Source organism: Phaenicophaeus curvirostris, chromosome 1 (assembly GCF_032191515.1).
Source record: "Phaenicophaeus curvirostris isolate KB17595 chromosome 1, BPBGC_Pcur_1.0, whole genome shotgun sequence".
Lineage (NCBI taxonomy): Eukaryota > Metazoa > Chordata > Aves > Cuculiformes > Cuculidae > Phaenicophaeus > Phaenicophaeus curvirostris.
The window spans coordinates 61,708,559-61,760,878 of NC_091392.1; the positions used below are offsets into that span (position 1 = coordinate 61,708,559).

At 41.3% G+C, this 52,320-nt stretch overlaps 1 protein-coding gene across 1 annotated transcript; it reads right to left on the reverse strand.

Annotated features, from left to right (window-relative positions):
• Nucleotides 1-887: 887 nt before the first annotated feature.
• Nucleotides 888-37,288, reverse strand: APPL2 (adaptor protein, phosphotyrosine interacting with PH domain and leucine zipper 2). Its single transcript, XM_069859713.1, has 21 exons — nt 37,155-37,288; nt 32,243-32,341; nt 22,201-22,260; nt 21,657-21,728; nt 19,335-19,422; nt 17,148-17,189; nt 16,971-17,029; nt 15,887-16,033; nt 13,592-13,674; nt 9,294-9,452; nt 8,083-8,271; nt 7,725-7,767; nt 7,591-7,647; nt 7,388-7,476; nt 5,374-5,526; nt 5,204-5,256; nt 3,776-3,950; nt 3,069-3,105; nt 2,799-2,939; nt 2,076-2,123; nt 888-1,021 (listed from the first exon to the last, which is right to left on the reverse strand). The coding sequence occupies exons 1-21, from the start codon at nt 37,206-37,208 to the stop codon at nt 893-895; spliced, it is 1,977 nt and encodes a 658-aa protein (XP_069715814.1). The 5' UTR covers nt 37,209-37,288; the 3' UTR covers nt 888-892.
• Nucleotides 37,289-52,320: the final 15,032 nt, after the last annotated feature.

The window sequence follows — 52,320 nt, forward strand, 5'->3', positions numbered from 1 at the left end:
AAATACAAAGAATTCTTATTATAAAAGTACCTTGTCTGTCCTACAGTTATCACCTCTGGCAACTTAACTTTTAAGAAACCTAACCATAGGAAAAACTGCACACAACTAGCACGCCCCATTCACTGACTGCTTCTGATGTTTGCACATCAGGTATTTAGGATAATAAATCAAGGAGGTACATTACGTCCATATTTAACTACAGACCGTGGGAGTGTGGTCCCCAGGAAGGTAAGGGTAGGCACTTAGATTTCTTCCGTAATCTTATTCTAGATGCAATATAAAAATAGATTATATTAATAGGAAAAATTTAGTGTTTAACAAATTGTTTTGTGAATAGGCTAGCACAAAAGATAAATCTTGTTACACTTTGACTAGACTAAAAATAACTTCATCTGAAAATATAGTAAATAATAGTGCATTTTTAACCTTCATTCAGATGCACATAATCATGCAAACTATGAAAATTGACTGTGGTAGGAAGTTTGAGGCCTAATATTTGTTAAAGGGAGCCGAGAGCTTACAGGTTGTACCAACTGCAGTGGAGCTGTAGGCAGCTGCTCACCATCTAAATATGAAAAATGACATTAACCTTTTGTGGCTACTAACTGTGCTCCTCCCTCACTACCAGCAGGAAGGGGCTAACCCCAAAACGTTCCCCGAGATTGTCAGCTTCCCCCCTCTACACTACACAGTCATAAATGCAAAAAAAGCCTCAAAGGTCAAGTCCAGCTGCTGTTTTCATTGTAAATCCAGAGAAAACTACAAAGAGACCGTGCGCTCCCTAGCAGGAAGGTGGCAGCTGGCCCTTGGCTGTGCGCACAAGACTGAAAACCAGAGATTATTGCAAAATGATTCCCTGCTCCAACACAGGCTGCAGGTAAGGACGAGTTTTTTATGCTTCTGACTCCTCTCCTTCCTCATGCATGTTTCCATCCTCTTCTGACTGATCATTCAGAAGCATGAACTTTCCATCATTCGTTAATGGCACAGACTTCATCAGCTGAGCTAACGCTTCTGGGTCCTAAAGAGAAACAAAAGTGTTGAGCAGGCTGCAACAATCTTTCAGAAGCACAATGGTACTTTTTGCCGAGGCTTTGCAACCACCTCTTTTTGTTCAGTAAAACCACCCCTTGGGTATATAAGAAAAAGTAATACGTTCTGAGCCTTTATTTTGCTGTTATTATCAGGCATTGACATAATTACTGAAAAACAAGGAGAAAAATAACTGTCTAAATAATTTACTATACCTGTACTTATTGCCTTTGACTAAAAGCTCACTTCCCCAACTTGTTCTGAAGTCTTAGCAGCAAAAATATCCAGCAAATAGTATTGTATTAAGGTAACATTTTTATACAGGTGAATTTAGCAACCCTAGGTCAGGTAACTGCCATTCATTTCCAGTGGAAAAACATTGCGTGTGTTCCCTCCCTAAGGGAGAAAGGAATATGATTCTAAAAGTAAAACAGCAAGTGACCCCAAGTGACAGGGGACAGGACAAGAGGGAATGGCCTCAAGCTCCACCAGGGGAGGTTTAGGCTGAACATTAAGAAAAAAATTTTCACGGAAAGGGTAATTGGGCACTGGCACAGGCTGCCCAGGGAGTCCCCTTGCCTGGAGGTGTTTAAGGCACAGGTGGAGAAGGCGCTGAGGGACATGGTTTAGTGACTGATAGGAATGGTTGGATTCAATGATCCGGTGGGTCTTTTCCGACCTAGTGATTCTATGATTCTATGTATGTGATTTACACTTCACCCCAAAGAGTTAGTTAGGGGGAGTTTTGTTGTGAGCTTTGCTCACAGGTTCCTCTCAAACATGAACAACTGGGTTTTGTATAGTACTGAATTTGACTTAGGGTGGGAAAATTTTATCTCAACTAGTGCGAAGTCAAACCAAATGTATTTTTCTATGAACTACCTGGGAGCCTTGTTAAATGACGTTTGCAAAATTAGCGTGTTAGAGACAGTGGAGAGTGACAGTTCTTTTTTCTTAAGCTCACCAGATGTACCTGGACAGTGCAGCGAAAAGCAGAATATTATGCATTGCAACACAGACCTGGGGAATTGAAACAAACTTACCTTCTGTGCCTCGATGATTTCTTTTCCCAAGCTAATGGCATAGCAAATCTAATAAAAAGCCAAACCAAAAAGAAGTTAGTAAAGCTTAGTTCTGGTTTGGTTTTGTTGCTTAATAGAGTTGTCAATGCAAATTTAGTCTTAAATGCAGGTCTAAAAGCAGAGGTGAAAGACCAATTCACTATGCTAGCTACATAAAAAATAAAACTAGCTTAGGTTCTGCTTCAAAGCTCACTTTGGCTGGTAAATCTTTGTATTTAACCCAGTTTTATTCACCAACCTTTACTTCCAAACCTGGGGGATCTTTCCCAGTGCATCTAAGAGAGACACTGTTCTTTTAAGCCAAAAATCCTCCAGCACATTCCTTATTTCTAATAGTCTATTACTATCATATCCAGCAAGCAGCCAGCAGCACTAATGGCTGTTTTGTCTTTGAATATGTCTCAACTGAGCCGACATACGTTATTGTCAGTGCTGGTGCTAGACACAGATGCTCTAACTCTTACTGCGGCTATTGGCAATCACATCCTTTCCTTCTTGTTGTATGTGCTGCTGTGTTATCTATAAATTTGGTCCTTTTTAGACATAAACTTACTTGTTAAGGCACATTTTCCTGGCAAGCAATTGACCTGCTCTTGCTTCTGTAGTACTGCTTCCCATAGGTGCAAGCCAAAAAGCCTAAGACCTGTTTTCTAAATAAAGTGCTTCACTGAATGTTGTACAAACCTTTTCCCCTTCTGTGTTGCTCTCAAAAACATAGGCGCTCATGGATTCTTCTCCCGGAGCCTCACTGAGATGGACCACAAAGCCAATCAGACGTCTGTTATCCTGATGAGCAGCAAACTGTGTCACAGTGGCAAGTTCAAACTAGAAAAGTATAATAAAGAATTTTTTTTTTTTTTTTGCCAGCATACAGTTAGCTTGGACAAGAGTTCAAGCTGATGTGACTGAGTATTCAATCTGCTAGAAAACCAGATTCAAACAAAAATTACTTACACTTGTTCGTGTAACCTGGGTTTGAGGATCTATTAACCTGCAATTTTGGGTAGAGTGAAAAAAAGGAATAAATTATTTCTGAGTAAACTTCTTAGTAATTTCAAGGTGCTTTATAATAGTGAGGCAGATGAGGAAACAAATACACAGAATTAAATGCTTTATATGTGATTTCAAGTCATTCGACGACAAGGTTCAAATCTAGACCCCGACTCTCAGCCACCTGACATGTATAGGTCACTGTATCTCTCTGAACCACTGATCTAGTAAGTGTCCTGAGTGTAAATAATATATACACAGTGTATATAACACTGATATGCATATGGACTAAAACACGCTCCAGCTAAAGTGAACGTCTTGTATCAACATATTCTACAGCGACAATAAGGACAGCAGGACAGCGATAGCTCTCTTGCTGTTACCACATGTAAGAGAAGAGAATCGTCCAATGTGGTTTTTTGCATCTTTTTCTGTATCTTTGCAGGGCCCCACTGCATCCTCTAAATTTTTCTAGGATGTTCTTACAGCTTAGTCAGGAGGATGATGTAGGGATAGTATACAGTAAAAAAAGATGTTTTTACTAAGAGAAGTGAATCTCAGGATCTTAATCCTTCAAAGGGTTTCTTGAAAAAACAAATCCAAAAATACTTTATTAATCACGAGTTGCATGAAGAGAACAGAATGTTGACAAGCTGAAGATTGTACAGTACCTCAAGTTCTTGCTGGTGACCATGAGATGGGATTCAGTCATACGGAATATGTTGTGAATGGCACGAGCAGCTAACACTTGTCTCATAGCTTCATAAATCACCTCACTTGTTTCATCTGACTGAACAGCCATAGATCCTAAAAACCGAACTACAAACATCTGCTGCAAGAGTGAATCTGGAAGATAAAAAAGGCGTGACTTCCTTCACTGTGCTACTTCAGTTTTCCAGTAGCTGAAGTTATCAGGCTGAGAGAGTTGGGATGGTGCAGAAACCTTAGCTTCCATTGAATGAACTCTTTTATCTTTAAACCTCATGCATTCCTCGCTTTCTTCTGTGTCCTTCTGGCCTCCTGCGCAGCTAGTTCCAATGAGGTTTTCATTAAATCCTTCCTCACTCTTTGATTATCACCACAAGACTGCTATTTACAATTAATTGGGTATTATGGGACAAAGCCATCATTTGATCAGGCTCTCTTTATTGGTGGTGAGCAAGGTAGAGCAGGATGAGTCCTGCCGAAGGCGACTGCTCAAAAGCCATAACAGCTGTGTCTACGTTGCACAAGACACTGTAAAGACTGTTCAGCATCAGCTCGAGCCGAGCAGGGCAGTCACTTAAGTCCTGTCCTCTCTTCTCTGCCGCAAGGAGCTGGTGCTGCTGCTGACAGTGCAGAGCTGCCTGCTTTTCCCAGCTACTCTGCTGTCAATCAGCTTGCAGCCATCCTACCCTGCAACAGGACAGCCCAGGCAAGTGAGAAGGTTCAGATCAGTAGGTTCTGCTTTGGTTCTGTGAGAAGTTTTTTGACAGGGGCTGCTGGTTCCAGACAGCGGCTGGAACTGGCACAGAGCAAGAGGAGAATAGCCAGAGTCTGAGCCCTATGTGTCCTCGTAGGGGAAGGCCAGAACTGCTGACTTTTACTGGCACATCACTGGGAGGAGGGAAAGGGGGCAGCAGGAATAAACTCCTTCTTCTGAAAGAGACACATGACTGCTGCTAGCTGTATCCTGGGCCTCTCTGAGATTCAGATTGTAAATTTAACAGAACACATACTAGGCAGCCTCAAAAATGAGCAGAATCATAATACAATCCATCAAACCCTTTCTAGAGAAGTCAACAGCTACCTTAAAAAAAAAAAAAAAGAGAAAAGAACAAAAGACAAAAAACAAGCAAACCAAAATTTTTTTCCTTTAAACATTTGAAATAAACCTCATCTGGAATGCAGCTTGGACTGTCAACAAAAAAGGTGTTTGTTTTCACAGGCAGCAATGTTTAAAAGACTGGCTTCTGAAAGGCAACCTATTTCAACTGCACTATGGATGTTTAACACCGCTTCACAGTGTCAGTTACTTTTCTTAAGAGACACCGCATAGCTGACAGCTGAATTAGGTCTAAACTCATGACTAACTTTATCTGGAAAAATGAAGCACTGACCTTGCTCCTCATCTTTGCTGCTGTCCTCAGATTCCCCAAATGGATTTGCACGCCTATGAATTAAGAATAAAAACTCTAATTACAGATTCTGGTCACCAAACACACATTTTGCAATCCCTAATTTTCTTCCCTGAAAGCATTAAGAGATCAATCACTGTCTCTGGCCATACCTGCCACCTCTGTTCTGGTCCAGGAATTCTGTGGCAGGCAGTACGATATCAAATTGAATCGGTGTTCCAGGAGCAATGAGTTCCATGGAGTCTTGAATGCCAGCTGTTTCACTGGGAATTATTTTATCATTTTCTGTATTCTTTACATTCTGGCTAAAGTGAAAATGGAAAAAAAAAATCCATTACGCCCTATCTTTGCTCTGGAAGGGAGACAAGATTATTCAAAAATCCAAAGCAGAACTGAACTACTATACATAAATACAAATAACAGCCTATTTACCTGTCACTGAGGACTCTAATAAAAGTCTCCAATTTATCTTTTTGTACCTAGAATTATTCAGGAAAAAAGTAAATGCAGGCGCATTAAACCTGAATGCAGATGAACCTGCTGGTGTACTAAAACCTGAAGAGCTTTAAGTTGAAGGAGGGGAGATTTAGATTAGACATTAGGAAGATATGTTTTACTGTGAGGGTTTTGAAGCACTGGAACAGGCTGCCCAGAAAAGTCGTAGGTGCCCCATCCCTGGAGGTGTTCAAGGCCAGGTTGGATGAGATTTTGAGCAACCTGATCCAGTGGGAGGTGTCCCTGCCCATGGCTGGGGGCATGGATTTGGATGATCTTTAAGGTCCCTTTCAACGCAAACCACTGTATGATCTCTGAGTGTGGAATGACTTTCAGCAGTGGGTTGTTCGCCTCCCTGCCCTCTAGTGTCCACATTTACAGCCACATTACTGATTCAAACAGCAGAGACCTGGACTGGTGTCTATGGGTGTCAATGGCAACTTTGACATCTTTTTAGGATCTTACTGGGCCACAGGCTTGTTACAATGTGATAGTTAAAAAGTACTACTACACACTGGGTCAAATTTCTTCCTGCACCTCTTCTCAAACAGAAAGAAATGCTAAGTTTTTCACAGCTACAGAAGTCACAACTGCACGTAGTACACTGGGCGTACTCTCAGCATCTTCTCTTCCAAGAGAGTTTTCTGGTTGCACACAGATGTAAAAATGACTTGGGAAATTAGCTGTCAATGAAACAGCTATTTCCTTATGCCAGTGAAATGGATAGCAATACTCTACTATTTAGAAACCTGTAGTCAAAATGAAACAGCTGTACTGTAAATAAAAAGATAAAGAAACTGACTGGCATTCCCCATGGCTATAGCAAATCTCTGGAATCGGTAAGCGATCATAAGGGGAATCATAAATCATAATAAAGGCACTGCCCTGAGAGGTGGACATCTGGAATAGTTTTGAATTTCTAGAAGGAAGCATCTGAGTAAGAATTTACAATTTTCTGACAAAACTCACAGAGAAGTCTCTCCATGTTGAAGTCAGTGTGACGCAAACTTGCCCTATTTTATTTATTATATTGCTTCTGAAAGCAGGATTTCAGTTCAGCACTGAGCTTGAAAGCCAACTCTGATACTTAAGACTGCAGAATTCCCACTGGGCAAGAGGCTAGGATCATGTGGACACAGAGAAACAATACATAAAATATATGTTTGAATATAAGCATACCCTAGAGCATTATTAACAACTTTTGAAGGAGAGGATCTTTACTGATTGACCTGAATGAGCACAGAAGAACAACACTAATTATTCTGACAGCTGTGCAAGGTACATTCCTGTGACAGACTGACAGAAACTGCTTGAGGTAATATGCAAGAATATACTTAACCTTGGACTCTGCAATATTATCCACATTACGAATCATTCCCTTACAGGGAAGCCCTTAAACACTAAGATCTGTATGTATTTCTGAAGAAACATCAAAATCTCAGTGGCAACTGCAAGGAGCTTCAAAGCTGTGATGTGGAGCAATAAAGCATTACCCTCAATACATTGCATCTCTTACGGCTTTCACCAGGGAACATCAGAAGCACAGGAATTTGCTGAAACACACAGGCTTATACAGCCAAGGTCCTGAAAGGGCTACCTGGGTGACTGCTGCCCTGTAAAAAGAGCACAATTGAGCACAGAGTCTCTAGTCCATGCAAATGAGAATGTTACCTGGAGTGGTGAACTTCGTGTTTTTTCCCAAAGCTGGTAATGGGAGTCACTGCTTGTAGGGCTGTCTGATTTAACTTGATAGCAGCTGCCTAGGAAAACAAGACAGAATAGCTTCTTTACACACATACTTTATATTGCCGTGTAAAGAACAATGGGAAAGCAAGTTGGAAAGAACAGACTGAAATATGGAAACAAGCTCCTACCTCTGGATTGTCAGTGAGATAAATCTGTCTGGAGATGTTGTTGATGGCACATATCCACTGGAAGGGAAAAGTGAAATTTAACTTTTCAAGCTCACTTGTATGCAAGAATAACAACAAAAAGAAAATATTTTTACCTCCTCATATTCTTTCTTGCTTTCTGCTTGTAGGGTTATACCCCTAAAACATAAACATAAACATATTGTGCTAACAGTAGACACCAGGACTGTTTGACTTCACATCTTGTAGGAATGTTACTAGTTTTAGTATCTATTAACCATCAGAGTAACAAAAATGAGGAATAAGCTGCAGCTAAAGGATACAGCATGTGCTGCTCAGGCAACTGAGGAGGATGAGAAGGAATATGCTTTTCATTTGGAATCAGCCTTCTGGAAACCCAGAAAGGCTTACTATTACAGCAAGCATGTTTTACATGAAACAGCATCTGAAAAGGTAGATGTGACTGCCTGTCCTCAAATAAAACCTGTCTCATACGTTTTGCCTGTAGGAGTAGTGATCTGAAAGCAGTATCTTCTGTCTTCGCAGTCTACAGCCATAACAGAGCAGTTGTCCAGGTCCTGAATCAATCCTCCAGCTACTGCTCCTCTTGGCTGACACATCAAGTTGCCACCTTGAGTGAAGAAATACAGCCTTTCCCAAGTTGTAGTCACCAGACCTGTTTTACTAAAGAGAAGATGCAGTGATAAAGACTCCTGACCATTCAGTAATTACTTCAAACTTCAAACATATCCCATTGCTAATCTGAACTGTGTGTTCAACCCTGGCATTTGTTTTATGATAAGTCCCCGGTAAGAAGTAAAAGCAGCACCTGTTCCTAGCAGAGGCTAAGCCTTAATGGAAATTGAAGAATTAAACTAATCCCAAACATCCCAAGCTAAAAACATTCCCTGCAGTATCTCTTAGTTAACAAATAAAAGAATCACTTCTATTGACATAAAGTACTATTAAGTTGGATTAAAAATAAAAAGTATTTTCAAGCTGAAGAGCACCATGAGCCATTTCAGCACCAAGAATCATCATTTTGAAAAGGATCCTCAGCAGGTAGAGTCCATCTTCCCCCTAGCTATGTAATCCTATTAACATTGTAGTCCTTTTAATATTGCCATATTAATATTGTAATTAATACACGTCCACTCACAAAAAAAAATTAATGTTACTAGTCAAACAGAAATAAAATGATATTTGCTCAGTCACATACATGGGGTTACTATATGCCACCAATATACGCAGCTCCTGCAGAAGCTGATGGAAGATTTAATTTAAAAAATCTGCAGAGGTAACTCTCTGTACAGTTTATGTTCAAAGTTATGAACTTGCATTATCCATAAAGCTTTTATTTATGTAAAGGAGGCCATTTATGAAAACATGTATTAACTACAAATTATAGCTGTTTATGCTTATAAACACTATGCTTTCAATAGCCCTAAGAACTAGGAACAACCTGAACCCAGCCTCATCAGGTTTTAGCCACTTGAATGAGGAAAGTCATCCCTGTAGGTGAATTCAACCACAAGTAAACTTCTGTTCTTGGGAAAACAGTCTCAAATGCCTCCTATTTGTTTTGTGCTTCTAAAACATATTTCCAAAGATGGTAAAGATACTTAGGAGCTGAAGAGCACAGGTACCACAATAATACAGATGCCTCAACAACCACACAAACCAGCAGGTAGCAACAGTCATCTTACTTTCTAAGATTAAGGTAGCCAGCCTTCTGGATGAGATTTCTATTGATAACAGGTGAAGTCACATCAGAATCCGGGGTGTAAACAGATTCATTAACTGCAATTAAATCCTGCTGGGATATCCTCATTTTTTCAGCTTCAGCATCTAGCTCTCCTTGGATACTGGAAAAGAAACCAACACAACAAGAAACTGAAAGGCATCATTAGTCACTTTAAACCAGGATATAGCTAACATCTGTAAACCAAAACGAATAAAAATACTACCCGAGATCATATTGCAGAGTAGTGCAAAGATAAAGTTTATTTTTAGAACAGACTTTATGGGAAATATAATATACGTGCCCAAGGCTTTGTTTAAGGACTAGATAAATTATTGCAGTTAGGAAAAAAATGGAAGGAAGAGACACACAACAGGGAACTACTCTCAGAAAATGTCACCTAAGCCTAAAGAAACAAGATGTACAGGCTTCAAAGGTATTAACAATGGTTAAGGAAAATACGGGTGCCTTTGGCAGCAAGAGCATAGCCAGGATTCCCAGTTACTCTTTATTTTGAAAGCCCAGCCTGAAGATGTTATTCACAATATGTCACAATATTGTGTCACAATATGTCTTTTTTCTTTTTTTTTTGTCATCTACTAAATGTGGTTATCTTCATTCTCCAAACAGTACAGAGATAACGATCAGAATTATGAGATTGTTCTGAAAGACTAAAATGAGCATACAAAAAATGCTTGAGAGTGAAGAGTGAAGTTTATATTTTGAGAGAGACTTGTTCTTAAAGCAATGCTTGTATGAACTTAAATATAGATGTTGCTGTAGTATAGTGGCATAGTTCAAAGCAGCCTTTACTTTTGGCTTTCAGAGAACTTTGTCTAATCCCTGCAACTCTGTCACACACAGGAATTCCTATCATGAGACCATCTATTAACTGGTCACAGATTTTCAACAGTAATTTTTTCATGAATTCAGAACAATATAATAACAAAATCTATAGCTCAACTCTCAATTTAGCTTTAGCTTTTGTTTATAATACTGTCTTCCACTTCGGTGTGATTCAGAAAACATCCTTGGTGCAGGCTGGCAAAATTGAGCTCTTTTTGAACGTATTTGCAAAAAACTGTTTTCTGAAAGTGGCAGCAGTGAAGGAGTATGAGTGCAAAACTTAACTCTACAAGTAAGTGATAACTCATTGCAGAAGCATAATGCAGGTAAGTACTGCAGTCTGAGTATCTACGTATTCATAATCTTCCTGTAAGACACATTTGACACAAAGGGAGAAACAGAGCAGCCATTTTACTGGAACAAGCAAGCAGAGAGGTCAGAGTAATCATAATATGCCAGTGAATACCTTCGTTATTTTATTTTTAAGCTCCACCGTCAGTCATTGGGAGCCACTTAATTTTCAGAGATTTCCACAGACCAAATGACAGTCCCATCACACTAATAAACCTGCCTTGTTTATACCACAGAATCACAGAACAGTTTGGGTTGGAAGGGATGTTAAAGATCATCTAGTTCCAAGCCAACTGCCATCCAACCTGACCCTGAACACCTCCAGGGATGGGGCAGCCACAGCTTCCCAAGACAATCTGTTCCAGTGCCTCACCACCCTCATTACGAGGAATTCCTTCCTAATGTCTCATCTAAATCTCCCCTCTTCCAGTTTAAAGTCATTCCTCCTCATCCTATCACTACATGCCCTTGTAAAAAGTCCCTCCCCAGCTTTCCTGTAGACCCTTCAGGTACTGGAAAGTCGCTATAAGGTTTCCCCACAGCCTTCTCCTCTCCTCTCCAGGCTGAACAACCCCAACTCTCTCAGGGCTCCAGCCCTCTGATCAATTTTGTGACCCTCCTCTGGACCCATTCCAACAGTTCCATATCCATCAACCTCAGCCAGTCTGTGTTTCACTTGCAGACTCTCCCAATCAATAGACATCAATGCAATGGGCATAACCAGAAAGCATCTAAAGGCCTGTCATTTTGAAAAAGTGACATAATTAATACAATAATTAAAAAAACTCTGACAGCGTCAAAAAGCCTGTGGGAGAGTACAAAGCAAGTACATTTTGTCCTCCTGTTCTCCCCAGTCTTTAGCAGAACTTGGTGATACCCTGTAACTGTTGAAGTAATCTAGAGACCCAGAGCTGCATTTGTGTCAACAGTGAGCAGAATCTGACCAACCAGATGAAGAGTTACTCTTGCATCATGGCGTTAGTCTGTTTCATGTTAGCTTATTTCAAGCTTTTCCATGTTTTTAGAAAGCTACGACTTCTTAAACTCACACATCAAGTCCAAAATGAGACCAGCTGTGTAGTTCTTACCACCTAAGCAAGACATACAAGAGGCTGAGTAATACCATCAGTTCTAAACTAAATTAAATCATATTTTGCAAGTTAGTGCCTTTCAACATTATCACTAAATGTCAGAATAAGAATTATTCAAATTCCATTTTGAAATAAAACGGAACAGTGCTGTTGGTTTTTCCCTAAGTGCTACTTTAATGAATCTTTTGATCATTCATTTTTGTAGCACCACAAATTGCTTCTGACAAAACTGCTGTGGCATTTTCGTGTTCCAAAGACTAGACTGCTCTCCCTAAGACATGCTTCTCTTATCTCCAAGAAGAGAAAAGCTGACAATTCTGAAGTTACATGAATTGGTGGCAATGAAACCAACTGGTTACTGAGAGTGTTTTAATACTTGTTTTTACATTGCAACTCACTGTATATACAAAAGTAGTTAAATATGAAGACTCAGTTTCACAATCAGCTTTAACAGATGCAAGACTACATCACTGCTGAAATTCTGTAACTGCACAATGGGTCTCACCGGCTTGTTGTTACAAGAAAATAAATCTGACAAATAAAAAGCTTTTAGCTTTGATCGGAAAGGAGGTCTGACTCACTGCGGCCTTGTTATCCCCAGCACTAAAGAAGGAAAGGAGTGGGCAGCAGAGTTTTCAGTGGCTGTGAAATCTTAAGTCACGAAACCACATCTTGTGTTAGTAATTGCCAACCTGCACCGCGTCATTCAGAATTTTGCAAGCTCACCCTTTGGTTTTTCCAAAGATGTCACACTCCTGTACTAGTTACATTTGAGTTGTACTTTGAATTTTTGCTGCGTGACAGACTTAAAATCCAAACCCCTGACTTGGCAAACTAACTGAGCACCCTGGTTTTTCTTTCCATTTACTGCTATGTACTATCCAGAATTCAAATCCATCAGACTCTGGAAAACCTAAAGGGCTTCTTCTATGGTAAGGATCCAATGGCAGGATCCTCACTGTACCTATAACACACAAGCAAGTTGCTCTAACCTTAAAAAATAAAGGGCACCACAACGGAGTTCAAAATCTATCTTCCAGTCTGTACAAACGCTATGTAAACTGTAGAGGGATTTATTTCAGAGGCCAGTGTGAAAACTTAGTACAGAGGTACAGGAAGTAAGGAATCATTTAGTCAAAGAATCTACTATACAGGGAGATCACTTATCACACTGTTCTCAAATTAACAAGAATGCATTATTTAAAATGCCACCAGAGTCAGAATAAGTAATGATTTGGATACAGTTCAATATGAAAGGCAGAAAGCAATCAAGTGAAGGAGTCAGTTTAGTGTTTCAGCTGATTTAAAATAAATTATTAATGTTATCTCTAATATGGGTACATTTTAAATGTACAGTTTACATTTACAGGGACTTAATTACAAAGAAAATGTCAATCTTCACTACAAATGGGGGGGCAGGGAGGAGAAGGAAAAAATTATCACAAAATTAGGAATACAAAAGAGAGGCTTGGACAAAGCAGGCTGAACTCAGTGGGCTGATAAAGCCTACGCTGGACGCAATGTATATGTTCTCTAGGGTGAGGGAGATTTGTTTTCCTTATGTAGCTACAACACGAAACACTACAGGCTCTAAATCCTTATTTAGGAGGTTAATGGGTTATTGTTACAATATTATTACAGAAGACCCAGCAAGTATAAATACCTCTAATTCAGAATGCACTTTAGCTCTATTATATTAATTCTGCTAATCCATTTCAAGCCTGGATCCAATGCCTCGTGTCCATCAAGAGATACAGGGACGTAAGGAAGCATGTGAACACTTTACAGAATATAGCACACTGCAGTGCACTGACAGCATTTTCCTCTACGTGTCCAGACACCCCTCCTTTCCACCTGCTGCTTTAACAAAATATACCCAACAATGCAACCCAAGTATGGAAGAACTCTAATGAGAAAGATACAGAGGCACTTTCTGCTCTGTGCTGAAGGTTACAGTGCTAAAAAATTGCATTACCTTTGAACCATGTCTGAAACAGATGACAAAAAGCTGTCCATTCTTTTGGAAAACATCTCTGCTCCTTTCTTAAAAAAGTTGATCTGAAAAATAAATTTAAAAAAATAGGAAACTGCAAGTTATCTTGGCTTTGGCAGACAAAAAACAGATTGTGGGGTCTGTGTTAACAGCAATCCCATTATGACTGGTTATTTTGGCTGGCAAACAAACACACGGTCAAAATAGCTGCATTGCCTTTCTTTTTATTTCTCCCTTTTGCAACTTTCCAGCCTTTCACACACCCTTTTATACACACATAAGCTACTGGGTGCTGACAGATACATTTCCAATGAACTTGCTAAATGACTGAAGTAAGGTAAGTTTTCTCCCATACTAGCACTGTGCAGGATTGGATCTAGTGGTGTTGCATGGAACGCCACCACATCAAAAGGAATGGGACACAAATAATCCATTAGATTTATTAGTCTATCTTGGATTACCAACTCCAACCTGGAAATTTTTAAACTCCTACAGCAAAGTCAGTCAGGGAAGTGGCAAAGCGTAGCTGCGCTAGCAGAAGCCTCCAGGACAATCAGCTATATCAACCACAGATTATCACAGATTTTGTTCTATTGAAGGAGCTAAAAAAAGCTGCTAAGGGCAAAGTGTGCATTTTGTGTCAGAAGACAGATTCACTTAACTGGAACAGCTCAGCAGGCACGCAACAGCAGCAAAGTACTCAGTGCAGACTTAACCCCGAGTTACCTGTTGTGGGGCACACAGTCATCCTTACGACCTACCAGCAACTGCATGAAACACGGGGCACAGCTAGCGCGTGTGTGCAATTAATTAGCTTCTTAATTAAAAAAAGTAAACTACTCCAGAAAAAGATGTACAAGCATCTTGGCTGTTAAGCAATGTTTTAGTCAATTAATCAATTTTAGTTATGATTCCACTCCTTTTTCCTAACCTTGGGACACGGGATTCCTCTTACGTGCAAATAAAGACTTCTGCAACCATGTTATTGACCACAGACTCCCTTTACAGACAAAGGAGAGAAAGCATGCTTTCTTAAAGAATGATTCACCTATTCTATCTCAGAAGCCTACTTCATGAGGGAAGAGCTCTAAATTCCACTGATGACAGACTGCCACACCTAGCTTAGATGTTTGTGTCAGTTTTCAGTCAAATAAACCCTGAATTACCCACTGCTTCTTCCAAAAATTCCTTATGGCCTACTAATTCATTTGAAACGTGAAATATGAAACACGCTTTGAGTTATTAATAAAGAAAATACATACTTGGACTGAAAGACGGTTCACAGTATCCAAGCATCAATATCAGCTAGCTTCTGGCTACTCAGTCATTCCCATGACAACTTAAGACTCTCCTATATAAAGAACTGAGATACAGCAGTTTTGCCAGATAAAATATAGGGAAGGAAAGTTTTGTTTTGCTTCCAGTAAAGTAAACCAATACAGTTATTTCACTTAGTGTAATTACAGCAGAGAAGCAGTGTGCACTCTGTGGTGGGAAATGTGACCGAATTCTCATTTATTACCTATTTTGTAAAGGGCGCATGATCCGCAGAAGACAGGACAATGGAGAAGATGATCTGCACTATGATCTCAAACAGAGCACTGTATCCATTGTTTCTGTTTTCAAAGCCCAATTCTCATTTTCCCAATGCCTTCTTTCATCAAGGTCAAAGCACAACAGACCCTTAAAACGGGTGGTAATGAGAATCAAGTGCTGTGAAAATACTGGTTTGCTGATCCTCCTGGCATACTGAAGAGTCAGATTATCAGTATTACTACTGCATTTTATAGACTTGAGAAATGCTCTATCAAATTGCAGGCAGAGTAAAGATTAGAAAGCGGATTTGCCAGCCATATGCTCAATCCACTCTTCTGTTCTTCCAGTTCTCCAGTGCATGCTTTGCTCCCTATCGTGTACAGTCCTCATCAGTATGCTGCACATTATGTGCCAGGAAGGAACTGCTACATAGGAGAGTTTGTGCAGGCAGAGTAAACAGTGCGAGTAAACGCTGCTGCACTGGTAGCTTACCTGTGAAAAAGTTAACCCCAGGCTGATTTTGCATATAACTGCATTGAATTTACTTTTTTATCGGTGTCTTTCCCAAATAACTAAACATTCATCTATCTGCCACAAACAATATAGTTGTTAGAATCTAGGCAAGCAGCATACAAGCTGTCCTCGACATTAGCATTTGACAGTTCTCAAAAAAAACCAAACCAAACCTCTTACTTTTCCCAGGCTCATATCTAAGTGATACAGACACTTTCCTGTCCATACCTGTCCTCGTGTATATCCTAGCATAGGTTCCATCATTGCCACTCTCTTCCTGTACTGCAGAGCATTCAGGGCACAGTAATATTGCAAAGATGAAAGGTGCTGCTTTCTTCTTGCATTTGCCACTTCTTTTGCCACTTCTGCCTTAAGCTGAACAAAAAAAAAAAAGGTTGGGAAAGTGTCAGTGTGCATATTTAATGACTATTTTCAAGTTATTTTTAAACAACTCTTGTTACAGAACTTATCCACGTTAGAATGAGAAACTAAGAAAGCAAATCCAAAACCCAAAGCAAGTACTTCAAGCCCTCCTCTGGCAAAAGACATAAGCATCTGGGCAGCCCACGTGACTATAAACTACCACAACTAAAATTCTGGATCTGATTTCAGTGCAAGAAATTTACTTGCAGCTGAGATCATGACACAAGCCTGCAAATGCAGAATTCAGAGGTGAATAATTCACATTGTGTTATTTCACATTCTGTTCTGTAATGCATTGCCTTTAAAGGAGTGTCCTGTAGAACTGATGCACTCTTAGGACAGGGCCAATCACACACTTTTTGGCATACAGGGATATATTTTGGAATAGTGGTCCAGTGGGCAAAGAAGAAACGTCAAACAATGCTACCAACAGAGTTGAGTACTGCAAGTGGGATGACAATCCATACAGAGAAATTTAGCAGGAAGATAGAGGCAAAAAATGGAATGCTTTATGAATAGCAGACACAAGGCTTCATGACAGTTCACAATGAATTGTACCCAGTGATACAGCATCATCACATCAGCTGTAAAACAGTAGGCCTATACAAATCTATTTATAGCCATTTGGATTGCCTCTGTCCGAAGAGCTCCCCTGGATCTGAAGGGCTTTATTTCAGCACAATACTTGATCACTTGCCTAACTTGGAGAAAACAGATATAACTCTGCTGAATTGATGTTTAAAAGCTTTGTGTCTGCTTGGAAATGAAATCACAAGTACTCTTGAGCTACTGTGAATTTAACTGATGTACTCTCCAAAGTTTGCAAGTGAACAACGATGCAGACACACAGCTGATGAAAACTTTCCCTTTTCCCTTTCACGTTCGTTACCTTTTCATTTTCTTTCCTTTTCGGTAACCTGCTATACTTTGCCATGGACACGTCATGTTCTGTAGACAAGGAATATTATTTTTTTAGAAATGTGATGTGTGTGTGCATAGATCAAAAATGTCTTCTGTGACATAACAGGTGCACACCATTAGAAACAAAAAAACCAGGGAAACGTACCATTGCTAGCAAGGCCAAAAAGATCCTTCAACGTGCTTACTTCTGGAAAAGAGAAATCAAATATTCAAAGTAAAAACAGCTGTAAACACTTCGTTCAACTGAGCACGTTTAACACTCAAGTCACTCCAGTCCTTTCAAAGCAGAGATACATAAAGTTGTGCCTGTCTTGAAAATGATAAAGCAGATCAGCTGCTAGAGAAATGAATAGGCAGATAGCAAATTAAGAGTCAAGAGAGTTTACGCGATTTAGCAAGTTATCACTTTGAAAAAGATTCCTCATCTGCCAGTGTAATTCACCCAAATAAGTACCATTTCAGTGCACTTATTATGATAAAAGGCCCATCGCTATCATATAAGATCAACAACTCTGAACAACTTCCTGACAACACTTATGCGATACCAAGAAATCTAACTCCGAGAGACGTATCAACTACACCCCCTTCCTATACATGAATCTTCATCAGCATAAAACACTTTTTGTCCAAGTTTCTCTGTGAAAAGAAACAAGTATCCAATACATCTGACTGCTGGCTACAATGCTTACATTACAAACACTGCCCATGGGTTTCTGATGCAGGTAGAAGGAACAAAAAGGAAGCAGGCGATTCAACTTTGACCAGTGTTGGGCACAAGCTTCTCTCAGTGTCCACAACAACGCATGCTACAACTAGTAAAACCCTCCTCAAAAAGCTACAAAGAAAGCACATTCGCAAGAACAGACATTATACAACTGTGAAAAGAATAAAGGGAAACTGTACAATGTCATCATGGTGTGTATGTTTGTAACATACACAACAGTGCAACCTGATTATTTGTAACAACCTATACCTTAATCACTTCACGCTACCTTTTTCTCCCCAGAACACTTCCTTGTGACAAATGCAGAAAGACAGAAATTCTTCCCAGATGTGACTAACTTGTACATAGAGGTTTCTACAGTATTCAATACCACACATAACAAGATCAAAAGTGAAAACAAGAACACAGTTTATCTGCCTTGTTTAATCCTGTGATGAAATTTCAACATGGTCAGGCTTCTACTCAAAATGCTATTCTACAGATTCTGCCAGAGAAAAATGAAGGTTGTGATAGGCGAATGAATGGATAGAACAAAGAAGATTTTTACACCCAAGGAAGCTGAAGAAGCTTTCATTTTTTGTCATGAAGCAGCTAAGGCTTTGGTTGCTGGCTTCACTTGCATTTTCTTTTTATGTCTTCTTTTATGAAATGGGGAGGCAGAATCCGTAAAGACAGGAGCAGAATCGCTGGATCAGTGAAGCCACATTAAAGAGGTGGGAAAGCATTTATAGATCCAATATCTCATCATCCAAATACTGCTTTATATTTGACATATTATAAACAAGACATCCATTTACACCTTCAACATTTTAAACAAGATATTATCATATAAGGAAACCTAGCTAGCCACTATTTTGCTGTAGTTGTTTGGTCTTCCACCAAAATGACGTCTTTAAGACCTACATAAACAGGACTGAGCTTAGTGAGTTAAGAAGCGGGCTTTTAAAAGAAAAAAGAAAACACTGCAATAAAAACTCATGTTTTGGTTGCACGAGTAGGTTAGAGTGTCCTTGACCTTGAATATGAACTTCTTTCTTTTGAAATTACACCCAATGCTTGCATTACTGCTCTGCTGTTTTAAGTAATGCCTTTCCAAGTTTGTGCAATCAGGTTACCTGTAACTACCTTGGATAATTTAAGGATTTAAAGTGAACTGAGTTGTTAAAACTGAGGGAACTTACTATACTCTGAGGTTCAAAAGGCATTTATGCTTGTGCTTTTCAAACAATCTCAAACTTTTGAAGCGGCATACATACCGTTTGCAAGTCAGATTCACTGCTAATTTTTTTTTTTCTTTAGGCCATTATAGCATTAACGACTTGAGTAAAATGACACTGTGAAAGCAGAGTGACCTAACAAAGAACGCAGCTGTGTATTTTCAAGCTTGCACCATACGTTGCATAAAATGTTATGTGGTGAACTTGCACTATTTAAGTCTGAGCAAAAGCATGCAGCTGTCAATGAAATTCTGTCGCAGGAAAAAGAAAGAATATAAAAAACTCTTCTGTGAATCATCAATGAGCAATTATATGACATTATGTCTCAGTTTATTATGAAATAAGCAAGAAGGAACACACGGGGAAAATTAAAACTTGAAATAAAATTTACCTGTAAGATCCTTTTCCCGAAATTGTATTATTGGTAGAATCATTGTATCTGCAAGCTGTTTTGCCAGTTCAGAATGAAGGATATTGAGCTGAAACAGAGAACATAGGAATGCCCTAAACCACAGTGGAAGTAAAAAATAAAAATACCAGCACTCTACAACTGTTGAAGAAGCACACCTGCCATTTATGCCCAGCACACAAAAAATAAGGATATTATGTACTTCAATGAACTTCAGTGCTTAAAATACATTTCTCAAGATAGGTGAGACAGATGGGGATTTTCCCCTAAATCCTTAATTTCTGCCTGGTGCTTACCAAGGATCCAAGAACTTTCCAGTCCCTACTTACTGTATTTGGGCAGTTCACTTGACCATTAACGCTAACACTTAACCCAAAAGGATTTAACCTGTAATGAGCCCTTATTAACTAGTTTTTGTTAGTCTCTACACCACAGGGTTACAGTCCCACTGCTATGACTAGAAACAGTTACCATCCATAAGGATTACGGGACACAACCACATCAGGGGGAAAACACAAGCCAAGGCCCCATTCAAATATTTCACCTTTAGAGCCATTTCCCATTCCTGTTTTTCTAAGTTTTTCTCTAAAATTCAGCACATCGAGACATATTTTAAAGCACTTGTATAACGCTGTTTAGGATTAAGGCAAGGCTCTCATGTCAGCAGCGGCACGCTAAGAATATGAGATGGGTTCAGGTAGGACAACTACCAATCAAACTACCTAATACTGCAAACAAAACATCCTGCCCACTTCCTCACAGAATCCTGGAGGCGTCCAGGTGGAGTGATGCAGGTGAGGAAGAAGTCAGTGTTTCCCACTAGACAATACAAAACTAAACTAGGACAATTCAATGTCTGTAGAACAGACAGCCAAGAGAAACGGGTATGGGGGGGAGCTAACACATAGAATAGGAGGCTGAGAAACAGAGTAAGATCTTTTGAGTGAAAAATGTTATCAAAAGAATTGAACAGAGAGGCTCTCAGCTTTCTGCTCCCAAATGGGATGGTTTTCTTGTACCTGGGAAGGAGAAAGTTCTCGTTCTGATTTATTCATAGTTTATGAGTACTAGAGTTTATAAGTACTAGACTTGTGAAAATCAAAGAATGGTTTGGTTTGGAAAGGACCTTAAAGATCATCCAGTTCCAACCCCCCTTCCATGGGTGGGGACATCTTCCCCTAGACCAGATTGCTCAAAGCCCCATCCAACTTGGCCTTGAACACCTCCAGGGATGAGTCACCCACAACTTCTCTGGGCAACCTGTTCTAGTGCCTCACTATCCTCACAGTAAAAAATGTGTTCCTAATATCTAATTTAAATCTACCCTCTTTCAGCTTAAAACCGTTGCCCCTTGCCCTGTCACTGTAATCCCTGACCAAGAGCTCTTCCCATCCTTCCTGTAGGCAAATAAATGCTTCTTTTGAGTATTCCTTCAGAGCAGATGTGCCACAGGACAAGCCTAAGGAAAAAGTTAACCTCCGGAATCCATTTCACTATATTGTTAGTTATCCATGGGCTTTAAAAATTTTAATTTATTTTTTACCCCACAACCCTCCTATCTCCTTTCCCGAAAGGCAGACCTCAATACAGCCTTCTGCCTTCTTAATCTGAGTTGAAAGTAGACAAACAAGAACAACACCACTCATCTGATGGCACAGCCCTGCTCTCAAGACAAAGAGTGATGTGACAAATCACACTTAAGCAATAAGGACCTAGATATTATGATTACATTTAAATGTTATACAGGCAGGTCTAAAAAAGCATTTAGAAAGACTCTCAGTACTCAGCAACAACATACAGAGAGCAGAAGTGTTCAGTACACCCTGCAGCAGCACCTAACCTGCTCTCAGCAGGCATTTCTGCAGCCTCCTCCAGGCACCTCTGGATTCTGTGTGATCTCACAGCAACGAAACTGCAACTGTATTAATTCACAACTGCCCTGCATCCATTCCTGGCAGGTTTTGGCTCAAATCGTAGTGTTTAAAGATGTAAATGTAATTTTTAAACAGAATTAAATTAAAAATGGCCCCAGCCTAGATGAAACATTTTAGTCTAACTCCTCTATTTAGGAAGTTCAGTTTGGCTGTGAGGACAGCATGTGGGATGAAGCCATAGAAACAGCACTAACCATTACAAAAGAGTGAAAGGATTCTTCTTTCTCCAGCCCCCGATTAAATAATTTTATAAAACCTAGGCACAATCTAGGCTTCAGTGGAAAAACTCAGAATCAAAAAGGACAAAGACAAAAAGAAAAAACACAAATGTTCTATATTGTAAAAATATAATATTGGCAATTCAAATTACCTCATCCACAACTTTTGAAAAGTAGTGAAGGGTGGATATCACTTCTTCATCTCCTTTACCTAAGGCAAAATGCTGGAAACAGAAATGCACATTTGGTCTATAAATCAATACAAGTGAGTAAAATATAACATGTGCTTTACTACAAAGGTAATGAAAGCTCCTACAAAATGCAATAAACGATAAAACAAAAGGGAAAAATATAAATTTATAATACATACTCTTTTACCCTGCTCCTCTTGTTTTAAATGAATGGACTATGGACAACATATAATTAATTTTAGTTATACCCATTTTAAAGTCATAGTCATGCAATAGGAATAAACTGCTTTGCTTCTTCATAAATCTATGAATGTACATTTTGCACTTTTTTAAGATTCTCAGAAGTGACACAACTCCCTTGAACACATTAGGGAATTTTCGCCGGTACTCACATGAAACCAAGTAAAGCCAATGCTATAAGCACTTCTGGAAACTACACTGTTTACACAGACTTCTTTGCAAGCATTGAGGCTGAAAAGAAATCAAAGGCATATGCTGAACATACCTGCTTTTCATAGGCAAGGAGCTGCTTTGAAAGCTGCTGTGTGGCAAGACACATTTCATTCTACAAACAAAAGTGACATGTTAATGAAAATAATGAAAGGTCTTTAGCTCTGCAGTCACTACTATTTTGTTAGCAGCTCCTTGACTGAACCTGCAACTAGTTACACATTCAGTTGCATGTAAACAACCAGTCCCAAAACACTCGCAGAGAGGGGCAGTAATTAACAGTTACACTTCAGACCTAATCAACACACAGTTTAACTACTTTGAATAGAGGTATGATTTGGGGTTTAGGTTTGAGTCCCTCATTTCTCCCCAAAAAATAACAAAACTAGAACCATCTCTTACATGCAAGCTGTCATACCAGCCTAAGAATGTTTCGTAATATTTAATTATCTTTTCTCAGCAATTCAGAGAACCAGTAATGTGCCTTTATACAATGCATTCATGCTCGACGAATACAGTACTATGGCACATCAATTCTGTATTCTCATGGCTAAACTGGCCAATGAATTACATACATCCTTAAGATGTGCTTACGCAAAGCAAGACTTGTAGGGAAGTTGTATAATCTTGCTTGACAGCTGGAAAAAAAGCAGACAAGCATTTGGATATGTCAATCTTTACTCAATGGCTTTCTAACAATAGCACGTTGATTCCTTTGCTCCTGATTTGTTAACAGTGACTTAAAATTGGAATAAAAAAAAGGAGAAGAGGAGAACTGAGATCTATCTTAACTCCTGTCAGATCCTTCTTTCCCTCAGTGATGCAGAAACCTATTAATGTTTCAGTTAATTTCATTCTAAACCTTAACATAATCGATTCCTCTCTCCAAATACATAAGGCCACAGAGAGTCTGTAAAACTCAGTGCAATCTCTGAACTGCTTTAATAGCACCCTTTATGCTGGGGCTAGTCCAGAAAACCACTGAAACTGGGACAGAGTTTGTGTGTGCTCTTGTTCTCCCTTGTCACACCAAGCACACAGAGCATGGCATAGTTAACTATCTGGGCCAGTGATTCTGAAACGCCCTTTACTTTGGCCTGATGCCACCTCTGACACACTGCATTACAGCCTGGTACTTCCATACCACCTCAGCACACCAGGAAGGAGGGTTAATATGGACAGCAAGGCTGAAACACTTAGCCATGGTCTTAAGAACGCGCAAGCGATCAGAAAGAACAAAGACACGTAGCCACAGCACAGCTAGCAGCAGCTGAATGTCAAGAAATTGCAGAAAGATGGGTGAATTATTCCAACTTAAAACACTATGGTGATAATACTCGCAGGTGAACGGAGATGGAAGAGCAGAGGCCTTCCAAGGTACAACCAAGGGCTCAGAACTCAGTTAATCTGGGTTCAAACTCAGATCATGTGCCCCCCACGATCTTTCCCACCTCACACTGATGGATTGTTCCCATTTCTGGTCTCAGACTAATTAGTAATGAGTATTACACTTTCATACAATAATAATGCCAAATATTCATGTAAGATTTGCACGTTGGTTATGCAGACTGTGTAGTTCTTAATATGAAAAAGGTTTACACAAACACTTGGCATTTAAGTATTTCCCAAGCCAATGGGTGGAAAAGGACCTTGTGCTTTTTAATAAATTAACAAACCTTGTTAAGGGCTCAGGCAAGGAGAGGAATGAGCCTTTGCTACCTGCTCCCAGGCTGTAAGAATACCTGAGAAGCTTTGCCACCTCATAAGTGAGAGCTAGCAAACAATAACTTGATGACAGGAAGGATGAGACACCTTGTATGTGGACTGATGACATTAAAAGGGTTGGTTTGTTACACTGTATGCACATGGGTGGAGTCCAAAGATTAATTTAAGATTACAAAAAGAATCAGAGGTTCTCAGACCTAGGATCTTCTTCATAAACACAAGCTCAAAGATAGAGCTGAGAAAGAACTGCAAGAAGACAAAGTCCTCACACAACAACTGTGATGTCATCTGTCAGTTGTACAGTTGGGTCAGGGTGAGAGAAATCTTTTGAAATGAACTAAGCATTTTAGAAACATGCCTCTTTCTCCCTTTTTGTTTCATTTCACTTATTTCTGCTGGTCATTCTGAACTTGGAAAATAAATGCTTCTGGCTTAAACTTGCTAACACTAAAAGAAGCTTCAGAATAATGGGCTGACACCAAACGCATCCTATTCCTTTGTGACAACCATCCTCCTGGTTTTTGAAGACTACCAGATCCTCATTTTCTTCATCCAATATCCAAAAAGTAACAAAGAGCCCCATTACTCATCTGTGTGGGACAGTCTGAAGATGGGCAACGCAAAGAGGTGTGTGGAAGAAGCATCTTCCAGTGATTGCCACTCCCTAGGGACAGGGAAATAAATAAACCCTGAGGGTCTCAAAGGGGTGTGAGTTAACAACAGCATATCAAGTACATGATCCAGTCACAACAGTCACATATGGACTGCGAGCAGATACTCAAGACATGCTACTCCAAGTACAGAACAAATCGACAGAAGGGCCTGACATAAAATTAACCTTGGGATTTTGGGACAACAGTTCCACACATCCCACTGATGCCAGCAGCCACTGTAGGGTAGGTTCTCTGTGTCAGGACACCACAAACTTGTTACTCAATCCCTACTCATGGAGAAGAGTTAATTGTGGGTCCTTCATCCTCCTTCCCAATCTCTGCCCAACTTTGTTCCCATTAACAGTACAAAATCATTCACTATATCATCAGAAAAAAAAACCAACAACCAAAGCAAACAACCTACAACAACCAAACACCGCTGCCCCACTAAATAGTTGTAAACAAATCAAATAAAGCTAGCAAACTGCAACACTGCCACATCGCATAAGGAACAGGAAGGAGGCAAAGTGCTCTGCTGACCTAGTGGTAATGCTGCACTGCTAAGCACACTAATCTGGGAAAGTGTGGTTTAATCCTCCGCCCATTTCTTCCTAATTGGCCTTCTCCCCACTCTTCCCCCAGCATTCTCAAGACTTAAAAGTTATTTGCATTGCTTCAGTTGACAGACCCACTAAACCCAGGTAAATAAAACATTTTAACAGGTTTTAATCTATTTCCCAGACATTTTCCTGTGGAATACAGCAATATTCACTTCTTGTATTCTGAAGTGACTGAAATGCAGTATACCACAGCAAAAGAAAAGCTACCGTACACTCCTGACTGCATGCTCACATCTCTTCCACATAAATTTGACATTTCAGAATTCATCAAACATTTCTGGAGTGGGAGAGCGATTGATGAGATTATTTATCAGGACAGAACCAAATAAAATCCTGAACAGAAATCCAGGTATTCTAAATGAAGGCAAAATTAACGAGTACTGCGCCTTGCAAATGCAATCATTTTTATTACATGATTTTACTTAGCAGGGAAGACATCACTGCAGCATTAATTTAAAAATGCATACTGGAAGGAAAGAAGAAAGGACTGCACACAGGTAAGTATCAAGCAATCAGTTATGATTACAGACATGCTGACTTTTTTTTTAACCTTGGCTAGCATGCGAGGGCATGCTAGTCCTAGGAAAAGACTTTTAAAGTTTGCCAACAACAATTCACATAGATAAGGTAATGTAAGTTGTGTTTTGAATCAAGCATTAATCTACCAGAAATGAAAAAACAATAGATAAAAGAACATTGTCTAACTCTCAAGCTATTTCAGTACCTTACACTGCCTCTGAATAATTCAGCAAGAAAATGTCCAACTGTTATTTTCTAATCTAATGCCAGAGCAAAGGCATGTGATTTTTCTGGGCCGATTCCACCTTCTTCATTACCACCTTTGTTCACCAAGCTGTTCATATCCTCAGAATAGTGTATGATTTTTCCATAACCAGTTTGCAATAAAATCTCCATGTCATTAACTATTTACCGGTGACGCAATCCATCCTTTTTTAGGGTCTCTCTTCGTATTTTTCCAAAATAAACTCTGAGGGAGAATACATTGAGGTCAGAAGACATTTCTATAGACGGTCATCTAACAGACTCCAGATTTAAGGGCATGTAAAGGATTAAGCCGAGCTATAAATTAACTTCTAAAGACAGACAGCTATTCCAGCACATCCAATTCCAATCCCAATATGATGAAGCTTTCTGCAAAGCTGCTTTCCCACTCCAGCTAAAGATGGCATATTTAAACCTCTGCAAGTAACCAACATACAGAACTGCCAAAGGCTTCTTCATATAAACAAGCAAGATACTGGTAGAAGTATTTATTCATGCACCCTGTGCAAGGAGAATGACATGTAATAATATTTGGCTTACATCCCAGAAAGCTTAATGCCTCACCAGGGTGCTCAGGCTGCCCTGCACTTTACAAGATCAGGCTAACATATGGCCTGCGCAGCTGCTGATTCACTGCATGGCATTCGGTCTTCACAAACGCGAACGATTCAGCAAAGGATCATCTAATAGCTTCAAGACATAAAGACACTTGTCAAAGCTCTGCTCTAAAACAGCAAAAGCAGCTACAGTAGGATGGCTAGTTCAACAGGGTAAGAATCTCTTCATTTTCTTGCAAAACAATTACTATCAGCAGGGCATCCACACATCTATGCCATACATACTCCAATCTCCAGATCCTGCTCAGCACAATTTTAACTCGCTTCCTGGCATGGTGACAACTCCAGCTTTGTAGACGGTATTAAAAACAGCTCCCATGGCTTTGTACATATTTGTTCCCATGCGATAATGCTCTGTTTACCTGTTAGCAACATGCCTCGGGAAGTACATAGGTCAGTGATGCAAACTTACAATGAATATGGAAGAATGATATACACATTATTTCACAGAAGTCAGTGCTGACAACTATAATTTATTGCAAGTGTTTGTCCTATCTAATACACTACTGCAGCTTCTCTATGTGGAACTGAAAGTTTATGAAATGCTAATTTAAACTTTATTGTTTCAAAACATTTTGGAAGAAAGCATCTTATTTGAATAGACAACGCAATTGTTCCCTTAAGCATGAAAAGAAAGAAATTAAAAGAAAAACTGCATCAGTGCTTACTCACTAGTTTGGCAAGAACTCATTTAAGAATTCTGATCACTTGCGGTTAGCTATGCAGCTTAATAAATATTAATACCTATGCATGTCCTAGAGAGCTTGACACCTATCTACTGAGTGACAGTCTAGTGAAGTCAATACACAGGAAGATGAAACAAGCAGCACTGTTGAAAAATGCAGGTGTCATGAATTCAGGGAGAAATAAAACACCGGTATAAAGCACCACAATAGCCCTGGATAGATAAAAGCTGTCCTGATACCCATGTAACATGGTACATATAACCCATGACTATTTCATAATTGTCAAGAGCTTCCTTAAGAGCTGGGACATAAAAAGGCAGCTAGCCCCAGCGGTTGTTGCTGCTTTGCTCCTGTGACTCTGGAATCACAAGGCAACTGTTCAGAGATACAGATGCTGAACAGAACTACACTTGACAATTCCCATGTTGTTATCTCTCTGGATGTACGGATAAAAAAGAAACCCGTGTTGCTTTATTTCTCTTGTGCCATCACAGCTCTTAGTATCTAGACAGATTTGTCAGGAATAATGAGATGAAACCCCTTTCCAATGACAAAATACTACACCTTGCTTTCCTCTAACCTGCTTAACAGTTTATCCCTTCTAATGGTCAGTAGAGATACGACAGTCTCCTGAGTTTCTAAATGGCATTTTGTTTCAAGTGAAGAACCCAGCTGAGCGATTTCTATAGTCTGACGAAGAACTGGAGATGATAGTAAAGCCCTGAAAATAATTTACTACAGCAGTGGGATGTGAGGAATGTAAGCTGGGCACATTTTGCTCATACACCACTGCAAAAGCCTCAGCATGCAACTCAAGTAAAATAAGTCTTATAGCAGGCCCTGCTTGCTGTATTACATATTGCTCAGGTAATAAAATGGCCAGAATGACAAACACAACATTCACAGAAATCAGGCAGAAGTAATGCCAATTGCAGCATCAGGGCTTGCTTGCAAGGAGGAAGAATTACAAGAATAAACTCTGTGAGGACAGTTTGCTCTATAAGACCACTAACCTGATAACTACTTTAGGGCACCACAGCACAGACGGGAGAACTACAGAAGGAAGTAAAACATGTACCCACACAGATGTGGTTTATTTGCTGTAGAAATATAAAAATACTTCACTACATTTGTACACAGGGGCTTGCCAGATCCACTGAACCCCACTGCTCAAGCATGGCTCAAACATCGGGTTCCTGTGATTTCTCCTTAATCACAGCATCATACACTGCATCTGCCTTTTAGCATCATAGTCTCTTTTTCGCTAAAAAATTCCATGTGCAAAATAGTTGCCACCCCATCACAGCTGGTTTGGGTTGCCAAGGAGGTGAGAGCACAGCCCTGATCCTGCAGAGACACCAGGGGTTTGTCACACACTGAAGGCCTTCCACCCAAAGGCAATCTGCTAGGAACACATCACCCAGCTGCAGCCCAGTGTTATGGGCCCTTCCACACCCAAGCAGCTCCGTGTGCCTAGGCAGTGCGTCCACTGCAACACCCTGCAACACCTCCACCCTGCTACAGGATGCTGCAGACCACTCCTTCCACTCCTGGGACAAAAGCAGTTTCAAGTAATTTCTAAGGTCGGTCTATATCATTTACAGGGTGCATTCACTGGGGTGAGTTTCATCCTAACAACTGCCTTACTGCCATTAGAAAAATTAAAGGCATGCAAAATTAAGTCCTGCTTGAAAACATGTAAGTCTGAAAAGTAGGTACCCGCATCTTTCCAAATGCATCAATCCAAGCATTTAGAGCAGCTTGAGCTGCTAATTTACAAACTTACTGCTGCTCCACACACAAAGCAGTTTGTATCAACAAATACACACATATATCCACATGGATAATTAACAGCTTTCAGCTGGTACTAGCTGCTATTCTCCAGAGACTTTGCACTGCATCCATTCAGAAGCAGCTACTATTGTTATGTGATCACAAACAACAGTGGCCTGAATTACATGAAAATCTGAGTTTTCAACACAACATCCAACTTCTAGTAAACTTCTCCAGAAAAATCTTCCAAATATGGTTGAGATCTACCAGGAAAAACTTAAATTTCAGGATGTAGTAAATAAGAAAAACACAATTTAAGTTTTTAAAATTGTCCTAACTCTTTTGAGGGTGCATAAGACCCGATTTTTCAATACGGTGGACCGGTACAACCCACCGCTGTTTTGTTTGTCTGCTGTGACACTGATTCCAGCCCCTTTTATGGCTGTGCAAAAATAATTTGTGTCACTGCTTCAAAGTAGGTCAGTAACTGTAATTCCTATTTTACAGATAAGGAAATCAGAGCAGGGGATGATGATGACAATGTCACTGCAAAGACAAAATTTAAGTCAGGAAAATAAAAAGGCAAGTTCAGAACCCAGCTTCTCGCTACTCTCAATTTTACATTCTACTACATCTCATTCCCTCTCAAAATGAAAAGGGTTGATAGAATAGTCCAGAGAAGAGACACGAAGATGATCAGAGGGCTAGAGCACCTCCCATATGAGGACAGCCTGAGAGAGTTGGGCTTGTTCAGCCTAGAGAAGAAAAGGCTCCAGGGAGACCCTATAGCAGCCTTCCAGTACTTAAAGAGGATCTATACAAAAGCTGGGGAGGGGCCTTTTATCAAAGAATGCAGTGATTGGACGCGTTTTAAGTGAAAGAGGGGAGATTAAGATTGGATATTAGGAAGAAATTGTTTACTGTGAGGGTGGTGAGGCCCTGGCACAGGTTGCCCAGGGAAGCTGTGGCTGCCCCATCCCTGGAGGTGTTCAAGGCCAGGCTGGATGAGGCTTTGAGCAACCTGATACAGTGGGAGGTGTCCCTGCTCATGACAGAGGGGCTGGAACTGGGTGATCCTTAAGGTCCCTTCCAACCCTAAGTATTCCATGATTCTTTGTATATGCTGCTAGTGAGGCCCAAACAATAAGTCTCCTAACAATGCATAATCAGAAGTGGATTTTCTTTCAAGTTGTGATTAGGCAGAAAACAAATATTACATGGATTTTTTTTTTTACTGTTCATTCATGTTTAGTGGGCAGTTCAGCATAACACTTCTACGGCAACTGCAATCATAAAGTTTTGCAATAATGAGTATGCCTCTCAAAAACTGAGGGCAAGTTCAGTCAGAAAGAATGTCTTCTTTTGAAATATTCAGGAGCAGTTCCTTAAAAGTTTGAGTTCCATCTCAAAATGGCACCAAACATCTGATGAGGTATTTCAAGGAACACATCCAATATTCACAAGTGACTGAATATTTAGATCAAACGAAAGCAGGAAGCATGCAGGAAGAAAGTAGCCAGTAGACTCATTAGTACTGCAAGTACAGATCGGTAAATGTGCTGACAGTGAGTATAAAGAGGAAATGTCATAACCGTGGGCCAACAGAAATGCAGAAGGCCAAAACTGAGATGGAAAGGAAGAGGCAAACAAAAGCAGACAAAGCATTTTTTCATCAATCACAGGCCAGAGTAACCACTTCCTTAAATGCCATCCCAAAAAGGCATGTAGTCCACAAACTACCTAATACTCAAGCCATATTTATTCCTCTGATTTCCTTCTTTCAATCCTACCTGCTCTTTGGCCTCAGATTTCTACCATCCATCGTGCCCACACTCTTGCTACTCATAAAGCACAATAACTCTACCAAACTGCCCATCACAGGGGACAGGACGAGAGGGAATGGCCTCAAGCTCCGTCAGGGGAGGTTCAAGCTGGACATCAGAAAAAAATTTTTTACAGAAGGGGTCATTGGACACTGGAACAGGCTGCCCAGAGAGGTGGTTGACGGCGACTCAACCACCTTTGAGTGGAGGTGTTTAAAAGACAGGTGGATGAGGTGCTCAGGGGCATGGTTTAGTGGTTGATAGGAATGGTTGGACTCGATGATCCTGGGGGTCTTTTCCAACCTAGTGATTCTGTGATCACTGACTTTCAGTGCTGATTTCATGTCACCTCTCCAGCCCTTGGCTATGTGCTGTACTGTTTTCTGTGTTTCTGAGCTGTGCTGTAAGGTTCTGATTGCTCTGTATCTGTACAGGATAAAGGAAATGAAGGCTTTGAAGCTCTCCAAAGCTGGATTTTCTGGGTGTCAGTAGCTAGAACCCAGGCAGACAGCTCTTTCTTCTAGGTCATACTATCAGTCACCCAAAAGAGCAATTCCACCAAATGGACATAAGGTGCAGTAGTTTTATAGCCAAACTGATTCCGGGTAATGTAAGAATCAGGCACCCACTCTTCAGGCAAATTCAAAATACTCCCATCCCCCTCACCTCTCTGTGTCCTCTGAGTTAATGGTTTAAGAACAGAAAAGCTGTTGTTTCTAATGAAATCAGGTATCTAACCTACATAAACACTTGCAAATGTTCCGTGACATCTAGTTATGGTATTTTGAGACACCTAGTTTTATGCATGTGGTAATCACTATTTTCCAAAGCACTGGATATTATTTACCTTACAGATTTTACTTTCAAAGGGATTTAGTCATCTAGGTCATATAAGTGCTTTAGAAAGTGTTATTTTTTTTTCTGCTCCTGCTCCCATATTTTTCACACTGGCTAATTTAGGTACTCAACTTCAGTATTATTCAAAGTGTACATTCTCTCTGTAGTCAATAGACATAAACAGTTCCTTCCAAACGGTGAGTCACAGCATCTAAGTTAGATGCCTAAGGTCAGTGTGCATACCCATCTATGTATTGTATCTATAGTTAGGCAAGCAATTTTGTCAAGGCTGGCCTTCCAATGCACCACAAGGTAAGGACATACCACAATTTTTCTTTTATTAATTATCTGAAAGCAGACAAAGCAGATAAGATTTTTTTTCCATGCATATGACTTTTCTGAAAGTCATCAAAGTCATCAAAGCAGGAAGGGGCTGAGACATCACATGGAAAACACCCACAACTCCTCTTAAACCACAAGAGATGCAAGTACTTGGCAACTTTCATGTAAATAACACCATCATAATAGCCATTTATCTTCTACTGTGCATTGAACAAAAGAAACACAAATGAAAAATTACCTGAGCGCCATAAACTCGTTGCATTGCCTGAAGCAACTGGTTTGTATATTCAGTAAGCGTTCCTGCATCTTCTTCAAATACACTAAGCAAAGACCGAGTCTACAACGAAAGGAAAAAAAAAATGTTTCAGTCTCAAGTGAAAATATTAAAAAGAATCATAAACAATTGTAAGTAGATAGCAGCAAAAAAATACAATTCAATCAGAAATAATAAGCCTTTAACTTTGCACAATTTTGTTCATTCAAAATCTCAAAACATGTAGAAATTTGTCCTTTTGTTATGGATAGGTAAACTGAGGCATTAGGAAGCAAAGTGACAAAATGCTATGGCCAAATCCTGACTCCCAGCCTCTTACTCTAACTAACAGACATTCCTTCCAACATAAACAGGAATGTAAAAACTCCTGAATATCTGCCTGCTGACTATAGTAATCCAAGCCACGTTAAGGACTCTGGGTCAAACACCACTGCTTGCTCACTTTACTTCTCTAATGTCAGACTGCATTAAAAGTACCCCTTTCCATGAGATAATTTACAGAGTATTATTCACTCTACACTGTCTTGAGCAACTCTTAAAGGGCCACTGCCAAGGCTAGCTGATGTAATAGGACCAAACAACTGAGTGCTGATCTATAACAACAGGCAGAGAAGTATACACCCACTCAGAAATGCTCCATACTTCATCCATTCTGCTAGCTCATCTGTGTCAGCAAATGGAGGGGGTGTGAAAGAAGAGTATAATGATGACTTGTGTCATCTTAAAGACATGAATTTGCTCAGTTTGTTTTGGTAGAATCATCAGGAACAAATAACTATGTTGCTGAGACAGCTCCTGAGAAAGGAAACCAAGATACCTCAGAGAAATATTGCCTTCCAGAACTTGCTAGATCAAGACAATAATGAAAGAGGGAAGTCTATCCCTTTAACAAAGCCTTAGTCTTAACTTTGGTAAATCCAATCTATTTGATGCTAACTGGCAATGTCTTTCCATCTGTACAGCTAATTTATACATTAATTAGTTTCATCTGCTTACATGAGGGGTGTCCATAAACCCTTTATGGACGCTCCTCTTTAAGAAGTACTTTAACAATCATGACAGTCCTGCAACAGAGCAAGTGCTTTATCTGTCCTCCTAGAATCTCTAATGTACCATGTATCCACGTTTGAATCTGGGAAATTTGTGTCTTAAGCAAATTTTAAGTTGCTCCACTATTTAACAGGAGGCACGCGTATTTCCCCAAGGCATTTATTCTCTGCAAAACTCTCTGCCGAGACCTCACGTTTGTCCTGAAACACTCAACATCAGCATCCTTCAAAAAATATGACCTAAGATTAACTAACATTTCATCTCTGCTGAGAAGTATCTGAGCCAGAAATGAGTGTGGCTCTGCAGTTAAAGTACATGACTTGGGAGTCATTCCTTGGGTTCTGTTCTAGATGTTCCAGGGGAGTTCTTTCGTACATTGAGTAACTCTCAAGCTCTTAACATTTCAGCCTGCTAATGTGCCAAACTGCTACAATACTTTCCACCTTAGAGACACTGGCAGTCAATGCATTTCAGAAACTAGTTTGAGATCTTGGCACGTAAGGAGATACTTCATACAAAGTACTGTTTTCAAATAAATATAACATAAAAAAATGAAGAATGGTGAGAAGGACAAGTCAATGAAATGGATACCAGGAACACAACTTGTAAAGGACCTCTGGGGAGAACTTTGCTACAAAGACAGTGGTGTGATTTTGAGTTTATCACACAAAGCTATTATTTCAGTAATTGAAAATATGTTGCTTTTCAAAAACATCTGGTTTTACATGTTTTATCTGCTATGATGCATTAAAAATAGCAAACCTAATCCCAACTAATTATATTCTCTCTGCACAGTGCTCATCTTCCTTCTTTTGTGTTGCAACAACACATGAAACGCACAAGGTGTGAAGATGGTTAAAAATAAATTTAGAGAAGGTAAAAATGATAAAACTTGACACAATGTTTATCAAGACAAATCTGAAGCCAAGACCTAAAAATTAAAAAGAAATTTCCTGATGAAGGCTACATATCATACGCTTCCACATCCTGGAAAAGGCTTCAAGAAACAGGAATGTCAGCCAGATCCCTAGATACTTCTGAACTTTTGCAGGTTCAGTTTTTCAGATGCCTGTATATGGGCTGAGGTAGAACAGCTCTGGGAAATAATTTCTGAAAGTCTTGGCCTCAGTTATTAGCACATTGTTAAAAAATAATAAAAACAATAAATAATTCAATCAGTTTGGAAGTTATTCTTGTAAAGATTTATATTTAAGAACAACATTTTAAATCACTGCAACAAAATACCAGTATGTGTATATCTTTGTTGTTGCTGTTTGGACAAATTTTGGCATATTGGCTAAAGCTGCTGAAATAAACCAGTAATCCAAATATTAAGCTAACATTTAGGAGGCCTCATTAATAACACCATGTTCTCAGCTTCTGGGAACACAGGAAAAAAAAAATCTACTTTCATGTAAGTGTTTCTCTGAATTTAGCATGACTGTTTGCGTAAATTTCTCTCTTATTTGGTGGCCAAAGACTTCAAAATTAAGACATCTCTTATGGCCTTATTTGCCCAGTGCTTGGAGACAAATCAAGACGAAAGTACTATGTTGTGGCAGACAGAGAAAGCAAGTTTCAGGAAGCTGATGAAGAAATAACTATGACCTAATTCTCTTCTGTCCTGCATGTAATTTACATACCTCATAAAGCTTGTATAAAGTGAGGTTATATCCTCATTTTACCATTGCTGTAAGTGACTGGACAGGGCAGAGGAGATTCAGGTCACTTTACACATAAGTAAATGATAACATAAGCTGCCATGTTGTAAGCTCTGTGGGACAGAGCCTGTCTTGTTGCCCTGAATTTGTAGCACTCAGCTCATAGGGGTGCCCCGTTGCACTGTGAATCTAATGTTCTTCCCAAGAAAATAATAATAAAAATATAAAAGACTGGAAAATATATGTTTCCTTACATAAAAAATAGATTATAGCAACACTAGGCCATTATAAAAAATTACACAGCATCCTCCCTCCCAAAGCTATAGGGCCTGAACAGAAGGTAATAACCAAATCAAGCCAAAACAACCTGCAAACACTCAGGTTTATGCACAGCCTGTTTCCAGTATTTGCAAAGGAGATGTTAACAATCCTCCTTTCAGGTCAGAAGAAAGAGGAAGACCTCTAAATTCAATTCAGTGCATTGTTCAGCTGCTTTCAGTCAGTGTTACATTTTTAATCATTGAAGGAAGTGTTGACTGAAGAAGTAAGTGAGTTCACTCATCCCACGTGTCAAGTTCTTCAGCTCCAGAACACACTGGGGAGGTTAATACTAAAGATGTTAATAACTGCTAATAATAAGTCTAGCACATTTCAGTAAACTGTGGAACACAGAACAATTCAGGCTGGCAAGGAACTCCGCAGGTCACCTTGTCCAAACCCTTGCTCAAAGCAGGCTAACTGTAACATTACATCAGGTTATTCAACACTTTTCCTAGTTGAATTTTAAAAAACCTCCAAGGATGGAGATTCTATATATACCATATAAAACAGATGATGAAAATCATTCTTACTAGGGTGGGATTTCATGGAATCACAGAAAAATTGGATAAGAAGAGGTGAACAAGATAAGCAGATAAGCCTCAAGACTCAAAGTCCTGACAGGTGCATGTCCAACCCTTCCTTCAAAACGTCTCACGACAGACTCTGCAGCACCTTTCAGCAAACTGCTCCACGGCTTACCTATTCATTCCTCCTCCTGATCCATCAGTAGATGAGTTAGGATTACAACACAGGGCTTCTTGGGAACAGGATCCAGGCTGATCCGCCCTGCCCTCTCTTCTTCTCTCCCTGCTTCACCAATTAATTTGTTCCTCTGTCTGCAACACGCTTTGTCCTCAAGCCCACCTTCCCCACCTCCCTGTGAAATTCCCACTCCTTCTCCTTGCCCTTACTTCTCCCTTTGACCCAAACTTCCCTGCCTCCATTTTCCTTCTCCAGCTTCTGAGGCCGCACACCTCTTTCCCTGCTGAAAACATCACGGCACGGTATGTTCTTCACCAGTGGGTTTCCAGAGTCCTCAGGGGTCACTTCTGCAGCCGTGTTGGACCACGGCTCCCAGCACTGGGGCACACGGTTCAGCATGGGGGTGAGGAGAGAAATGTTCTCTCCTGCCTGCGGCGGCTGGGAAGGAAAGAGCAGCAACCACCTATCCTCATTTCCCAGACTCTTTCAGAAGGTTGTTTTCAGTGGGATCCACCTCACCTCACCTACTCTCACAGGAAGCCCCTGTGTGTGACCTAGCACCTTGGAACAGGGTGAAGCAGGCTCGCCGGCGGGGACATTCCTTCAGCCCGCTTTTGTCACCCAGGCCAGGTGACTCACAGCGCAGAAATCTCCCTTTCCCTCAGGGACCTCGGAGGAAGCCACGCCATGCCCACCTGTCCTTCCCCAGCACACCTCGCCTCTTCTAGGCCACCCTTACAGCCCGGTGGGAGAAAGCGTGAGGAGAAAGAACCAAGGTGGGGTTGCTCTCAGGAAGGCGAAGGGAAGGGACGCTGCGTCCCGGCGTCCTCACACCCCGCCCCGCCAGCCCTCTTCTCCAGAGGTCCCCAGCAGGGGGGACGGACCCGTTTCTCCCTGGAGGATGCCCTGCTGGAGGTCAGAGCCTCTCCACGACACCGTTTACCTGCTTCACAGCATCTCTGCTTCACAGCATCCCTGCTCCCCGACCCGCACCCCGGCATCCCCCCGCTCCGCCGCCGGAGCATCCCGGTCCCACCCTCTCCCCCGCGGGACGGCAGCTCGGGACCCGTCCCGAGGCGTCGATCCCCGCCACGGAACGGCTGTTCCCGACCCGTCCCGCGGTGCCGCTTCCCGGCCGCTACCTGCGGGCTGTCCTGCAAAGCCTCCTCCAGGAGGAGTTTGTCGACGGCGGGCATGGTGCGCGCTGCGGGGGGACCCGGCCGCGCTGCGGGCGCTGGGCGAGGTGCCGGCCCCTCCCCGTGGCGGCGGGGCGGCCGCTGCTCGCTCCTCCCAGTTCCCGGCGGCCGGAGGAAGCGAGTCACGGGGAGAGCCGAGGGGAGGGTTCCTGGCGCGGCTGGAGCGGGTCTGCTGTGGGGATGGAGGGAGGGAGTAGGGGTTGTTCAGCCTGGAGAAGAGGAGGCTCCTAGGAGACCTTATAGCGACTTCCCGGTGCCTGAAGGGGCTACAGGAAAGCTGGGGAGGGGCTGTTCACAAAGGCTTGTGGTGATAGGACTAGGGGCGTTGGGTATAAACTGGAGAGGGGCAGGTTTAGACTAAACATAGGGAGGGGTTTCTTCCCTATGAGGGTGGTGAGACATTGGCACAGGATGCCCAGGGAAGCTGTGGCTGCCCCATCCCTGGAGGTGTTCAAGGCCAGGTTGGATGGGGCCTTGGGCAGCCTGGTCTAGTGGGAGGTGTCCCTGCCCATGGCAGGAGGGTTGGAACTGGATGGGCTTTAAGGTCCCTTCCAACCCAACCAAAATGATTCTGTGATTAGCTCCTGGGCTGGGCTGGTGCTGTGGTCACCTCACCTGTGAGGATGGAAGTGGCAGGTGGCAGAACCCGCTCACCTTCTCTGCAGCTGCAGGAAGCAAGGGCTGGAATGTTTTCTCACAGCCCTGCTCTTGGCTCTGTCCCCTGGACAATACATCCCTGCTTTTGGCTCCATCCTCTGGACAGTAAAATGGCGGGAAGGAGGATGCATCAGGGGCTAGAACGGCATTGTGCATCTCTGTTCTTGGCTCCACCCTGTGGATAGTACATTCCTGCTCTTGGCTCCATTCCCTGGACAGTAGGGTGATGGGAAGGGGGAAGCATCCAAGGCTGGAATGGCCTCCTGCATGCCTGATCTCGGTTCCATCCCCTGGATAGTCGGATGGTGGGAAGGAGATTGCCTCAGGAGCTGGAATGGCATCGTGCATACGTGCTCTTGGCTTCATCCCCTGGACTGTAGGGTGATGAGAAGGGGGAGCATCAAAGGCTGGAGTGGCATCGCGCATCCCCACTCTTGGCTCTGTACCCTGGACAGTAGGATGGCAGAAAAGGGGATACGTTGGACTGGAATGGCCTTCCATAGCCCTGTTCTTGGCTGCATCCCTGGCCACCACCCTGGGTGGTGGGAAGGGGGATGCATCAGGGGCTGGAATGGCATCCTGCAGCCCTGCTCTTGGTTTCATCCCCTGGACAGTAGAGTAGTGGGAAGGGGGATGCAGCAGGGACTGTAATGGCCACACACATTCTTACTCTTGGCTCTGTCGCCTCGACAGTAGGGAGGCAGGAAGGAGTATGCAGCAGGAGCTGGAATGGCCTCCCACAGCCCAGATCTTAGCTTGGTCCATTGGGCAGTAGGGTGGTGGGAAGGAGGATGCGTCAGGGGTGGTTGAATCCTTCAGTGAAGAAGATCTCCCTGGATATGGAGATGTGATGGAAATGAGGGGAAGATAGCATCCTCCAGCCTAAGCCTTCAGCTAGAGCCTTCAGCGGTGGGTGAGCACACATATGCTGTGTCCCTCAGTGTGTCCTGGCTCTCCTGAGGGGTGTGGTGAGGCTGCTGGCAGGGCCAGCCGGGCACTGGAGACTGAGGTGGCTCAGGGAAGCACCCCAGGGCTTTGGCCACCTCTAGGACCAGTGCAGCTGCTGGCTGCAATGGGCCTGCTCACCAGCAGCCCTCATTTATGGCATCTGTATTCATCCTTGTTTATGGACAACTCTGAAAGCAAAGCTGTGGGACCACAGAGTGCTCCAGGCAGGTCAGCCCTGCCCAGCCATATCCCTGCACTTTTGGGGCTGGAATGGCCATATTTTAAGTTACTAGTCCTTCATGTGCAAAGACATGTCTTTGTTACTGTCTCACTGCTGTCTTAATTGCTTTGGATTTCTACATCATTTGTGCATAAATTCACATGCTTACTTGAACAAAACTAATGTTTTCAAAGTAAGCAAAGTCTCACGTGATCCATGAGTATTTGTGTTCTCTTTTTTTAAGTGTGGCCACTGCTTTTGGATGTCTCAGTTTCTCTAAATGTCTAGCCACTGATCTGCTCTGTGCTTGTCAGCTGTAGCTCTTGTTGTTCCAGTATGATTTGAGACAAAACTGGAAAGACTCAAAACCAGAATCCCATTTAAGAAAAAAAAAATTTCTGAAGAGTTGAGGAAGAATCCTGCCTATTAAGCAGAATATGCAAACAAAAATACTGGCTGTAAAATGATAAGATGTTATTATTATAGAAGAAATTCCACAGTCTTCAGATAACTCATAGTGCTGCCCTCTTTTCAAAGAAGAAAAATTATTTTTAAAAGAATGCAGCTTGAATTCTGGAAGAACTCCAAGCATTAGCATTGGCCTGCTTTGCCGTTATGGTAAATGCCTGCTCTTTGCATCTAAATCCCAGTGGATTTTTCCACTTCTGTCATTCTTATACAATAATTAACATGGCAAGAAAGGTGATTGCTAATACAGGTGGTTTTTTGCTAATTAAAAGACTGTACACAAGCAGGTGGCCTTAGCAAAGTTTTGCAGATCAGCTGGATGACTGTTTGCCTTAATGAGAAATGATCATTGAACCCTGTAATTTTGGCTAATATGTTTCTGTGGGCCTGACATTGATTGGTATTGCTTCTGAAGCTTGTGATAGGACCTTTAACCCAATGTGCCAGGCCTGCCTTGGTATGCCTGCTCCACTGGTCCAGAAGCTGGACTCCTTGTTCCAGGCACTTGAGTAATAACAGAGTTCTCACGTTCAGTCCACTTTTCTTGCCTAAGCCATAACAAAAATCACTAGCTAATACCAAACATACCAAGTATGACAACATATATTTACATAATGAGAAAACATAATTATCATAATAATGTTTCAGAGAATTTTAGAGTGGTGGAAAGAGGTCAGAGAATGTTTTTTATTTTTTTTTGCCTATAGAATTAAGGTACTAGTTAGGCCTTGGACTTCAGAATCCATGACTGCTTCTGAGCTAATTTTGTCAATCTGTGTTAAAGTCTTCCCTTTCTTTCTTCAGCGACTTTGAAAACATTGTTTGAAATTCATTTTAGAAGATAAGACTGCTTTATCAGATTTTCTGTATCTGTTAAAGTAGCTTCAGGGCATTTTTGACTCTTTCCCAAATAACTTCTGTTACATCTGCCCTTTTCTGCCCCCCTCTAGTCTCGAAATAGTTCAGCACCAGCTCTTCCCTATTAGGTTGGAGTTATTTCCTTCACCAAGAAAACACTGGCATAGTTTATGTTTTTATTTCACATTGTATTCTCTTCCAAGAGCTGTAACCTTTAAGGTCTTATCTTGTTCCTCTTGATGGCTTTGTTTAGTCTAAGGTTCAAGTGTGGAAGCCTGTTGTCATTCCAAAACTGGTGCTAGCTATTTGCAGAACAGGTTCTACTTGTCTTATTTAAATAAAACAAAAAGCACATCAGTTGAACTACTGAAGGGTGACGCTTTTACTGCCTGTCACTCGTTTTTGCATCATTCCTTACACAGCTATAAATTTGGTGGATTGCTTATTTATAGTGATCAAAACATTTTTATTGAACTTTCCCAATAAAGTCCAGGTGGGTTTGAATTTTTTTTTAAATAATCTTGCCTACTAAATATTTGAAATTAACTTTTCCTTATATTACTGGTAATTGTGATTAAATTCCCAACAACCTAGTTTTATTAGGTCTCAAGGATTATTCTTCACTTTTGGCAACTCCAAATAATGTTTCTAAGATAATTAAAGTAATTCACAGTACTACCACCAAATATTTCAACAATTTATTTCTGTAGTGATACAAACAAAGTAGGTACCTTTGTGTACAGGCAGAGCTTTGAGTAACGAGTGTCTAAGCTTTTGACAGAAGACAACGCTGTCTCTGGGTTTCATGGGTTTCCATGCATGGCACTGGTTTCCATGCAGTGCTGGGCTGCCAGGACTTGGGAGGGCACTGGAAGCAGCCTGGATGGCTCAGCTCCAGCTGGTGTGCTTCTGGGGCACTCTGTAGTATCTATACTGCATTTGGTACCCAAAGTATCTTCTTCAGAGCTGTGTCAGTAGCTTTACATGATACAATATTTTATGCCTGTTTGGGAGAGAAGCAGCATGGCATTTATCTTGTGATGTGCTCCAGGAGCTGCTCTCTGCACTGGGAAGTGCTAGGAGAGGACTAACAACACTTTAGCTCCAGCCTTCTCAATGCAGGTACTGAATGCAACACTCCATTGCTACAGAAAATCTTGCTGGTGAAAAACACTCTCATAGCTATTCTTCAAAGTCAAATTTAATGGGAACATTGTACACACAGAAGGAGAATAGGCAGACACAGTACCTAGAATCAATCACCTGAATGTTCAAAAAGTCTGTCATGCCAGTGTGAACTGAGCTGGAGAACACTTCCAGTAAGAAGTCCAATTAATTCTTACCTGCGCATTCTGTAACCTATGGATGACTTGATTATGTTAAGATAAATACCTCTTAGAATGTGAAAACTTAAGGTAAAAATCCTGGAATGGCCAAGATGAAATTGATACATACTGTGTATAAAACTAGTAAGAATTATTAGTATTAAATAAAATCAATAAATAGTTGAGTGTTGAGTATCAAGTAGTTAATTTTGTGACCTAATTGTACTATTTCTAAGAAAAGATAGTGCTTCCTTCCAGCAAAAGCCTGAATGTAGTCCAAAAATCTCATAGTTGAGAGAATGAGCAATTCTAAAGGAAAGAAGAAAGTTTCAATTATCTGTAAGCTCAAGATTTTTCTGCTCCATAAATATCTCGGCATGATGTAAAATCTTCCAGTAATACTGCAGTTTCACAGAAACTGGTGCATCTTCAGACTGTAACTTAAGGGGTTATATATGATAGTCTTGGTTCCTGGTTGAGACTGGTCAGGAATATCCCTTGGTAACCGGCCAGTCAAGTATGGTCCTCCTCAGACTGCCTTTGCTTATGGGACAGAAGGGAGCGTAGCATGAGATGTCAGCAGGGGACTGTGCCTTCTGCAGGACCATCTCAGTGCCATGACTTCCTTGGGAGGGCTTATTTGTCCAAGTGTGTTACCACCTAACTGCCTAGCGCTGGCTCAGGGTTGAAAGCAGGAATGCTGGACCTGCATAGTCCTATGCGTGAGTTAATAAGCCCCGTCAGCTTTAATTGGCCTATTTGGAAACAAGGCAGCTGTTGTGCATCCTTGACATAATTTATTTCCAAATTTGATAATCCACCTAGAATTAATGGAGAGCTGACTGTAATTACTTTTTCTGGTTAGACTAGTTACAGGGTAAGTCATATTGCATTGTGTTTTCTTTCTCACATGTTCCATTATAACTTTAAAGAACATATTGCGTTATACTTCCTTTTTGGCTTCATACCTTATACTTTACAAGAAATTTCTCAGCAGTAGTGTGCAAGTCACATGTTTGCAAAGTCAGCTGAGTCTATTTATGCATTTAATACAGTGCCTAATATTCTTATTCGTCTTCATGCTCAGTGACAAAGAAATTATTGAACTACAAATTACTTTCCGAGGTGCAATAATTTATCCCAAATTGTGCAGCTGTCCTGCATAAATATAGAGGGTATATTAAATGATAGTAGCAATAAATCACTTCAAATGAATTCTGTACAAGTGAAAGATTTGTAGAAGAATCTCACTACTCTCATTACCAGAAGCATCCCAAAACAATTTATTACTATCTGAATAAATTACTGTTTGAATTATTAATAGGGCTTCTACTGTACAGGAGAACTTTCAGACACATAGAGAAGGAGTATCTTGTGATTTTCTGTATGACCCACAAGATAATACCATGCTGAAATAAAATTCCATTGAAATTATTAATTGCCGTGTAGCCAAGATCTCATGGTCTTTGTTTTAACATAAAACACATGGCTTTGTTTATTTCCATTAAACACATTAGTAATGTGCCAGAATGGATATGTACAGATGTACTGGCTAGTGGGATGGGTTGAATTAAAATCTCTTTGAAGGTGAAGAGTGCAACTGCCATCTTTAATTTCATGTAATTTAAGGACAATTAAGTTCCCTTATGTAAGCAAGTACAGCAGCAGTCTCCATCTGGATCCAGAATAAGAATATGATTTCAAAACCTGGAGGCTCTGATGGCAATACTGGCAAGAGTCATTGCCACCACTTCCCCCATGCCTGTCTCTGCCCTGTGGTGTGTGGCCTTTGGTGGTGTTGGCATGATTCTCTGGGTGCCTGCCTGATGAAGAACATCTGATTTAACAGTTTGCTTTTGCTTTGCAAGGAACAGAAGCAAGCAGAGAATGGGTGGTTTGTCAGCAGGGAGAAGTATTGAAAGTAGTATTAAGTATTAAGCAATATTAGGAAGTAGTATTAAGAAGTATTAAGCTAATATTATTAAACCTTAGTGTATGATTTTTGCAGTGGTTGGGCAATTGCTAAGATACAGGATCCTTTCTCCTTTTAGCTGTGCTTTTTGTAACATACGTTGCTCCGTAATCTAACGCAGCAGACACTTCCCTCGTTTCAGGGGTTGGTTCAATGGAGTTTGGGGATATCTGAGGTGTGCTGAAAAATCCTACTGTGAAACACAAGTAACAGAAAGAATAATAAAAGTGCTTCATCAAGGAAATGTGCATGTGGTGTGATTCTGTAGATTAAAATAAGAGATGTCTAATGCCTGGCATATAATTCTTTTATGAAATGTTAATAAGTAACCTGTTGGGGGTAAAGGTTACCAGAGGTCAGAATATCATGTTGCAAATACAGGTTGGATCTGCAGGTAGGACTGTTGGTTTAGTGTCAAAGGAGCACTAACTCAGATCTCTTCTTTTACAGTACTTAAAATACAATGTTAATGTCAATATCGGAAGCAAATGCACCTATGCTACATGGTGTAAAGATATGGGTATGTTTAGGTCTGATGCTTGGACACAGACTTAAGACTCAAACAAGATCACGTGCTACTGTTTATGTGGTTATGAGGCATGCATTGAAAGAGGAAAGAAAATGAAAGAAAGAAAAAAGAAGGAAAGAAAAAAGAAGGAAAGAAAAAAAGAGTGAGAGAGTTAAAGACGGCTACCACTATGGACCTGTGGTGTCCCGTCAGTCTGATGCTCAGTCTGGTGGGAGAATGTTCCAAAATCCTCACCCTTGCTTTACTCCTTTATACAGTTGGGGTCATGCCTCACTAATGAGCTCATTTCACTAACTCCACTCTTTATTTTCCTGCACACGTTCGGGCATGTTCAGAGAACAAGCACAGGTTCAGACACGTCCAGCGTCTGGCAGTCCTTCTGTCTGGTGGCTGTATCCAAAATCAGGGCAGCCCCTACAAACCCGTCCTGTTCAGTGACGCAGTCCACATGCAGTTATCTGGGCCATGAGATCTTCAGGTCAGGTGTGTTGTTTCTGTGGTGTACTACAACCTAATGTTGTCACTGTGTCCAGAGCCAGCTTTTAGCCTGAGTTTATTATCATGAGATCAACTGAACCAATCACTGTGTGTTTCCTTCTGAGCAGCAGAATTGACAAGTTCATGTCAAGGGATCTAAACAGGCTGGACCACTGGGCTGAGACCAGTGACAAGGTCACTGACCAGTGACCAGTTCAACAAGGCCAATTGCCGGGTCCTGCACTTGAGGCACAACAACCCTGTGCAGTGCTACAGACTAGGAGAAGTCTGGCTGGAAAGCTGCCTGGAGGAGAGGGACCTGGGGGTGTTGGTTGACAGCGACTGAACATGAGCCAGCAGTGTGCCCAGGTGGCCAAGTAGGCCAGTGGCATCTTGGCTTGTATCAGAAACGATGTGACCAGCAGGTCCAGGGAGGTTATTCTGCCCCTGCAGTCAGTGCTGGTGAGACCGCTCCTTGAATACTGTGTTCAGTTCTGTGTTCATCTCAGTAGGATGTTGAGGATCTGGAGCGAGTCCAGAGAAGAGTGACAAAGCTGGTGAAGGGGCTGGAGAATAAGTCTTACGAGGAACGGCTGAGAGAGCTGGGGTTGTTTAGCCTGGAGAAGAGGAGGCAGAGGGGAAACCTTATTGCTCTCTACAACTACCTGAAAGGAGGTTGTGGAGAGGAGGGAGCTGGCCTCTTCTCCCAAGTGACAGGGGACGGGACAAGGGGCAATGGCCTCAGGCTGCGTCAAGGGAGGTTGAAACTGGATATCAGAAAGAAATTTTTCACAGAAAGGGTCATTGGACACTGGCACAGGCTGCCCAGGGAGGTGGTTGTTTCATCATCCCTGGAGGTATTTAAAAGACGGGTAGATGAGGTGCTCAGGGACATAGTTTAGGGGCAGATAGGAATGGTTGGACTCAATGATCCAAGAGATCTTTTCCAACCTGGTGAATCTATGAATCTATGTGGTCTTAATTCCGATCATTCCCTTTGATGGACCTTCCATTCACATCTTTCTATGGATGCTCGGACTAAGAAAGTGGACAGTAGCGTCATAACATTTCTATATAGCACGACATATCCTAAGGCCTATTAGAACTCAAAAAAAGTCTACTAGCATTATTGTATCTCTTTTTGCCCTCTCACTTGTTGTTTGGGCTCTTTTTGTTCTGTCTACATAATGTAGCACAAGGGGGTTCTGATCCATAACTGAGGCCACTGACGGCTCTTCTGGTTGCTTCCCTCTTAAGCAGAGCCTGCCTGCACTGCCCAAGGCAAATGCAGAGCAAGATGTGGTGGTGCAACAGGGTTTATATTGTTAAAGCAGAAAACCCAAAGGATGAGGCAGAAAGCAATAAGGAAATTCTGGGCAGTGTCCAAATGGGCACTGATACCACAATCTGTTTGCTGAAGGGGAGGGAGTGACTCCTCTGAGCAGGCAGCCAAGGCAGCGTCACGAACACGTGTGCACAAGTAAGTGCTGACATACCAGGAAAATACACTGCTGCACTGCTGCCTGGGCGGAAGGTTTGGACACCCCTAATCTAACTCAGCAGAAACCATCTCACTGAGCTTTGTGTTCTTCCACAGTGCTCAGATGGTTTCAGCTTCATGAGATCAGATGTTTCCAATTTTTCTTCTCGTGACGGTGTCTTAGAAGTTCTTCTGCTGTCTGGAGAAAGCCAAATACTGGAAATCCTTTCCCGTCATGTGACTGGACCTACTGTTGTAAATCCCGTTTGCCAGAGCCAGAATTGTTCAGGATGTGCACTGAGATGCTCCATCCAGCATTGCTGCTGGTGGCAGAATTGTCACCCTAGCACGCCGGTAGCTTGCATTTGTGAGGGCCAGTCCAGAGTACAAGGAGAGCAAAGTTGGATGATTATAGTGGAGGTTGCAAACCGCATATTATTATTATTTTTAATAGTGCTGTAGCTCTTAAGACTGTCATGTCAGAGATGCATTGGTCTTAAAAGCATGAGTAAGAGCACGACCCCTAGGAAGGCTGTTAACAAAATAATTTTTCTAGTCGACAAACCTCTCTCAGTTTTTTTCCCAGGATAAAGGCCACTGTAAGCAAGGTACAAGCAAGATGAATTATTTCACCAGGCTGTGGGCAGCTTGCTGGCTATAAACTGCCCACCATATGTGACTCTTTGAGCACCTCACATAATCTCTCTAGAGTTTGCCTTGCATTTTGTCTTCCACCACAAAATTTTTGATGCAGGCAGGTGTTTTGTAACACCTATAGCCATGTTGTCTGTTACCTGTGCATTTGCCCACCTGGCACCAGTCCTGCAAACACAGAAACTTGTGCTTAGCCTGTCAAATTCCTGGAGATTAATCAGGCAAATAAATGTTGGCCGGATCAGTAGTTTTCCAGTTCTTTCAAATTGATTTATGGTAACACATTGCTTGTCTTTGTTTTTCTTTCACTTTTTAAAAACAGAACATTTAGATCAAGGGTCACACACAGGCATTATCTTTAAATACTCTGTAAACGTAAGTGCTGACAAGATCCTAAGTCAGCAAGCATCTGTCTGTCTGTGAAAACTATGAGGTGTGCAGACAACATGTGCAGCAGACTGAGTCAACAGTACCTAATAACATCCATCAATTTTTCTTAGAGGAGACTGATGGTTCCTAATTAGTTTTGCACCCTCTCATATCAAGCCTGTATGAAACAGCAAAAAGAAAAAAGCCCCAAGCAGAACAGCAATGCATATCCGTGACAGGGAGAACATGAATAATAATATGATGGAAAATGTTCTCATCAGCATTTAAAGTAACTTAGATGCTTGGAAAGAAATCCCTGACAAAAGGGAAGACTGCAGAATTTTTCAGCCTTTGCCTGAACGGTCTGCTTGTGCACACATGACTTCAGAGGTCTGTGCCAAAAGGAACAATGCTAAGTACATTGATAACTAAATCGAGACAGAGTAGTTTGCTTTCAAAGAAGCGCTCTTGTTATTGTTAGATTTGAGTCCAGATCTCTTCTCCTTTCCCTTGTTGTGCTTTTGGATCAGCGCTACTGGCACACGTGGTTTCCCTGTGTCGCAGCCTTCTGGGGCAGGTTTGGGGTGAGGGCACCAGGGCTGTCATTTCATTGCCAGCACTCCCCTGAGAAACGTGCCCTTCTTGTTACAAGATGACAGAGATTTTGGTTTTGCTGGAAAAAAGGACTAGCCCTTGCTTACTAGTCCGTAAATCTCCACAGAAATTATTTTAAGCTAAATTCATAATTTAATGTAATCCCACGCATTTTTAAGAGCCCCAAGTTATGGGTTTTGTAGATGTTTACAGATGCAAATAGTAGTAAACAAAATACAAGTGTTTTGGGAGTAATTCCAGGGATATATTGAATAACAGCTGGTCTTGTGTTTTGCTGCATTGCCTCCGTTAGGTTGTTAAACCCAGGATGAGTGAAAACAAAGTGTTTAATGCAGTGACAAGTGGGGTTCCCCAGGGCTGCCAGTGACAAGTGGGGTTCCCCAGGGCTCGGTGCTGGGTCCAGCCCTGTTCAATGTCTTCATCAATGACCTGGATGAAGGCATCGAATGCACCCTTAGCAAGTTTGCGGACGACACTAAGCTGGGTGGAAGTGTCGATCTGCTGGAGGGTCGGGAGGCTCTGCAAAGGGATCTGAACAGGCTGGACCGCTGGGCAGAGTCCAATGGCATGAGGTTTAACAAGGCCAAATGCCGGGTCCTTCACTTGGGGCACAACAACCCTGTGCAGTGCTACAGACTGGGAGAAGTCTGTCTAGAAAGCTGCCTGGAGGAGAGGGACCTGGGGGTGTTGGTTGACAGCTGACTGAATATGAGCCAGCAGTGTGCCCAGGTGGCCAAGAAGGCCAATGGCATCTTGGCTTGTATCAGAAACGGCGTGACCAGCAGGTCCAGGGAGGTTATCCTCCCTCTGTACTCGGCACTGGTGAGACCGCTCCTCGAATACTGTGTTCAGTTCTGGGCCCCTCACCACAAGAAGGATGTTGAGGCTCTGGAGAGAGTCCAGAGAAGAGCAACAAAGCTGGTGAAAGGGCTGGAGAACAGGCCTTATGAGGAGCGGCTGAGAGAGCTGGGGTTGTTTAGCCTGGAGAAGAGGAGGCTGAGGGGAGACCTCATTGCTCTCTACAACTACCTGAAAGGACGTTGTAGAGAGGAGGGTGCTGGCTTCTTCTCCCAAGTGACAGGGGACAGGACAAGAGGGAATGGCCTCAAGCTCCGACAGGGGAGGTTTAGGCTAGACGTTAGGAAAAAATTCTTTACAGAAAGGGTCATTGGGCACTGGAACAGGCTGCCCAGGGAGGTGGTTGAGTCACCTTCCCTGGAGGTGTTTAAGGCACGGGTGGACGAGGTGCTGAGGGATATGGTTTAGTGTTTGGTAGGAACGGTTGGACTCGGTGATCCGGTGGGTCTCTTCCAACCTGGTTATTCTGTGATTCTGTGCAGAGATTCCCAAACTCTGTACATTTCTGGATCTCTCTCTCCCGTTTGCCTCTACTTCTGGATCCAGAAGTTTCCCCCATGTTGGGGTGAATTGCTTTATTTTAATTAATAAGTGACAGGAAATTGTCACTTTATATACTTGCAAAAAGAATGCCTCCTGTGAGAAAATCATGTAACTACACATACTAATTGCTTATGGTTTGTTAAATTTCATGTGCACAAGTATCCCGCTCTTACAAATATTTCAAATTATGTATACAGAAGCCTTCTCTAAGCGCTTAAAAAATTACCAGTATTTTATCTGTCAAAAATCACATTCTGATTAAAATTCAGTATTAAAAACATACTTTTCCTCTGTCACTCACTGCAAAATAATATAATTGGCATACGTGGGTGTCTTTTTTGAATAAGCTAACACATGCTGCTTCCATGTTGCTAATTGTATGAACAACTTCTGTGTACTGTGTGCCTGATATGATAGTATTTTCTGTTAATCAAAGTGATTAACATCCTCTTGTAGTAAATGCATATTTAAAGAGGCACTGTTTTGATGAACACAGACTTTCCCTTTTTTAACCTCACTAGTATTTGCTGAAGCAGAATTCCAATTTTTCAATAAAACACCACATACAAGTCATGAGTATCCCCCCAGTGTAAACTATACATAGCCACCATAAAAATGCTGACAAATTTGACTCTACTTATGTTTTCAAAAGATAAGATGCTAATTAAGGAGAGGTGAATAAATACGAAGATTTGACAAAGACTTTTTTTTCATGAAGATGTATCTCCTATTTCTACAATCTACAGGTACTCTGCATACAAAAATGAGGCAGTGTGGAAAACTGTAATGGAAATTTGTGTCAACAACAGAGGAGGAATTTACATCTGAGAAAGGGCATGAAAATGAAAAGAAATTAAAGCAGGGATACCATCTTCCCAGGATACAGAGGAAATAAGAGCTTTGTATGCAGAAAGGCCTCTCCTGACATAAAAGCGTGGGACTCCCTAAGACAGAGGAGCGTCTCCTGAGATGTATGACTTTTCTCATATACAGTTTTGAGGCAAGGAGAGTTTTCTCTTAAGGCTCTAGATAAGATTGTCTTACACAGTTTAGGCTTATCAAATGGTGCGAGTGTGTACTAAGTACGGCCGCAGGCTTGAGCATATGCCTGAAGTGAATCATGTGTTTTGTTTCGAAGGAATGCGCTGCTGCCCTGGCTTCTCAGTGATGTCTCAGTGTAAAGGTCTTTTCTCTAGCATTTTGGTATTTTTTTTTATCTTTTCATTTCTGTGATCCCCTTTTTTTGTTTGTAAAAGCTGATTTAGCTGTCTCTTGCAAGTTAATTTATCCGGTGAGAAATATGGAAGTGAGATTACTCTGTGTTCATAGCATATTAAAAAAGCAGAGTAAAACTCTTTTCCTCTCTGGAACGGAGCTTCAGGAAACTGTTATCAGTGATGGTAAAGTGAAGGTTGAGGGACCTCAGAGGTAGGAAGCACTATTATATATCTCCTCTATTTTTGTAAGACTTCTAATAGAAGGATCTAATACAGCGTATGTACCAACCTTTGGGGCACAGAGAATTCCAAACTGTTTCTGAATATACAATGTAAGCATTTGCTCATTTTTTTCCCTAGGGCACCTATTTTGGATTGTAGCAGGAAATGCACCAACACTAAGCTTATTTTTTAAATGGAAGGGAGGGGAATTAAGAATAGCATACCCACAAATTTAGGATTTTATTAATTAAAATCACTGGGATCCTCTATTTGTATCTGGAAATGGAAAAGGTGAGGTATTTATGTAACTGATTCTGAGGAAATAAGCCATGGAAGGTCAGAATTTGCATCCGGGTAAAGATCTCCGGGGAGTAGGTAATAGCTGAGCTCAGAAGCAAATTCTTTAAAAGCTCTGTTGTAAAATCCAGGCATTTTTAGGAACAGACATGACACTAATGAGAACATACTGGTGTTGAATTATAACTTATTTCTTTCCTGTGAACTTACCTTTGAAACTTTTACTCCTGAGCTGTATTTCTACCTTGTGAATCAGCTAAGAATCATATGCCCTGGGTTGCTGGCTTTTAAACAAAGGAGATTTCATGACTGTGCACAATAATCACATTCAGAAAGAATTACTGCAAAATTAATTAGTATTTATTGTGCCAGATGAGGGGGGAGAATTTTTTTTTGTAAAGCTGGCATATCCACTAACAAAATAATCACATTTCTTAGGTGCTTATTGTCCCTCTACTTAGTGATATGCTTGTGTTTCTCCCTAGCTGACCAGTGGGTTTCTTGTTCATTTATTTCTTGCCAGGTATTTTAGAGGATGCTGCAGTTTCATGGTTGTCACTGATTTTGTCCCAATCCCTGTCTGATTTGTCCCAATAATGAGAATTTTATTTGTGACTTCCATGAGAACAGGAGCAGAGAGATTGAATAAAACTCCTCTTGCCTTAGGAAGCCTTCTTGCCTTACAAGCTTAGTATTACTAGCAGAATTTAGTCTGTAGAACGGGTTTTTAAAATCCTTTCACAGAAAATCTCTTTCAAAGTGTTGTAACTACCTATTGATGCAGGTGCCAGGAAATGACAGCTTCCCATCCTTGCTGCTAACTAAACATTAGTATAGGGGGTATGGCATATTGATTCTTTGCTGTTTATTTTGCTATAAAGAACAAAAATCATGAATGACAGAGTGGGGGACTGATTCTTTGGTGTTTATCCTGACAGAAGGAACAAACCATCAATGGCTGAAGTGGGCAGGAGCCAGGCTCAAAGCAAACAAAAGAAAGTTCTTCAAATCACATGTGGCTGAGAAGTGGAACACAGGATGACTGTGAGGGGTTTACGTGGGTTCAGGGGTGGGCAGGACAGATCATAGAAAAGAAGTGTGTTAAGGATTTCTAAATATTTAGAACTATGTCTATCTCAGGAAGATTCTTCACTGCAAATGCTGAAGATGGAAGAGTTTTGGGGGAAGATATTATGCAAGTTTCCTCTGTTCTTTCAGCTGCTGTCAGAGACAGGATCCTGAGCAAAAGAGATCTTTGCTTTGACCTGATATAGCTTTATTTATGTTCAAGTTAGACACATCCGTTTTTTAAACAGTAAAATTCTATCCCACTGCTTCCTACTTTGACTTGTCTGTTATCTCGCCCATTAGTTATTTCTTGTCTTTCTGACTGCCATTAAGAA

Coding starts and splice junctions, on each gene's coding strand:
- APPL2 (XM_069859713.1), bottom strand. CDS start 37,208: ATGCCCGCCGTCGACAAACTCCTCCTGGAGGAGGCTTTGCAGGACAGC. Junction 17,030..17,147: donor TTTTGGCCTTGCTAGCAATG/GTACGTTTCCCT, acceptor CCTTGTCTACAG/AACATGACGTGTCCATGGCA. Junction 9,453..13,591: donor GTTTCAGACATGGTTCAAAG/GTAATGCAATTT, acceptor TTTCTTTTCCAG/TATCCAAGGAGAGCTAGATG.